Genomic DNA, 69,581 nt, shown 5'->3' with positions numbered 1-69,581 from the left:
ACGCTATCTGACATGAGTATGGGAAAAGTGTATCTCCCCTATGAGGACGTGTGTTGCATTATCGGCAAGAGTTGCATTGGAGAATTTAACTTATACGTTCCATTTGTTGGAGTACTTCTAAGATTATGAATTTAATGGAACGCTAACTCTTGCAGATGGCGCATCGCACCAGATCTGGTTCTGTACCCGGCAGCAGCGAACAGCGACAGGATCTTCCCCCACCCCCGCCCTCATCTCCACTAGAGGCAATCCTAGCAACTCAAACCGAGCTGCTAAGGCATCTTGTACAAGGACAACCGCAGCAGCCCCATGGTGGAAGGGCTCAGCAGCAGCCGCATGTTGCTCACTATGAGGACTTTATGGGGACACAGCCCCCTTTGTTTCAGAAGACACAAGAACCACTCGACGCTGACGCCTGGGTTCGTACGATCGAATCCAAGTTCGAGCTTCTCACTGCCCCATGCCCCAACCATAACAAGGCTCGGTTCGCAGCTCAACAGCTGCGTGGCTCCGCACGGCTCTGGTGGGACCACTACCATGCCATGCTGCCGGCTGGCCATGTGGTCAGCTGGAACGAGTTCAAGACCGCGTTTAAAGCGCACCACATCCCGGAAGGTCTCTTGGAGCGCAAGCTCAAAGAGTTCCTGGCCCTTACCCAGGGAACACGAGATGTGCTGCACTACGCCCAAGCTTTCAACGACCTGTGCCGTTATGCCGGCTACCATACGGACACAGATGAGAAGAAGCGGGACAGATTCTGCCGAGGACTGAGCTTGGAGCTCAAAGAAAGGTTGAACCCCATCAAGGTGGACACCTACAACGAGTTGGTCAATCTGGCCATCTCTCAAGAGGATTGCATGCAGGCTCTCAAGGCCGACCAGAAGAGGAAGGCCTCCGTGGCATTTCCGAGCCAGCCAACCCGAAGGTTCCGGATGGTTCCTCCATAAGCCCCCGGCCGACCCCAGCAGTCGGGAAGGTGGATTGCCCGACCCCCACCAGCAGCAGCGCCCTGTTTTCCCAGCTTCCAACCACAGGTGCCCCGGCGGACCCCACCAGCACCACCCCGCCTTGCAGCTAGTAGCCACTGTTTCACCTGCGGCAATGAAGGGCATTTTGCTAAGGACTGCCCCAGGAACAAGAATCAGCAGCAAGGCTAGAACCCCATGGCAAACAGAGGAACAAGGCCCAAGGTACATGTCCGACAAGGCTGACTCAACTACACCAGCTTGACCGAGCTCCCTGAAGGTGCGCCAGTAATGACGGGTACTTTCCTTGTTTTAAATCAAGCTGTTGTTGTGTTGTTTGACTTGGGAGCCTCTCATAGCTTTATCGAGGGTAAGGCTAGAGAAAGATGTGGGCTGGATGTCGGTCACACTAAGAAATCTTATGTGATCGCCACTCTAGGAGGGAAGATAGCATCGGATCAGATTGTTACTCTTGTACCTCTCCAGCTAGGCCCCACCCTTTTCAAGGAAAACCTTATCATCCTTGACCTAGAAGGCATAGATGTCATCCTCGGGATGGATTGGATGGCCAGACATCAAGTGGTTCTAGATACAGCCGCCCGAATTCTCTACATCGACTCACCCTTCTATGGCAGTTCTACCTTATCCTTGAGGCATCTTAATTCTGCACTCCCTTGTGCATACCCTCTATCGGGAGCCCGTCTAGGAAGTCTCCCTGTTGTCTGTTACCCTGACGTGTTCCCTGAAGACTTGCCTGGTATGCCACCTGATAGAGAGGTGGAGTTTTCCATAGAGTTGATCCTTGGCACCGCACCGATATCCAAGAGACCCTATCGGATGCCACCTGCTGAGTTGGCCGAGTTGAAGACCCAGTTGCATGATCTGTTGGAAAAAGGCTTCATCCGACCCAGCACATCACCTTGGGGTTGCCCCGCCCTGTTTGTGAAGAAGAAGGATGGCAGTCTACGCATGTGTGTGGACTACCGACCCCTCAATGTTGTGACCGTCAAGAACAAGTACCCACTTCCACGCATTGACGTCTTGTTTGATCAGTTAGCGGGAGCAAAAGTGTTCTCCAAGATCGATCTTCGCTCGGGTTATCACCAAATCAAGATCCGACCCTGCGACATACCTAAGACAGCCTTCTCCACAAGGTATGGACTATACGAGTACCTGGTCATGTCCTTTGGACTCACCAATACACCCGCCTATTTCATGTACCTCATGAACTCAGTGTTCATGCCTGAGCTGGACAAGTTTGTAGTGGTGTTCATTGATGATATCCTAGTGTACTCAAAGAGCGAAGAAGAACATGCCGATCATCTTCATGTAGTCCTCCAACGGCCGAGAGATCACCAACTCTATGCCAAGTTCTCCAAGTGTGAGTTTTGGTTAGATAGTGTCAAGTTTTTGGGACACACTATCTCCAAGCATGGTATAGCCGTCGACCCCAGTAAGGTACAGGAAGTTATGGAATGGAAGTCTCCTGCCTCAGTGCACCAGATCAGAAGTTTCCTTGGGCTGGCAGGCTACTATCGGTGCTTTATACCGGATTTCTCTAAGATAGCTAAGCCGATGACAGAGTTGTTGAAGAAAGAGGTCAGGTTCGCGTGGAGCGACAAATGCGAAGAAGCCTTCAAGACCCTGAAGCACCTCCTGACCACAGCCCCAGTTTTGGCTCAGCCCGACCCTTCTAGGCCGTTTGATGTGTACTGTGACGCCTCTGGCACTGGACTTGGGTGTGTTCTCATGCAAGACACCCGAGTCATTGCCTATGCCTCACGAGCATTACGACCTCATGAGCTGAGCTACCCAACCCACGACCTTGAGCTAGCAGCAGTGATACATGCCTTAAAGATATGGAGACACTATCTGATGGACTCTGATGTTTATTTCATAATCAAACTAAATGGTTAAGTTGTTAACTCGGTGGACTTGTTGTACTCTCTGAAACCGCTCACCTTCGTGTGAGTTTGCTAAAATGGTCCTGTTCAAGTGGTTAACTCAGAGGAAATCCGACGGCACTTCGTGTTTACTCGGCTTAAGCATGAGCGTCGCGTCTCAGGCGGCTAAATCATGTTTAACCAAGTAGATCCGAAGTAGATCCGCCACAGTATACTCAGCCTTGCTTGTGGCTGTTTTTCAGGTAATGTGGTAGATGTTGATGTTTGTGCTGCTAGCTTGACTTGGCCGACCCAGCTCCCTCTGGGTTGGACGGTCGAGTAGGACCCGTTCTCGGTTAGCGAGGATCGTGGTAACTGACATGGCAGGCTTCACCATGACATCGCTACTCCGACATCTAGTTATTGTTTTATTTCTGCTGCTTAAACTCTGAACAAGTTTACCTTATGCACTTTTGAACTATGTGGTGTAATAATTGAAGTGAGACCTATGTTTTAATCTAATGGAATGTTGTAATCTCTAGACTCGCTTTCGTGTGAGCATGCTTTTCATTTTGATCCGAAACAAGTGGTTTATTAGGTATAACCCGATAGACTACCAAATTGACTTGATTAAAGTGTCAGTTCGTGTGTGAGGTGAAGTTGAGTACGCTTTAGCCAAATTAATTTGGGTGGTTCTGCCACATCCCTGCAGCTAATTTGCTGCTAACATAATTCTGTCTTTTCCCTCTGCATGGACTACATCTAGCTTCTTAGTGATGACCTTCAACCAATCATCCGCTTCTAAAGGCTCATCAGAACTATCAAAAGTGGGCGGGTTGGTTCTGAGAAATTCTATAATCTTTCTGGGCTGTCTATATCCATTGCCTTGTCAGTGGTGCCTCCATCAATCGTGTTTGGTTAGCCATAACGGCCACCAAATCATTCTCGAGTGGTGGTGGTGGGTTGTGAACTTCCTGTTCTCCATCTGAAATATCCATATCTACTACTCCATGTGGTTCTTCATTCTGAGGATTTCTTTGCCCTCTTTGTGCTGGGCTTGGATGAACACTTTTGGTTCGGGATTCATCCTACTGTTCTGGCTCTGTAGCTCGACGATCTCAACACTATTGAATCCTTGCAGATCTTTTTGGTGCCATCTGCAAGTTTCAAATCTGGGGTAAGCATCTAAGGTCTTGATTTTGAAGGTGGTGAGTATATCTTTGAAGAAGATAAGTTCTAGAACGTAATGCTTTATGCTATGCACAAACAGTTATACTTTATTTATATCCAGGGAAGGGGTCACGGACCCTTTTAGCCACACATAAACAACATACATTACTATCTAGGTAACGTGGCTAACTGTACATTACTTACTCTTAATCTACATTTCTACATTTGTACGCTCTTCTCTACCCTCTTCTACTTCTATTCCCATCCAGCTTCTTACCTATAGTAATCTTCCCAGAAGTTCGATCCCTTGAGCGAATCCATCTCCCAAGCCTTACTGATGTCATAGGGCATCATAGACATCCCCCAAGTTGTGATAAAGTCCTCTAGTTCTAGCTCGTAGTTACTCTGGGAAGGATGGGCGCGTGTTGGATAAAATTGAGGATATGTTGGCTCTACTTCCTCATAGAAGACCATGGTTTCTTTCTCCGGGATTGCTGAGGGTGGATCCTTCTTCATCATTTTCGATGACACCTCCTCTAGCTACTTGCCTTTATCTTTCTTTGCCCATTGATCAAATTCCAACATTACGGGCTCCGAGAGCACTTCCTTACCTTTATCCAGTTTATGACCTAATGGCTCAGGTGCTACTTTCTCAGAAACCTCTAGTATTATGGGTAGTGGGGTGGTTTTGGATGTTTTGGCTTTATGTTTGGCTGATGGCTTCTGGGATGTTGACGAGGTCTCTGACGGGTTATCTTTAGTGCTTTTCTTGGTCATGTGCCTAAGGTCTCTCTTGAGCTCTTTTGTGGCTTCTTCCATAAAGTCTTGGTCTTCTTTGGCTCATTTCTCTACCTAGGATGCATAGCTTAGGGTGTCCTCTAAACGGCTTTCTGCTATGGCTAAGCGGTTCTCAGCTTGCTCAGCTCGATATATGGTTTTGCGGAGGTTGATACTCTGGATCTCGTATAGGTTTTCTAAGGATAGTAGGTACTCTATGGTCATAGCCAAGGTGGGTTGGTTTAATGGTATAGGTTCTATCAGGAGGGTCTTGATTCGGTAATTCTAGGCATTTTTTTGACATTTCCCTATAGGTAAACATTGGAGAGAGGTTTTTGCTATGGTTGCTAGCTTTACCCCATCCTTGACGAGGTGCTTGATAGCTTTTCTGGCTACCATCTGCAGGGTATCATTGAATCGAATGCCTAGCACTAGTTACCCAGGAGGTCCATTTAGAGTGGGCGGGTGCTTCTCCTAAGGTTACACTTATCTCACAATACAATGCCCCTTGGTGTTCATACTCTCTGCCTTTATATTCTGAATGCTGAGTATATCCCAATTCTCTCATCACATTCCACAGTACTTGTGGAAATCCAATATTCTTAGAGCAGTCGGAATGTATCCATCCAGCTTCATTAGTCCAGTTGTTTCCTTCTATTTCCTAGTTCAAGACAAAAGTCTCTTTACTATTAGCCCAAAATTCCCGAACATGCTTAATGATATAGGGAAGAATATGGATTTATTTACTAACATTTTATATTTTAGCCATGCTAAAGTGGATGCTAAGGCCAAGTATAGCTCTGATACCACTGATGTGGAGGCTGCCACTATAAGGGACCCCGAATGTCATTTGTATTATTCTCTGGATCTATAGATGATACGGACACTTCTCACAAGAAGTATCACATCCATACTTAGTACATTTTATATACGTTTTATTAATAATTTACATAAGGTTGAAAAGGGAAAACACACTGCTATGGTACAAAAGGGGCTGTAGCCTCAACTTTATTTATTATACAGCGGTGTCCTACATAGTAGTCCCAAACTAGTAGGCAGCTTGGCTCCTAAAGTAGATCCTCAGGATCTTCGCCCTCTTCAGCAGCAACTTCCTCCTCTGGGGAAAGAAAGGAAGGGAAAGCAAGAGTGAGTACCAAACAATAGGTACCCAGCAAATCCCACAACTGTTGTAGTATTTAATGCAAGGTTTCAAGGAGCAGCTGCTAGTACGCCTAGCAACTTAGTAATATGTAGTGTAAATAAGGTTGCAGTAGTAGGGGAATGTAATGCAAATATTAATAAGTTGTTTTGGTTTTGGAGGGGAAACTACCTCCCTACAAGTCCCAAAGTTTTAAGAGTACGGGGGTTCATCAGGTTCATCCCGAGCCGGCATTAGCCTTTCCTCTAGACACTGCCTAGGACACTCCAGAGTCTCTCTTATTTTTTATAAAAGGTTATGACTAATCGATGGGAGCTTTAACCAAGTGAGCTTTTAACTGAGAGCCTCGGCTATTCGAATAGTTTTATAACTCTGCATAGAGGTGTACACTTTACCCGCACGCCCGATCAGCCCATACCTTGTACAGAGGCGGTACTGACCTACGAGACCCGTACCCACTAGCATCTATTCCTAGACACCATTCCCTAACTCCATCCACATATACGACTAGGGTCTAAATAGGGACCACACTACGTCCACTTGTGGACACTATCTCGGGAAAAGAAAGATGCATCATACGTGGAATACAATGCCACCAGGCCCTACAGACCACAACTCGTGGCCCGTGCTGACCATACCTAGGACTCTACGAAGGTCCTGCTCCAATCGACCTGTTGCCCACCTTGGCCCCTTGGGATGGTTTATTAGGTTCAGTTGGTGGGGTGTGAATCAAGGCCTCACATATTTAGGCACTCCTGAAGGTTGTACCTTTTTGGCACGTGCGGCTGCACTGTCCACTAGAAAGACTTTCCCATGAGCCGGTCCTCATACGACCAGAGTAAGCTCTTAGGATAGGATCCTCTAACGAGGCTACCCTCTTACTCGCGGATCTTGCCTTAATTGGTTGCTAGACTTACTTTAGTTATTTATGCAGTTTTTAAAAAGCACTTTCTCTCTCTCTTCCTTAGAGTAAGGTGAGTAATGATATGACCTACTAGTATAGGGTTTAAGGCAACAAGGAGGGCTTAGAATTATTAGAATGGCCTAGGCATGAATATACTAGAAATAAAGTGAATACGCATAGGTTATATCTTAGTTTATTTTATTACTAAACTTTGGATGAAAATATGATGACGATATGTGGGACTTGCCTTCCATGAAGTCGGGGTCATTCAGAGATTCTTCTTCATAATTTGGGTTGTCAAATGCATTTCCAATGGCGTCATTTTCTACATTAATGTAGTTATACGTAAGAATATAAACCAAGCAGTCAATCACAACAATGCATCAAACATGGGTTAGAAGAATGGAATTGGGGCTTGGAAGGCTTGGGTAATTTCCTGGAAATTTCTAAGATTATTTTAGAATGAATTCCTTATATGGGTCACATATAACTTATTAAGGAATTGGATTGAGAACTTATTCTAGGAGCTATAGGGTTGAGATTTGAGCAAATAAAACATGGATAGGTTTAGAATAGGCTCTAATATTTTGGTCAATTTTTAGTGATTTTTGGGAATTTCCAGACATGGTTTGCAAGATTTGGTGTGCAACTAGTCGTGTGGCCATAGCAGAATTAGGGGACAAGGGGAGAGACATTAACAGGTGGGTCCTAGAGGCTGACACGGCGTGTGGGGCTAGCCCACATGGTAGGCCACGTGGAGGATAGCGGGGTATGCGTGTGTGTGCAGTGTAGGTGGACCGGCTATAGGGAGTGGGGTGAGGGAGTGGCGCCGCTGGGTTTTGGTCGCTGGACCGCCATGTGGGGCAGGGCAGCTCACTGGAGCTGGCTGCACTGGATGGACGGAGGCTTGGGGTTGGATGAGAAATGGCCTGGGGCGAGAGGGGACTACGACGAAATCAAGGGAGGTGGTGAGAGGGTCAGGGAGTAGCCGGCGGCGAGGTGCGGGCTCACCGGAGTTCCAGGTAGTGCGGAGAGAAAATGGGAGAGGGAATTAGAGGGGGGTGTCGAGCTCAAGCGAGCATTTAGGCAGCATAACGACACTACCTGGGGGTCTCCAATGAGCGGTGAAGCGGCGGGGGCAAACCGGCGGCGAGCAGCGATGGGGGTCAGCGGCGGCGGAGCAGGGCTTGGTGAGGAGCGGCCGGTGGTGCGGCACTACGACGTGGGAAGGGGCTACGGGACATGCGGAGACCTCAGCTTCAACCCGTCCTGGCCTCAGGGGGTGAGGCACGGCGACGGGTGCAGGGGCACAGCCCAGATCCTACTCCGGTGAGGAGAAAGGGGAAGAGGGAAGGGGCAAGGAGGAGAGGAGCGCGGGGGTGGGCTATTTATAGGTGGCCAGGGCTCACGGCAAGGCTCCCAGGAGCTCTTTGAGCTTATCCAGCCGGGGCTAGGTGGCATCGGCACGGTGGCGGGTAGCGACACGTGGCGTTGGCGACGGAGCGGATAGGGATGGGGACTCATTTATTGCACCTGGAGTTGGTGGTTATGGTGCACTTGTCGGGGGATGGAATCTAGCGAAGAGGAGGGAGATCGGGGTGGTCATGCCACTGGCGGCGTGCTCCAGTGGGCGAGCGATCGTGCGGCAAGGCCGGATTCCTAGGCTAGAGGGGAAGCACTGATGGTTGTGGGTGGTGGCGGCAGTGCAAGTGGGTGTGGCGCGCGAGCAATGGGGTCAAAAGGGTGGTCGGGGAGGCAGTTCGCAGGACGAGTGCAACGGCGTCCCAGCGAGGTAGAGAGGAGGGGCAAGGGGGATGGATGGGGAAGACGGTGATGTCATGCTGATGTCATCGCGGCGTGGGGCCGACAGGCCGGAGTTGGGCCACGAGCGGGAGGGGAGAAGGCAGGAGGAGGCAAGCCGAGCTTGAGGGGGAGATGGGCCGGAAAGGGGTGACACTGACCCAAGAGGTTTTAGGAGGTTTTCCTATTGTTTGAATTCAAGTTTGAGTTCAAATTTGAAATGCAATTTCAAATTTGAAAGGACCTTGGTGCAGGGCTCAAAATAGATTATCCTCAGGGCTAGTTAGAAAGAAATTTAGGGAGGAAAGGAATGTTAGCTCAAACAATATGCATATGTGAATATACAATGAAATTTCAATGTAATAATTCAAATGCATGGCTCTAGAGTTTAAGTTGCTATGCATATTTTAGAAAAAGTTTTCGGGGTCCAATTTGCCTAGAAAAGTTGGGATGTTACACTCGGTCCAATGGACCACACACACATCCACACCCAATCCACAGGTCCACGGCTCTAGTCCACAACACAGTAGCACACGCGCGGCCCACGCTGACCCCGCTGACCTGTCCCCACCCATCAGCCACATAGATAGCCTAAAAATGCTAGGTTCACCCGGCGAAATATACACAAAATGTTATTCTGCCCATTTCTTTTGCCCCAAAATTCCACCAAAATCCCCAAAAATATTAGATAATCCCATAAACCCATTAGAACAATCTAAACTCTTTTTGCACATCTCTAAGGTTCTAAATTAAATTAGGTTAATTTCATCCAATAGAAAAGCCCATTAGTGTACCCCAAATTTCCCCTTTTATAATCCTCAACTCCAAAAATACCCAATAAATTCCCAAAATACTAGAATGTATTCTAAACACATTCATAGGATCACTTCACTAAACTCATGTCCTAAACCCCTAGAAATAGGGAACCATATAGTAAACCCATAGAAACCCTATAATCGTGTTCAATTTCCAAGTCCTTCTTAGAAGCTTAGGGAAAGCTATCTTAGTCATATTCAACAACCCAATCCCCTTCACAACCCTCCTTGAATTTTCTCCATTAAGCTTTGGATTACTTTGATTAGTGATTGATTATATGTTCATTTTCTTTATTTAGTTATTTAAGTTCCTATCAAAGGATTGCATCCCACTTCGAAGATAGGCATCTGTTAAGGATTCGGGTTCTTCGCTCAACAATCAAGGCAAGTCTTAACACCCACCCCTTGATCATGTTTTTATTCTCTATTTCGGAATGTTAAAATTAATTGACATAATAATATGGTATTGAATATCTCATAAGCCCTATAAAATATAAGGCTAGGCATATTCCCAAGAAGAAGCCTCTTTCCCCTTCTCCCATCTATAAACCCTAGGATAAAGCCTTGCACCCAAGGCTTATTAGAAACTCTTATACGCTGCTCTAGCTTTGTTTTTGAAAAAATACAAATGGTGTGAGTTGTGATAAAGGAAAACAACCATAAAACTTGATTAGTAACAAGCTAGGAGGACGCAAGATAAGTTGGATAACCTGGCGAGGGGCCCCTATCCAATGTTGCCTCAGTCATTGAAGGACCGGCTAATTGAGAAAGTCTTTACAGTGTATATGTCCAACCATACAAGCTAAAAAGGTACAGCCTTCGGGAGTGCCTACTTATGTGAGGACTTGATTTACACCCCCACTACAAAATCTAGTAAACCATCCCAAGGGGCCACGGTGGGCAATGGATAAACTGGAGCAGGACCTTCGCAGAGTCCCAGGTCCAGCTGGCATGGGTCCTTGGTTGAGGTCTGTAGGGCCTGGTGGCATTGTATGCCACATATGATGCATCTTTATTTCCCGAGTTAGCGTCCCTAAGTGGACATTGAATGGCCCCTTCTTAGGCCCCAGTGTTATCCGTGGATGGAGCTAGAGGATGTCATCCAGGAATGGATGCTGGTGGGCATGGGTCTTCTAGGATAGTACCGCCTGGACTATCCAATCATATGGGTAAAATGTACAGGCTCTGTAGAGTTAAATAACCTATTCAAATAGCTGCAGTTCTCGGTCATGAACTCACTTGGTCAAAGCTCTCTTTGATTAGTCACACCCTTATATAAAGTAGAAAATTGAGGGCATGTGCCCGTGTTTTTAAAGATAAGCAGGATCCAAATGATCATGCCCTAAAAATATGGGAACTGGTAAGGGAGGCTTCATGTTCCCCTCCAAGGCCACAACAACATTACTTAATTGATAACTTACGCTTTATATTAAGCCCAAATGGTGTTACACTTTGCATATTTGGAATTTTCATAAAATTCTAGCTTATCCTTGATTTACCCTTCATGTCATTAACTTTTTAATGTTAAGATACTTGCTAAGTACTTCTGGCAAAAGTACTCAATCTTGCTTGTTGTGCCAGGTTGTCTAGGGGCCCAGCTACGTCTTTTCGTTGCATCTTGCTTGATGTCTGATACTCCTTAAGGTGATGATTCACTGGTGATAATCATTCAGCTAACACTAGCACCGGATCCTGGTCCAAGTAATGGCGTTGTATTACTTACGTGTGGACACCCGAGGGACAGTCCCCACAGGTTGTGTCACATATGAGTCGTAGATGCTATAGGAGCTGCTTGTTAGCCTGGAGCATGATTAGGTTGGTTGGAATGTCAGTGCCGCCGCGTCCGCGCCTCTGCCATGGCTACCATCATCTTGAGCTCTGCTTCGACTACGAGGAGCCCAGGTTTTGGAGTGTCGTGTGTTTGTGAGTCGAGGAACCTATAGGAGTTGCTTGTTGGAGTCGAGTCGCCGTCGTTTAGCTTTTTGAAGAATCAAAAGTGGAGCGCTAGGACGAGTTCATCGCCACTAAACTTAGCACCACCCAGCTCCGCCGCCACAGTCATTGTTTGTCGCCATCTCGAGCCCAATCCTGTCCAACAACACCGCTAGTCGATGCATGTGCTCAACGTGAGTCTAGCAATGGTGTCATTATCGTCGTCGAAAACCTCGCCGGTAGCGAGAAAACCCCGTTACCCACCTATGTACCCTCAATCTCAATGGGGGATAATGTTTGGTTGACCAGGCAAGCGTGTCAGTGAGAGAGGTTACATCAGGTTTAAGTAGAATTAGGTTTTTCTGGAGGGTGTGTTCAGGGGGAAATAGTTTTAGAAATTAGATATAAATTCTGATTTCAGTCTAATTTGTAGAAATATCCAAAAAAATAGTGACACCAATTTATTTAGGATTATTTTATTTTCTTTTATGCATTAAATTCTAAAAACATAGGGAAAATAATAAAAAGTTAGGTATTTATTTACCTTATTTTAAGCTATTTAAATAAATACTTAATATTCCAAAAATTGGTAAAATTCTAAATAATGGTTTATTAATTATAATTAAGTAATAATAATTAGGAATTAGGTTTTTTACATTAGTAATTAATTAATAACCCTTTTATAACAAATTTAAATATTTAAGATTAGTTTAAAATTTAAGGAAAAATGTGGGTTAATCTTTTTATAGGGTGGTTAGTGTTGATTTGCAACTTTATCATTAGGATAAGTTGTATAGTTAGTTTTCTAAAATTTTTGCCTATTCTAATTTATGACTTGCATCATATCATAGAATCAAAAGCTCGAGAAGTGGAATACGTGGAATAATCATCTGAAGATGAAGCATCCCCACATAAGTAGAGACTAAATGTGATACAAATATCAGTCCCAGGAGGCTGATAACACATTTATTCGACATATAATTCAGTTACCGTACAACTCCCGAGGGAGTGGGCGTGAAAGCCACGCAGCGATAAGAAGTAAATAAACAACAACGGCTAACCAAGCGACTGCCAAAAGACAGCGCTCGGGACTACACGGCAGCAGCAGCATCTTGGAAAGGCCAACACCACAGGCAGCGTTGGGTGCGGACACAACCTCTATTCAAGGATTTCGGCGATGAAATCCGGGTCTTCCTCTGTAGTAACGAAGCAAGGGTGAGTACGAGCGTACTCAACAAGTCTAACCCCATCCACGGAGGGGGATACAAGCAAGTATATGCATAGGATATATCAAGGATAGGCTAGGGTTTATTTGCAATAAAGCTAGATTTTCAACACATGCATGGGCTCGTTTTCAAACAAGTTTCCATAAAGCTTTTCTTTAGTAACCGAAACATTAAGTGGGGTTGATCCTACCCAATAGGATCCAAGTTTTTATTACTATCGGACTCCCCGTCCGCCATAGCCCACGGCACAACTGCCGGACACTTCCAAAATCCAACACACACACACGCGCGCACGCGCGCGTGACATCCATGCCCAAGTGCTAGTTATGTGACCAAGCCGTAACTCATCCAATGCCGTGGACACGGCTACCTGGATACGTTTTAACTCTGCAGAGGTTGTACACTTTTCCCACAAGTAGGGTACCGCAGCACGATCACCTTAGTGCCGGTGCGGGTCCTAACAAAGCCATTACCCACCTTAGCTAAGACTGGCTAGCCTTCACGGAAGCACCCAAGGGGTTCACGACTCATCCACGAGACCGTAACCGGGACCTAAGTCACCAAGATCTTACTCCTTTTCCATGGGCTCCCGTTGCTCACCAGCACCCCTGAAGACTAACAGTTCAGCTAGTGGGATTTATGCTAAGTCGTTGCCCATACAACGGTCGAGTGGTTGCACGATTGTTGAATTAGGCAAGATGACACATCAACTCGGTCCTTAACCACGACAAGATGGATATCTCCCGACATTGCTCAACCACCAAGGTACGAGCACAACACCCTGGCATCCTACACAAGGAATACCCATCCATCATGTCTACACATCCCTTTTCCTTTGAACCCAGAAAGCCATTTTCCTTACTTGCACACACACACACACATTTATTTTCCGAAAACATCATTGTAGTAGTGATTGAAGTTTAGGTAGCAATTCCGTAAGCATTCTAGCGGTGGCTATCGACCAAATAGAGCGAATCATATTTAGAGACAACCATAGGATAACAAGGAATGTTCATAACAATCAAGGGGTGGCTATCCAACCATGTCTTGCGATGAAATAATATGCATTTTGTAAAACGGGCCAATAGGTTGTGTTTGAAAAACTAGGTATTAAATATGCATCAAAGGGTGAGATTGGACTTGCCGTCTTCAAAGCCTTCCGGGAGTTCCGGCTCGTTCTGCTGATCCTCAGGCTCGGGCTCGTGGTCAAACTCCTCCTCGGGATCCTCCTCGGGCAATCCGCGATCTACGGCACACACAAACGGACACGCAATAAATAAAAGAAAGATCGGTTTTTAACCGTGAACTCCGAACAGAAAATATGAATGGAAAATAGGTAGAAAGATTATTTTTTGGGAAATTTGGATATGGATCGGCGAAAGTATTCTGGAGGATGAAGGGGTGAAATTTGGGATTAATTGGAGGAAATTTGGCGCATGAAATGATGGGTTAAACATGAATTAGGGGCTTAAACGGAGGTTTAGGACTGATTTATAATAAACTAGGGACCTATTTGTAAATACTTTTGGAGGTGGAGGGGCATATCCGCGAATAGGTTTATGAGAGTGGTGGAAGGACTATTTCGCAAATAATAGATTCCTTGGGGTTAGATCGGAAAGGAGGGGTTACTTCTTCCCTTCTCTCTGTACCGGAACAGAGGAGATGGGAAGGAGGGGCGGCCGGCCTGGGGTGGCGGCCCAGGCTCACCGGCGGCGAGGGGAGGCGGCGGGAGAGGCTAGAGGAGGCCGTGGGGGCTCCATTTTGCCCGATACCTTGGAGCTTCGGATAGGGAAGGGGCGGCCGGCGGTGGTTCGGTGGAGGCGGCGGCGGTTGGCGCTCGGGCGGCGGAGGTACTGGTGGCGGCGGTGCTTGGCGAGTGGTGTAGGTTGGGGTGGCGAGCTGGGTGGTGGTGGAGTGGCAAGGGAGGCCTAGCGAGCGGCCCTTTTTATAGGCCGACGAGGGGCGGCCGGCGGTGTGCGGCGTGGGGGTGGGGGCCGGGCAGGCCGGGTCGGCGGTAGGGGCTCGGGCGCCAGAGGAGGGCGTCGCGGGGAGGGCGGCACGGCAACGGTGGCGTGCGGCGGGCGGCACCGGAGGAGAGGTAGGGGCCGGCGGCAGGCGGCGTGGAGCGGGGACGGAGGTGGGGCCGGTGCAGGAGGGGCGCGGGAAGGGGTCGGCGGGGTCGGGCGGTGCGGAGCGGGGCCGGAGGCGGGGTCGGCCGGCGCGGAGCAGGGCCGGAGGCGGGGTCGGCGGGGTCAGCCGGGCGGCGTGGCGCCAGGTAAACGTGGGCGCCGGGAGGAGTAAATGCGCCGGTGGGGGGGCGTCCAAAGGAAATGGCGCCAGGAACCGAGAGGAGTGGCGCCAGGAAGAAGAAGAGAGGAGGAGAGAGAAGGAGGAGGAGGAAGAAGAAAAAGAAAGGAGAAGGAAGAAAAGGAAAGAAAGTGGGAGGAAACAGAGAAAGAAAGAGGGGGAACCGGCGGCGATTGCGGCACGCGGTCGGAGCACGCGCACGGCGGTCTGACGACGGCACGCGGCGAGATTTACGGGCATGGGTAAAGATGATGGCTGTCGACTTAGGTGCCGGGACGGCGAAATCGCCGGGAAAGTTTTCGATATCCGGGAGCTCAGCGGTAAAAAGATTTTGAAAGCGATTTTTAACGGGTGATTTTAGTTGGTAATTTCCGCGGATGTTACAGAAGATCACTAGGAGTACGAGGAGGTGATAGTGGTTGCTCCAGAAGCTGAAAGGGACTGCTGAGGACACTAACTTTGTTGTATCTCAAGGAAAGCCCTAAAGCATGTAAACCTTAACTTTCAAAAAATCATAATAGTGTGCCGAAATAATTGTTTATTTATCTATTCATGCATTATGTATAGGAGTTGATTCAAAACTTACTTGTATGCACAATCCAACCTTGGTTAGTCAAGACATCTTTGCCATCTATTTAAATAATTAGTAATGTCACATGCTTAGCAATGCTTAGTTATTCTATCCTTCTGAGTAACTTTATTGCTCAATAACCTAAGGTAATACTGATCATACATTTGGATCAAGGAAATTGCGTTATTTGAAAAGTGTAGACAGAAGCTTGGATGGAATCAAGAAGTAGTCATGGATTCCATAGTTCTGTCTACTATTAATCAAGTGAAGTTACCTGGTTACATACTGGATTGGGAACCAACAAGTCAGGTAGGTTAGTTAGCTCTTAGGGTGGAAATATACTTACCCTACTTTACGCTGGTGTATGGCGTTGGCATAGTCTGAAACTCACATGATGATCATGCCAGATGTGAGGTCATTTGCAGGTGTGTTCCCAGGTTCGGGTAAGTATAATTCCAGCCTTTGGGTACAACTAATAGAAAGGTCGTTGCGTATAGCCCGATCAGCTATGCGTGGCTTGTGGATAGGTATCTCCTGCAGGATGTGTATCAGTCCAGATTGCCGCAATTCTCGGTTATGAATATCACTTGATCACGCTTAAGCATCGTAATTGAAACAAGTTGAATATGAAGTTTTTCCTTGAATTAATATTGTTGTATGATATATAGTACCACTTGCTTGAATAATTGTTTTATTAACAACGTCTGCTTAGGTAAAACTCAAAGTGATGATAAAATAATAAAAATATAAGGTTTCGCTTTTACTAAACCTTTCCCAAAATGTTGAGTCAGTCAGTTCATAAAAAAAGCTTCACATACTCCTTGCGGACTTGTTTATTTATACTGGTTAGTCGGGTCAGTCCTGATGAGTACCTTGGTACTCAGGGGATCTTTTTTACTTGTTTTCAGAAGGTCAGCAGCAGTGTGCTGAGGAGGAGATCTAGAAGAACTAGAATATTTATGAGTCTCAAATGTTCTGGAATAAAACCTTAGATGTATGATTAACTTTATAACAGTACTATCCGTAGCTTGTTTAAGTTTAAACTTCTAAGAATGGCCTGACCTGCACTTAAGTTTGTCTCAATCTATGAGTTGTAATAATTCATTCTTTTGAGACTAATTATGTCAAAAGGTAATGTTTGTTGATGCTTCCCATCGTGGAAGCAATCCTGATGTATGATTGGGATAAAAGTTATCGGTGGATGATTCGGGTTGTCCTAGGGACACTCGACCGTTTGCTAGATTTAAACTGTTGTTTTAAGTGCGTTGGTGGATAATTACTGTTACGATAATGATTAGGTGTACTTAAGACAGTTTAAATTGGACGATTCCGCCACAATGTGACACCTCGAACAAATGATATGAGCTGATGAAACAAACCAAGTACCCACATTGGATAAATTGTATAAACTCACAGAATAAAGATGTAGTATATACCTCTAAGCCATTATACAAACTCGTAGAACAAGAGCAATTATACCAACTCATAAATTATTGCTTGAAGGAGCAAGTTAGCACACCGTGTATTGGAGTTATGGCCGATTTTTCTCCAATAATCGCTAGCGCCGTGCATGCATGCAAGATTTTACTATGTGAAGAAATAAATCTAGTGCATTCGTAAATAGAAGATAAAGTCGATGACATTACTCATATGTATGTGAATATAAAATTAGAAAAGTCATAAAACGTAAACCAAATATCCAAATTAAAATTCGATTGCACAATAGTATTTGTTACAACAAGATTTTCAAAATAAGACCACACCTGATGTATTTAGAAAATATTTTAAAAAAAAATAATTTTATTATGGCCAAGTGCAGTCTTATTTCAAATTACTAGGCTTCTCATCTAAAGAAAAATCACAGCTGTACAATTTCTATTATGGGCAACTTTCTTCAATTATTTATTTGAGCCCATTTGGCTTTCTCCATATTCACTCGTTACTAGTGCGTGCAACTTAAGAAAGACAAAACTGCTAACATCATCCAAATGCCATTTAGTTTAAAAAATCATAAATCTTAAACCAAACTTACAAATTAAATTTTGGTTGCACCATTGACTTTCTTACTGTGTTTGACTCAACTATGTTTAAATTAACTTTTGTTAACAACTTTTTTTTCAATTTCGAAGATTCTTTTTGTAAGGCACGTAGATCTGGAACAAAAGTATATGAACTCACGAAATAAAATAATTATACATATCGAAAAAATTATACAAATTTTTTGAAAAGTATATACCCTTAGAACAAATTAAACGAACTTACATAAAAAATATGTGTACATTTTGAATAAATTATACGAACCTACATAATACAATTTTTGCATAACTTGAACAAATTATATTATCTTATGGAACAAAATGCGTACACCTGGAAAAAATTATGCCAACTCTTTGAACCAATTTTTGTGCATGGAACTAATTTATAAGAACGAAAGGAAAAAAATATACACCTAGAATAAATTAAGCGACCTCGGAGAACAAATATTCGTATGCCTTGAACAAATTCATTATAGACACGGAACGATTGTATAATCTATGAAAAAATAAATAGATAAATTTAAATATGGGAAGTAAGGGAAGAATGAAAACTACTCACCGATTAGAAGTATGGGATTTTGCGGCCGGGCTGGGCTGAAAAAACCTGGTTCATTTCGGACTAAAAATTTGTGCCCATGACCACCATCCCATGAGCGTTATCGAGCTGGGCTTGGACTGCCCATTTTTTAGTAGAAAGATATATTGAATTCATTGTTTGGAAAGAAAAACAAAAGATTGGAAGGACAAAAATAGAAAACAAGAAAATAAACAATAAATAGCATATAAATGATAATGAAATAAAAAAGAAAGAATATCTACGATGCAAACAGACTAGTATATATTGAGCATGAATTATTGTTCAATGTGAACAAATAGATTAACCTGAGGGATAATAAAGTATATATTTGTTAATATCCAATTATATAAGACTAAATGGATAACATGAAATATGCGAAAATGTATAATACATTTTGAAGAAAGAATATCTACATTAGGTTTAGAAAGAAGATAAGAAAGAAAGAAAGAAAAAGAAAGGGACCCATATATAGAGGATTGGAAAGCTCTCCCTCTCACACCACACTCTGCTTTCTCTCTCTACAAAGGTAGAGAGGGAGAAAAAAAAACACCCAAAAGAAAGGCTCACACCCAAAAAAAACACCCAACAGAGTAGTTCCAGATTGAAAAGAAACTAGAAAAGAAAAGGAAAGAAAAGAAAAACAAACGAAACTCGTCCGGTTGAATGGGACATCAACGTGGATAGCCACACAACTTAGAAACTGACACACCCTGGTTGGATTGGGACATCAATGCGGCCTGACCACTCCACTCGCCACGGCGGCATCCACCAACATCCACGCTCATAATTCGCCAAAACCTCTAGGCATGACCCAACGTCGACAGAAACAGATTGCACCGCACCGAGAAGGCCACCGCCATGCGGGACTCTCCATTGAAGTGCCGCTGCAACATCACACTTCACCTGATAGAGTGATACCATCGAATCTGGATCTCTCGCAGGCTGCCTCGCAGCCACCACCGCGATAAAACAACGTGCGGGGACCTCGCCACATCCACCATTGGACTCCACGCCCGCTATAGTACTCCACATCACAGATCCATTTCTTTTATCACTGTCAGAGTGGTGAGCAATGTTGCCCCGCTCCACAAGATGTCCGTCGATCAGCCAAACCGACGCTGCAGGTCGTCTTCGCCTCATTGCTTCACCTGCGCAATAGCATCCGCCGCCATGTCAGCAAGTCAGAGAAGTCGCTTGCGCCGTCTTTCGACAATGTATAGCACCGGATAACCCAGCCACGCTGGGCAACCCACCGCGGTCCGTTGCAAGCCTAGTTGTCCTACGATGCCGTTGCCGCAAGCGCTGTCCTCCGACGCAGTCCCATGCCGCACTGACTGTTGCCAAGTAACGCCAGCCACCGTGGTCCACTGCAAGCAGCCAAGATCGACAACCATGCGACAACCCCTGGCCGCCACCATAACTGTGATCGCCTCCACGTGGTCTCAACAACACCTGTCCAGCTTGCCACGTGGCGGAATTGTCGCCACCGGTTGCGGCCGTCCATGGCTAATGGACCGGGAATGTCACAAACCGAGATGGGTCTATAGATACGATGCCTCCAAGGAGGGCACGACACCAATGGTGCCGCCATCGCTCGTCTAGAATCTGGATAGGGTTTTCACCCAAAGGACCCAATGCAGCAGGGTTGTAGCTCAGAAATGACGCCCCAACGGGTAGAACGATGCCCTAGGGTGCTGCCATCATCTCCACCAGCAGGCAGCCTCTTCGCACCACGCCGCCGTACCTCCACCTCCGCTTGGCATCCTCCTCGCGCCGCGCCATGCCCCGTCCCGTGCATGACCTGCGCGCAGTGCCTCCTCCGCATCGCTGTCCTCTGCGCTGGTGCCACCTCCACTTCGTGCCCTGCGCCGCCTGTGCACAATGCCTCCTTTGTGCCAGCGCCATCTCCACGCCGCCGTCCTCCGCGCCGGTGCCCTCTCCATGCCGCTTTTCTCCATGGGCTGCCACCAGTCGCCGCACCTCCTCGCGTCTCCTCCTCCCGGCAGCTGCTCCTACCGCGCGCCTTCTTTGCCTCGCACCGGGACTGCCGCTGCACCCACCGTCACACCCGGACCGCCGCCGTCCTCCACCCTGACCACCGCTACCATCGCTAGCCGGGATGGGTCAGGGCTCGTCCTCCATGAACCGCTGCTCCGACGGCCACCTTATCATCAACTTCCTCGCCGAGGCGCTCAACCTCCCCTCCTTCCTCCGGTCATGCCTCTCCCTCTCCAATGCCTCGGCGGCGGCGGACGGTGGCGGCGTTAACTTTGCGATGGCTAGGTCCACGACCATCGAGCATGACTTCTTCTCTAGGAACATCTCGCCGCAGTCTGGCGCTTTCCTCGATGGTCTCCAGCACAGCGCGGCACAGCCTTGACCTGCAGCCCAGCGTCGCTCTCACCTGCAGCCCCAAGCCACTCCGCCCCTCCAGCCCGGCGCCGCCGGCACCTGCAGCCTGGCGCCACCCCGTACCTCCATCTCAGCGTGGCCCCACACCTGCAGCCTTGCGTCGCTCTGCACCTGCACCTCCATCCCGGTGCAGCCCCACACCTGCAGCTCAACGCCGCTCTGCACCTACACCTCCATCCTGCTGCTGCCCTAACACCATCCTCGTCCGCTCGCCCAAGACCGTTGTTGTCCCGTTTCCGCACGGATCCGTCGTCGCCGAATCTGGCCTCCACGGCGCCGGATCCGTCTTCCCGAGCCACCGCCGTCGCCCTGGCCGATGCATCCGCCATGGCCGCCCGTTTCCCCACCCACGGCCGGACCTGGGCAGTGACCCTGCCGCTGCCGTCTTGGAGGCCGGCACGAGCTTCCGACCGACCCCTCCAGCGGTGGTGAGGGGAGGGAAGGGAAGGAAGGGGGTGGCAGCGGTGGGGGCGGGCAGTCGCCACCCGAGTCACCCAAGCGGGAACCAAGATGTTGGTGAACTCTTTTGTGCTTGCAGCTTCCATGTTCCTTTTCTGATGGACAGTGGTTTCGAATCAGCATGTCCTGTTGCTATTGTTGTAGTTCTCATTAAACTTGTATTGTGTGGAATCCTGAGTGTTGTACTTGTACCTCGTACCTTATCATGTTCCAGAGCTCGTTTGTGTTGAGGACCAGAGCTCCTGCCATTTTTTTAAAAGAAAATAGTGCGAGGAACATGAAAATATCAGTTTAAGTGAACCTATAAATCAGTAACAATTTGTTTCTTAGGACTAACGGAGTAGAGGTAAGAGGCGTAATATGAAACAAATAAATGTATCAGCAAAATAGAATGCAAGATGCCTCCATTGGAAAGAGAAAAAGATAAGAAACAGAGTCAACGACATAGAGCCAAACCAAGAGGAGGCAGCCGCTCGTGTGGGCCCGCACGGCGCAGAAGGCAGAACCGAGTCGGAGTTGAGTCTCGACTCTCGAGTAGGATGCGACTTGCGACATTATATTGCGACCGGTCTCGAGCATTAAGCATACGAGTCTTGATCGAATATTTGCATTTGGTTCCTTTCCAAAGGGAAAAAAGTGAAACAATTCGATTGATCGTCGCGACAATAGCTGCTCGGTTCACCATGACTTTTATGGCAGTGGGGAGCGCAAGGACGACGGTGCCACCGCCTTCGCGCGTCCGGCAGATACTCGACGAGCACCGCCCACGGGAGATGGTTGACAACATGGCCCTGATCATCATGGACCAGACATACGACGCCTTGCTCGAGATCCTGGGAGCCGAGGCGCCGCGTTCCGCCGACGGGCACGTCGAGGTCACCAGGCCTGTCGACCCCGCCGACCCTGCCTCGCCGCTGCTCAGCGTGAACGCCAGCGCCGCGCACTGCTGCATCAGCCTGATCAACGGCTTACACGGTGGCGCAACCTCCGCGGAGCAGGAGAGCAAGCCGCAGCAGTACCGCCTCCCCCGCGCGACCATTACCGCCTCGCCAGGCGCGCTTCACCTAGCCCGAGTAGCCGGCGGCGGCGGCCACTGGACGTGTGCGGACGTCTGGCCGGACGTCTCCGGCAAGGGCTTGTTCGGGGTGCTGGAGGCGATCAAGGCGCGAGTGGGCGCGACGATCCGGCTGGAGGCCTCGCTGCTCAGGATGGCGAGGGGTAGCGGCTGCCAGCAGAGCCCCAAGGTCAGGGAGATCTGCGAGGTGCGCGTGGCGCTGGAGAAGATGAGGGCGGCGGTGGACATCACCGCGATCATGCGCAGGCGGCGCTGCCAGAAGCGCCGCCGCCCGCTCATCCAAGAGGAGATCACCTGCGGCCGGCTGGATGTCGATCAGGCGTGCGACGCGGAGGCGCTGGCGAGGAGGTTGAGCGCGCTGCACGTAGGCCAGAAGCGCGGCCGCCGCCCTGTTCAGGAGATCAGCTGCCGGCAGGCCGACGACGCAGAGGAGCTGGCGAAGAGGCTCAGGACACTGCATGTATGACACGGTGTAAGTTTAGTTGACGATTGACGATGCAGAGTCTCGCAGATGAGCAATGGAGGTGAGCGCGCAGAGATCAACGGCGCAAAAACCGAGTCGATCGGGCCATCGGGCGACGGGCGGGCTGATGGCGAACTCGGAACAGAGGACGCCTTTGTTTGTCGTAACACCCTTGGGACTAGAGGTGCTAGCATCTTATTCTGACAACAGAAGGTGGTGAACATGGGGATCTTTCTCGTGAACTGCACGACGGTCTGCCCTAACATTGTATTGTAGCACATTATTATTTTTAGTTTCAACATTAGACGTACTCCCCACACTCCAGCACTGCCCTGTGAATTGCATTGCTAATGTGTTGAGGGGGGCAGCTAGCCTGAGATATCTGAGCTAGAGTCTGTTGATTTATCCGTACTAGATCCAATCTCCGTACCTATGTTGTGCGTAGATTCAATGCTTTCTGCTATAATTCATGGCCCAAATATACCTCCCTGGAATTGGAACACGATAACTCTTTTCATCACTTGTACCGGAATTGAAGTGTATTATGTGATATTTTCGGTTGAAAACAGCTCCTTATTAACATGAGTGAATTGAAGTCAGTTAAACATGCATCAGTTAAGTAACTCACCACGATATTGTGCATTATCTTTATTAGGGCATGTTCAATGGTTTAGACGGCTGTTGTCTGCAAGTGCTTTGAAAATCGTACCCAGACAACATAAAAGACAACTTCTACAGTGAATTGTCTATAAGGCTGCCCGTGTGCTATTTAATGCAATGGCACGCATCTCATGGCGATGAAATATGCATTTGATCTTTGTATGTTATTGTGTTGTAACTAGCTATAACCTATAACAGAGCAAGATGCAGCTGCAATCAAGAGCACCAGCTCACACCATGCAAATTCAATTAAACTATATACGATAGATAATTTGCAGCTGCCATCCAGTAGTCTGAAATAGTTTGAAGCTACCATCCTGAGCCTTTAGCCAACACCATCCAGAGCCCAACAAAGCAACAGTGACATGTATCCAGAAATTGAAGCTATCTAACAATTTTGTGAGTGACAGAAAATCACAGGAGTTTTGTATCTGTCGTTCTTCCTGATAATTAAACAATTGACGTACCCCAAAGGCAAAAGTAACATGGCCAAGTAAATACGGAAGCTATAAACTCAAACTCAAGCAGATTTGTTCTTCAATCAGTTCAAGAAACAGAGCTTGAAGACGCACAGATGAATGGATTGATCTTCCTGCTGGATTGAACCTTGAGGATGCCACCATCAGGAACACCGCTAGCGGTAGATTTGAGTCCCTGAGATAGCTGCTAAGCCGCAGCACCCTTCCTCTGCAGCACGACCGCCTCCAATTTGCTGAATAAATCAGGGATTTGGGAAGAGGGGAAAAGAAGAGAAAGAACATGAACAGCTACCACACATAATTCCAGCGATTATGGAAGGAAGCAATTGACTACCGGATCTACACGATGGAGTGAAAATTCCATCGACTCTCATCGCTCCCCATGGACCCATTCGTGGGATCCTCCTGTTTTTATGAGAATAATGCAGCGATGGGGAGGGGGGTGGCCTGGTGGAGCAGCAGTGCAGCACGATTGAACACACGGAGAGGATGCGCCGACATCTTGGAGCGCCCGGGGCCCCGGGAGGCGGCGCCAGCCCAGAGAGCAGGGGCATGGAATTCCTGCCCTGGACAAGATGGCGACAGAGAGATTCATCATCCGCTGCTCCCGTTCCTTCCCCGCCACCATCGCACTCTTCTGCTCCTGCAACGCCGCTCCATCAAACTAGGAGGGAAGAAATTGTGGCATGGTTGCCTCCATGGCCGATTTTCTGCGCGCCGCATGGGATCGGGTGGAGTTCGTCGACGGCTAGCAACGCTCGGTACAACGGGGCTCGCCCGGCGATTAAGTTCTCAGAGCACAAGCCTCCGCCGTCGTCTCGCGAGAAGACGGCAACCTTCTCCCCCTCAATTAATTACTTCCACGTAGGACTAAAACGATGACATGGTAAAATATAGACAGCTTAATAATGACCGTTGTACATGCCTTTATGCGCTTCATGTTGGTCTGCAATTATGGAAAGTGGCGGTGGCAGGCAGATCGATCGCTGACTTGAAAGACGATGGAATGCCACGCATGCGGCAAGCTAGATAGTTTAGTGCATCTACTAGTGGATACGAGTTGTACTATACTGATATGGTTCCCCGGGACACCGGTAGCCAGTGTCTTAAAAGGTCAGAAATACCGGAGAGGGTGAGTACAGCAAATGATCAATGAAATGAAAATTACGCGAGGGAAATATTTGCATTTGTTATGAAAGGAAATTTTTGCATAGCCATAAAAAAAAAGAGACAGAAAAACAAACATTGGAAGGAGGGCAATGTTGGCAATTTTACAAGGTATCACCTCCATAGCCATCAAGGGAGAGAAGGAAAATAGCGATCAGAAAGAGAAAAGACAAGGACAATGTTGATATGTTTTAATGCCCTTTTTCATATGTCTATTTTTGCGAAGTCCATTTTTCAAGTGACAAAGCGGCAAAGTTGTGTTTGGAAGTGGGAAAAGATCAGAGTCCTCCATACAAACCGCTAAGCAAACTAACAATGTTCATAAAATGACTTGAAACATTATTTGAGCAAGTTTATCCTCGTAATTAAGTTGGTGAAATCAACTTAGTTGCATGAATTTGAAATTTTGTCCATGAGATATTTGGTTATAGGATATTCTAGTGATATTGAAAACATTACTCAATAAATTATGGTTGTTCATTAGTGTACCACATCACATTCCATCGACCTATTAGTATGCCACATCAATTTTAGATAATTGTGTTTACTTGATCACTTAAGTTATTAGTGAAACTCTACAGCTGTTTATTAATTACAAATTGGATCTAGTTTAGGTAAGCAAAGACAAAAGGCCAGGTAATAAGCACAAGCAGCGTGAATTTGTTGCGGTGTGCGTGAGAGAAGCCCATCCATATGTGCACGCGCATGAATACAAGCTAATCGACTTAGGACAAGCAATAGGAAGTGAGCTATAAAGCAAACCTCCATTGTGTGCTCTTGTGTGTGCGTACAATGAATCTCCAGTTCATTCTCATATGTCATTTCTTCTCTTTGACTTTTCTCTTGCTTAAACCAAAACTTCCTTCTGCTCTAAATCTAGATTGTCAATGTTGGTGTGTTTGCTTATGATGAAGAGCGTATTTTTCCTGCATTATTGTGGCTTTTCAGCCTAGGAAGCTTTTGTTTGAACTTTGAACTTGGCTCTTTTGTAAATTTTTGCATGTTGTTATATTTTCATTGTCAGTAGCAGACATGAGATTTTACATATGGGTGTATGGACATTCTAAGATTCAATTTATGTTGCTAAGTATATATAATTCTAGTAATACTTGGCATTTTAAATCTATGAAGACCTTTTTTATTCTCCATTTCACAATTCAATCAAGAAACAAATGATTCTTAGCATGAATCATCCACAGCATAATTACATTAATTCATTTAAACATAAAACTAAATTCTAATTATTACGTCTGGTGGTGTACATTGAACCATTCATCTAGATATTTAAAAAACTAGGAATAATTTGCCATCATAACAAACACTCACGAAAAATGTATATCTCCATTAGAAATCTAGAAAATTATTATATTTAAAAATATATAAATATTTATAGTGGTTCAATATATATAAAAATATCTCTATTATAGGGTATCCTCTTTTCTTCTGAATTAAAGTTTATTAAAGTGACACGACAAAAACAACTATTTGCATCCATTTATTTTAAAATAAAATATCCAAATATTAGTATAAAAAACCTAGCTACCCGCGCTATTTGCGTGGGCTACTTTGCTAGTTACTAGTAGTAGAAAGAAAGCTCCATTAATGGTTGTAGTAGTATTCATATTCTGATAGATAAACTGTTTAAATAAATAATTTACAATTCTACTAATTCTAGCTATATTACAAACACAAATGGTTGTCGTCATGGACATGTCTCTTAGTAACTTTGAGTACTCCATTGTTTGGAGATTAAATCACTAGCATCCGAACAAGGCCTTATATGGATATTTGCTTGTTAAAAACAATATGGGTGTCTTGCATTCGACCACAATTGCAATAAAAAAAACTAAGGCAGTGACGTGTTCAATCCAATCTCACGAGAAGGGGCAGCATTCTCCTGTCGATTTATTACACGATGAACAACGGCCATTGACGCAGGGCCAGGCGGTGTCTATTCATTCAGAACAAAGGGAATATACAGAAACCAGCAGCAACAGAAACACGATGGACCATGGCCACGCCGACCGGCGCCACCTCCTGCGGTCGAGCTCAGAACGGCGCCTCCGCGGACGGCGGGCGCTGCAGCTCCTTGACCCTCTTCCAGGAGTCTCGGCCGGAGATGGTGTACCACCACCTGCTGACGTTCCTGCGCGACTCGATGAGGCGCGCCGAGCGCGGGTCCGCGGCAAGGCGGTCGGCGTTGGGCAGGTGCGACAGGTCGGCGAGCGTGAACTTGCTGCCCGCCAGGAACTCCTCCTCGCCGAGGCGCTGCTCGTAGATGTCCAGAAGCTTGCCGAGGTCCTTGCGGCTCTTCTCGAACAGCTGCGCCATCTCCTCCACCTTCTGCCGGTGCGACGGGTGCATCCCGGCCGCGGCGCCCCTGCCGTCTAGCGGCATGTCGGGCGGCAGGTATGCCAGGCTGTAGACCATGTCGGCGCTGGGGATGTCGAAGCTGTGCGCCTCCGTCTGCAGCCACTGCTCGATGGAGGCCCGCTCCAGCGCGCCCGGGCCGAACAGGTCCTTGTTACCCTGGTTCTTGTACTTGTCCGCGATGTGGCGCAGGATCTTCCTCGACTCTGCGTTCATCAACGCATTGTATTTGTATACTTAGAATTTAGAAACTAATCGATGTGCAGATGCTTTCAAAAATTAGTTCTTGCATCGCTTTCGTACTTACCGACGAGCGTGACGTTGCTGTCCTCGAAGGTGAGCGCCTCGCCGTGCGGCTGCAGCATTTCGCACTCGTACATCAGAAATGAACACTGTTCTTGAGTGTGCGTTCGAGTATACTATGATTGCAGAAGTATATTAACCTGGAGCTTGAGGTACTGAGGCATGCGCTGGGATCCGCGGAAGGAGTCGACGCGGATGAGCTGGAACTCGACGTCCTTCTCGAACAGGCAGGTCAGGACGCGCGCGACCTCCGCCGACGCCGGCGACCCGAACACCTTCACCGGCATCTTCTCAGGCGCCGGTGGATCTGCCGCGGCTAAAGGTTTGCGAAAAGATCAAGAAGGAACCTGCTGGCTGCTGGGTACGTGGCCAAAGCTATGTGAAGGTCTGGATGTTCTGGTGGCTATATATACGCATCCGAAAGCGAGAGAGGGATCAGAATGCCTTAGCAGCTTGCTTCCCAACAGGTTCGTGAGAGCAAAAGCGAAAGGGAGAAAAAGAGGCAAAGCGCCGATTCAAAGAGGCGGCCTCAGGTTTGCCGCGATGCTGTCTGCGTATCATGGCGTCCACAAGCAATCGAGAGTGAAGAATTTCTCTTATTAATCTATGCCAAAGAAACAGATATATATCAAATTAAAGCTTCCAACGACAAAGGAAACAATTGATCGAAGCAGGGCTGGCAGCGATCTAGTCGTGCATGGAATTTTCATTGTTATTGACTTCTTAAATTCTTCTCTTTTTAGGGCATACTGGTTAAAAACTCTTGACGGCACGTATGAACATACAGCTTAACTTACAGCATGCCATGTGCTACCATCGAATAAACTAGAAAGCACGTATGCTCATAGCTATCGACACTAGCCTGATTCCCGCTGGAAGTTCAGGATATGTTCTTTCCCTTGTCTTGCCACCAACTTTGCAGCATCGTCAGAAGCAGTTCGTCTTTATATCGAGGTAAAGTATCAACTAAGTTCTACGTTTTTCACGCACCTGTTGCTCCGTTCTTTGCCTAAAAGAGGGGGGAAATTATTCCTAGTTCTTTGTATAAAAAGGAATTGTATGCTGTTTACCACATATTACAGTAGATGATGAACAAATATCTAGGACCATTAATAATTCATTTTTAAAGAAAATGGAACGGTATCAGGTTAACAACGGACTTACGGACTGTTGGCTGGGGGGCCTATTAGTGATTATAAAATGAATAAAAAACTGAATTGATAAGTTCAACAAGCGCAACACAATTGGGCTACAAACATGTGAAAGAAAGCCCACAAGCAAAACCCGATAACTCATGGGCTGCAAACATCAGCATCCCAAAAACAGGTTGAAGCAACCCAAAACCCGCTTAACAGGCCCACGGACCGAAGCATGAGGCAGGGCATATTTTGGACCAGCCCATTACACGAAGAAAGCCTAAATTAGCATGGCCTATAGCAGCAATAAAACAGTAGGCCGCAGCGGAGGCGCGGAGCCCATCCGAAGCAGAAGCGGAATAATAATGTCAGGATCGAATCGGCTAGAATAGAAGTAATTCAGGGAAAATAAAAGCAGGAATAGAATGCAAGTAAGAGGATAAACTAGGGTTCTACTCCAAGGTATGCAGGAAAAGTAACCGAATGAAATATGGGTTGCCTTTCCCTTCACGGCACCGGGTTATAGCACTCCAATATAACCCTCCAATGGTTCAGGTTAGGGGGTGTTTGATACAGCTCCTAAACTTAGTACCCATCACATCAGATATTTGATACTAATTAAGAGTATTAAATATAAACTATTTACAAAACCCATTGTACATATGGAGTCTAATTCGCGAGACGAATCTATTAAGCTTAATTAGTTCATGATTTGACAATGTGCTGCTATAGTAAACATGTGCTAATCATGGATTAATTAGGCTCAATAGATGCGTCTCGCGAATTAGGAAGGGGTTCTGCAATTAGTTTTATAATTAGCTCATGTTCAGTCCTTCTAATTAGCATCCGAATATCCAATGTGACACTCCTAAGCTACCTCGTATCAAACACCTCTAAGTCTAATGACAGTCAAAAGGCACAGTAAAAGACAATGGTCACTCGATCAAGATTGAACGGTAAAAAACGATACATAACTGAAGTGGCCTGTAATTAGGGATGCAGATTTTTCTGGGTTGACCCAGTGACCCGGTACTCAAAATAATAGTTTTGGTGTAAATACCCATTGGGCCGATCCACAAAATTTTAGTGTCAAACCGTGCGCAGCACCCTGGGTCCGTTGGGTAACCCAATCTCGACCTCGAGCGGCGGCGCTGCCGCATCCGCCATCGTCGCGCCGCCCGTCCCACTCCAACCCCATGCCACCACGTCCTCCTCCTCTCCTCTCTCCGTCCTCGCCTTCCGCGGATTTCCATTCCTCGGTGCCCGTTCCCCAGCGCCGTTTCCCTGTCGCCTCGTCCTGGGCTGGGACCACCGCGCTCTGCTTCTTGGAATCGCAGTCCTCGGCGTCCTCCTCATCCAAGAGGCGGATGAGAACCTGCGATTCATCGACTCCGAGATCGAGTGCATCGTGCAGTACGAGGAGAGCACTGCCAGCAAGGTACACTTTCTTTGCGTTTTATTTGCTTGCGTTGATACAGTAGTTCGATTCTTATGTCTGCGTTAGCCTTGTTTCGCAAAAGTCATGATTAGGGTCCAATGCATCAGGTATGCAGGTTTCAGTTGGAGGCCGGAAGGAATTGGGTGCCAATTTAACCCAGATGGCACATGGTGCCTTTTGTGATGGACCGGTGTGAAAATGTGATTGTCACATGCTTGATGCTTGGATTCTAGATTTGAAGGAAAAAAGAAAAAAAATTCCACATTATGTCTTTCTTGCTTTCTTGCGTCCAAAAGTTCTGAATTGTATTGTGGTGTGTTAGTGTTTTGAGTTTGTGCCTTGGTGCCTTTTCATGCTCTCTGAATTGTGTCTGGTATTAGACTATTAGTTTCGTCATGTATGTTTCATTCTGTGAAAAAAGAATGAATTATTCTGTGAATTATACTCCCTTCCATACACACTCTGGATTTCTGTTCAATTAGTGTAGATGTCTTAAAAGAAGTTGTGGTGATGGTAGGGAGAAGCTTGCACTGTTAGAGAACTGCAAGTTCATAGTAGAATGTTCCCACTAGACTTCAGTTTACCAGGTTTCTAACTGATTCTTATGCAGGATGTTTGTGGAAATCTGCTGGCACGCCTTCATCAGATGAAAAGTTCAATGGGTGTTAACTTAGGTACATCTCTTGTAGGCCAGTTTGATGTCTTTCTTACCATTTTTTTCACTGCATGATGTGATGCATGTTTTGGTTTGCCTTCTATTGTCCTTCATTTTTCATAGTTTTGTTTTCTATGGCAACTTCTGAGTTCACCGATTATGACATGGTGATCAGCCATGCATTTTCAGTTGATTTCTAATTCTTTTTATCAGCCTTTCCTCCTACAGGTGGGATCCTCAAACCGGCAGCAAGTGCAGGAGCAAGAATAGGAGTTCAATATCCAGCTTGTGGCAGGGGCAGTACTAAGATCTAGGCTCCATGCTGAATCAAGTCAAGGTCCTGCCTATCAAGGCAGAGTAGGCTTTAGTTGCTCGGATCTATCTTGTCTGCTGTAGATTGAGAATAAGATATGGCCTTATGGTTTCTTCATGTCAACTGTAGCAGCAAAGATATTGTTTGTCCATCTTCTCCTTCTCCCCTCCCCAGTCCAATGTTCATGGTCGGCTGACTTTTTTTTATTTTGACTCTTTTCGCGAAAAATTTTCACAAATAGACCCCTGGCGAAACCAATTCAAAAAATAGACCCTTAGCTTGGCACCAGCCATCCTGGCGCCAAGCTACAACGTCTTGGCGCCAGGATGGCTGGCGCCAAGGTCCCCGTGTTGGCGTGCCCACGTGGCGTGTGATGGATTACGTGGCGAGCGGGCAAAAAAGGCTCGGTGCCAAGATCGGTGGCGCCAAGCCTTAGCGCCACTTATCCTGGTGCCGAGCCTTTTACCTTATCGGGCACTCCTTCCTTTTGCGCATCAGTTTGTTTTCGCATCCTCAAACCCGCGCCACCGCCCTCGGAGTCCGCCACCGCCCTCGGAGTCCGCCGTCGCCGCCTGGCGCCCGCCCGCCCCCGCCCGGCCCGAGCCGCGCCACCCCGCCCGACACTCGGAGGCCCCCCGGTCGGGCCTTAGCGCCCGCCGTGCCCGGAGGCTGGCCGCCCCCCGCCCTGTGCCCGCTCCCGGCCGGGCAGGCCGCCCACCGTCCTGTGCCGGCTCCCTCCACGGTCGGAGGTAAGAAGAGTTATAGTATAATTTAGATAGATAGGTTTAGATAAAATAGTTATTGATAAATTGGAATAGTTAGGTAGAATTTAGATAGGTGGGTAGAATTGTTAGATAAAATAGTTAGATAGATGTAACGACCGACCCCTAATCCTTCCCAGTTAGGCTTGATCCCAGCCCTTAACCTTAGTCAGCTGTTTTGTTTGACCGCACCTAAGCGCCCAGTTTTCCGCCGATCCCGACCCCTGAGATCCGACCCCTTCCCGCCTCGCTCCTCTCCCGACCCCGGCGAGCTCAGTCCACCCTCGGATCCTGCTGATCTTCCTCACCCGTCCGATCTATCCACCGGTGGACCCGCGAGATCTTTCTCCAGATCCCCCGCGCCAGCCGCACTCGAGTTGCATGGCCGCCTCAGAGTCTTCCTACCGCGTGGCTCGTCTTCTCCGACGCCATCGCTCAGTTTTGTCTCTGGCAAGAAACAGAGTGGGTTCCCGCGCCCCTTTTCCCCAATAGCAGCGGAAACCCTCTGCACCCTTTCTGCAGAACCTCGTCTCCCGCGCCCATCATCACGCCACCAGACCCCGGCCCCAGAGCCCGATGTCGCCTGTCTTTTCCGTCCCTTTCAGCCACAGTTGCGCCGCCCGGTCGTTGCTACACGACGATTCCTCCACCGCCAACCCCGACCGCGGCCGCGACAGTTCCTTTCCCCGCTCTGTCAGACGCCGCCCGACAATCTGTTGTTCCGCGCTCTCCCCCGCGCCCGCGTCCGCCTGTCTTCTCACCTGTGCGCCCTCGAGTCTAGCGCCGTTTAACCGGTCGCTTCCATCGCCTCTTCCGCACGACGACGCCCGCTCGCCGCCAAATCTCAACCACCAGTCTACCCGCCCCTACGCAGCCCTGCCGGCAGAACGCAATGATCGCTGGCGTCACCCCCGGAGTTCTGCAGCACCGCCCTATTTGCTCAATCGCCGCCACGGCAGAGCACTCCATTGCTTCTCCCCGGCCTTCGCGCCGCTCCCCTTCTCTCTCTCCGCGCCGTTTCCGTTCCTTGATCCAGCAGCTATAAAAGGGATGCCCCCGTCGTCGGAGTTCCCTCCGCCTCTGTTGCCTTCAGCTTCCTCCTACTCCCTGCTCAAGCTCCTAGCGCCACCCACCCAGTTCTTGAGGAGTTCTTCTCCCGGTTCCCTCTCAGTTCCTCCAAGTCACCCAGCAGCTTGCTCCCCCGTGCTGCGTAAGAGCTCTCTTGTGTTCCGCAAGAAGCAGCGCCGCCGCCGGAGCATTTGCCAGTCTTAGCCCTTGCTCGAAGCTTTAGTCCCTCCGCCCAAGTCTGCCTCTTCCCGACCCCAAGCTTTCCTTTCAGGAAGAAGGTAAGTTGCCGACCCCCAGTCCGCCTCGCCCGACCCCTCCTATCCACCCGACCCCAGTTCCGTCTCGCCCGACCCTGTCTGTTCTGCCGACCCTTGTCCGCCTCGCCCGAGGGCTTGGCTGTGATCTTTTTCTTCAACTCGAGGGTGTATGTGTAAAACTTGGGAACCCTTCAGCGCTTGCGTCTAAGGACCCCTAGTTTATCACATCCTCTAGTTCAAGGATCAGACCACTAGTTCCTTCCTACCCTTACCTTTTGATCATCATCGGCTCTCGAACCACCATCACCTCCCGCTCTTTGTCGCGAGTTTCTGGGCTCAGGCGAGCCAGTGTTACTGTTGAACTAATCGTCTAAGCTAACCTTTGCATTGCATTCGTGTAGAGCTGCACCTCGCCGACGGTTTCTACGAGCTTCACCCGGCGCCAGAAGAAGAAGCTGTAGCCGAGCTCCTGCCCTCCGAAGCTGAAGTCGCCCCCGAAGCAGAGCAGTTTCCGTCCTCCTTGCTTGAAGGCAAGCCCCGGTTACATCAAAGTCCTACGTGTTTTACCAGACTTGTGCATGCCTTCTGTAACATGCTTGTGCATTTACGTATAGGAGTTGTGTGAAACCCTAGACGCATGACTCAGTGACCCATGATCTGAGCACTAGCTGTTGGACCGAGTAGCTGCATTGCTTAACTAGGAAAACGGTAAAAGTCGAGTGATTCCCTGTCACTCGCGAGTTATAGGAGTTGCATGTTTTCTCTCCTGTTATAACTGTAAGGACGATGGACGGGGCAGGGTTTTGGGTAACTCTTTGGTGGTCGGATGGTCGCCCCGTCTGTCTATGAAATTTTGCTAAGGCCCGACAGTGGTGGTGTTCGTGATCAAGTGTTTGAAAGTACTAGCCTCATACTTAGTATGGGATGAGGAAGCCTAGTACCGGATTGAACCTAGACGTGAGCGGTCGCCCCATTGTTCTTGGAACGGAGTTTCCCCTGCTGGTTGTCGCACGTGGTGGCAATGTGTGGTCACAGGACGACAGAGGCCGAGTCTGTGGAACCTTGCACCAAAGGAAATGGGCTCGACACGGGTTAGGGGATTGATGGGGAAGGCCGACACAGGAAGCGACCTCCGGGTGCGCGGATGTCGTGAGGCTAGGTTCACCATGCATGGTTAAAGAACTCGAATCGATTCGTCTGCCTCTCACAGTTTGAGATTGCTTGATCGCTATGTCACCCTGAGTAAATGAGGAATCTGATGATGGCAATGTTGTTTGTTATATCTTCACCTCTTGTTTGGCTCTATGATTGCTTAGAATAGGTTGCACAACCTAGACTGGTAAGTGAACCTAGAACCGGAGCTAAAACTTGAATTAGGATTTCTTAGTGCTTTTGGCAAACAAACCCCTCAGCCAAGAAGCCTTGCATGTCTAGAAGGAGGAGTAGCCCTTACTCCTATCGGTTAAGTCTTGTTGAGCTTAGTAGCTCAGCCTTGTTGTGGCTTCTGTTTTCAGGTGAAGTTGCCGCGTCCGACCCCTCTCTGGTTGGTGCTTGGCCGCCCCAGCTCCCGCCAGGCTGGACGGTCGAGTGGGACTCCTCCTCGGACGGCGAGGAGAGGACTCAGTGATGTTCTGGCTAGCCTCGCCCAGAACATCCGACCCCGACGAAGTCTTCCGCTAGTGTTTTCTCTGTTGTTCTTTTGTTTCATAAAACTCTGATGTTGGACTTTATGATTGAACTAAAATAGGTAAAACTTGTTTAACTCAGTGGACTTGTTGTATTCTCTGTAACCACTCACCTTCGTGTGGGTTTGCTAAACTCGATCCTGTTAAGTGGTTAAATCGGATGAAATCCGACGGCACCCCGTGTTAGCTCGGTTTAAGCAGGAGTGTCGCATGTTAGGCGACTTAACCTTGCTTAATCAAGCTAATCCGAGGTGGTTCCGCCACAATAGATAAATTGACAGATAGATAGAATTGTTAGATATGAAAAGTGATATAATTTGGTAGGTTTTTACATAGTAAACTAAGTAGTTGTATAGTTAAGTACATATGTACATATTAGGTGACATAGTTAGTTAGTATATGTGACATAGTTGGTTAGTTGTATTTAGTAGTTAGTAGTCGATTGATACTATCTCATTTCATACTAGACACCTTGTACTTAGAATGCTTCATTTATTATGGACTAAATGAATTGTGCGTCGTCATTTATTTTTGGAATTGGTTTCACCAGAGGCCTACTTGTGAAAAAATTTCACAAAAAAGGCTAAAATAAAAAAAAGTCGGTCTGTGCTAGTGATCGATTTTTTGTTATGTCTTCATTCAGAAATTAAAATCTCGATTATTCCTAACATTTCTTTGCTTTTCGTTTGCTGTTGTCAATACAACTGAGATTTTTCTTCTGCATTTGAGATTTGAACTGATGATTATGTTACTTTGTTGAATCTGCTTCGCTATGCAAGAAGTAGGAATAAAAATGTTGCGTTTTGAAATTGCATGGAGAAGAATGCAGCTGTCTGGATAGGGAAAAAAAAATCAGTAATTCAGTATTGGTGTTCTGCTTCTGACAAGTTGAAGGAGGGCGGTGGCTGCTGGCGTCTACGGAGCAAGGGCACGGACGCCGGATGCTCCAGGGGCTTTTTTTTTTGGTTGACCCATTGGGTCAGTGGGTCAGGCGCTGTGATTTATCGGGCCAACCCAAAACCAAAATTAGGATCGATGGGTAGCATGGGTCATGGAACTGGTTGACCCATTCCCGACCCACTTGCATCCCTACCTGTAATGCAACTGGTCAGAGGAGGAGCTAGCCGACCAAGCGCTCAACCCTGGTTTCTCACCTTTGTTCAGTAAACAGTCCCCCACCCCCTAAAACGATACATATCTATAGCACTATTATCTATAGCGTTGTAAGGGTTGCTGCGTTAGGAGAGTGTGACACCAATGGTGTTTACAATAGATTAATCCTTACTTAAGCACTAATAAGAAGAAATAAAAGAAAAGGAGAAAAATATAGAAAAGAAGACTTGGTCAAACAAGGTTAAATCAGAAAGTTAACTAAGTCAACCATGGTCAAATTAAGTCAAAAAGGTGAATTTGGATCAGATATAACAAATGGAGTGGATTAAATTCAAATCCAGTTTAAATTTTTAAATTTAAACTTGATTTGACAAAGGAGTTAATTGTGGTCAAGTACCCATGTTTGAGTGCTGTTTTAAAAAGATTTTATATGACAACTTCGCAAAATGTCCTCAGGAGAGTTTTAAGTATAATGTGTATAGAACACTCTGGACTAGATTTGGTTTACAAAAAATGGAATTTAAGTATTTTATTTAAAGCTCAAAGTTTGAACTTTATACTGTTCTGAGACACAATCTCAAATGAACGTCTGAAACTGAAATTCGGAATGTTCAGTTCATGGGCAAACCTTCAGAGCCTTTGATCTCCCAAACCAAAGCTCCTTGAGAAAAGTTCCTATCTATAACTTGTATCCCTAAGATATATCTACATATTTTCTTAAAGGATCTCGGAGAGTATGCATTTGAATTTGGACGAATTTGCTTGAGAAGGAATTCTGTGTACTGGAGTCAAACAGCAGCAGTAAAACAGTGGCAGCGCCGCCGTTCGCCGCCGGGCCGCCGCGGTAACTTTCTGCACGCCGCCACGCGCCATCGAGCGGCGAAGCCAGAGAAGCTAGCAGGCAGAAGATGGCCGTGAAGGATAGAGATGAAGCTTCATATAAATCACAGCGCCATCGTCATCCGCTCTCTGTTCTACTCTCCGCTCAGTTTCGGCCGCCGGAGCTCACCGCCAATTCCGCCGCCGTCGAGCCGCCTTCGACCAATTCCTCGAGCACACCGCGCCGTGACAATCTACTGAGCACTCCCAGGCACTCCTAGCCCGACGAAATCAGCCACAGCACCGCCGCGATATCTTCCCTGTTCCGCCGGCCGCCGTTGACACCCCACGGTGAGACCCCCTTTCCCGGTCCTCTCTGTTCAAGGTAGCTGCAATAATGGGTATTCTGGATCTCTTGGATGCTTGCGCGCGCTCCATTTGAAACAGATCCTGGCTAGGGCGGCCGGAACGCCCAACCCTAGCCAGAGCGCGCCGCCGCCATGGCCGCCGATAGGGGCGGCCTTGCTGGAGCTGTGCGCAGGAGATTTGAGCTTGAGGGGGAGGTGCGAGAGCTCGTGTAGATGGATAAGGTGTAGTCCTCGTCCAAGTTTTAGCCGCCATGCCGCCGGAATTTCTGGGCCACCACCGCGCCACTGCCGTGCACGCGTCGCCGCCGCCGCCGCGTCCGCTAGCCGCCGTCTACCGCTTCCATACGCAAGTAACACCACCAGTGGATGAGACGTGCCTAGTTGAGCGAGTACGGGCACTCGCCGCCGCGGGAGAGCCTCACCGCCGGCGACGGCGCCGCCGATCAACCCGCCGAAGCGCGGTCAAGGTCGGAGGGTTGTTTTGGTGAAAATAGGGACCGCGGGAAGAATTAGAGAAGAGCCAGGGGGTTTTGTGCAAAGATTTGGTTGTTTTGTTTTAAAACTGCATTTCAATATGTTTAAACTTCCATAATTCATAACTATTTGTAGAAAACTCCAAAATTGATGAAATCAATTTTTTTGAGTTCATATTTTCATTTTTGATGCAATAAAAATCATATATGTCATATAAAAAATTGTATTTTTCCTTTATTCAAACCTCTTTTAAAAATTAGGGTAAATTCTATTTAATTGATTTATAATTATTCCTTGGTTATTTAAATAGCCCTTGTTCTAGAAAAATATAAGAAGTTCTTATTTAAAAGATTTAACTTTTTATAAAATTAAGAGGATGGTTATTTTATTTTGCTTACCATTCATTGCATCATTCCATATAGATTCAGAAAGCCATAGAAGGCGAAGACGTGATCATGGTGGAACAAGTTCCCGAAGCTACCTCGGAACTTGTCGTCAAAACTATTGACCCCGAGGAGCAGCAAGGCAAGCCCCGGTGCATTAATCCTATTTAACCTTGCTAATCCGAGTCCAAATTATTATATTTCATGATTGTGTATTAAGTTTAGAAGTTGAGTGGAGTGCTTTTAAGCATTCTACCTTCCTTTGATTTAAGGACATCTTTGCCACCTGTTCAAAAACAATAGAAGGTTAAGCATAATTTGGTAGTGCCGCAGGAGTCAAGTAATTCCATGTTACTTGCATAAGAACAACATCTAAAATTTGTTGGATTGCAAAACAACTTGTTTAATGAAGGACTGGGCAGGACATTGGCCTCATGATAAAAAGTGATGTTGGATGTTGATGAAGAAGTTGAAAGTTTGGTCCTACCTGGACAATGAATCTAAGGCCCGTTTGATTGGTGGCCTTTAGGTCAAGCTTTGAATGCACTAATCACATGTTGGTATATGGGGTCCGGTAAACTGATGTACTTCTGAGGTGCCGAAGTTTGAACTGTGACTCACCACGCTTGACGTGGACCGGTGGGCGAGGTTGTGAGCAGTAACTCATGGGACACTTTTGATCAGACAATGATGTACATGAGCACATCGGGCTATGCGAGCTCAGTTCAGGCAACGGAAACCAAAGAGGGAAAAGTTACCATATGTGATCTAACGGGTTGCGCACGTGTCATGTGATTAGCTCTATCTCCTGCAGGATATAAATCGGTTCGAATCGTCGCACTTATCGGTTTGAATCGCCGCACTTCTCGGATATGAATACCGCTTGATCTTTGACCATCATTATAAAGTTGCTCGCTAATGATGTTTATAAATGTTGTATGATGTTAGCATGCTTGTATTGGCTTGGAGTCCAAATTTTAAAATATAAGTCATCTAGCAACTAACATGTAATAAAAGATGTTCTAAGGATCTACTCTTAGCAACCTTTGCTAGCTTATCCCGAGTCAGCAAGAAACCCAAAGAAAGTCTTGCATACCCTTTGAGTCTTTTATGTTGACGGGTTAGTCTTGCTAAGTACTTTAGTACTTAGGGTTTTTGCAATCTTCTTGCAGTTAAAGAAGGTCACTAGATGACTTAAGCTTGAACGAGAACTCCAGAAGACGAGAAATACGTTGTGGGCACGACGTGTTTCATTTTAGTATCGTTTAGTTTGAATAAGCCTTTATAATGTTATCGTCCCTGACTTTAAACGAAGTGGTTTGTTTTAGGTACTAGTATTGTATGTTAAAGCAACTCTCTTATGGTTTGTACTAACTGCTACTGTAAATTATTTGTTTAAAGTTGTAATGTCTGTAACGAGCTCCTGCGTGTGAGATCCTAGATGTATGAATGAAACATCAATGTGGAGTCTTCGGGTAAGTTGAGGACGCCTAATAGACTACCGGGTTTATACTGATTCAAGTACGTGGCGTGCTAGACATTTAAAGTCTAACTAGCGTACTTGAGTCAATTTAAACTGGGTGGTTCTGCCACAAAGAGCTCTTGCTACTGTTCACAAATGGAGCCCCGCTAGCTGGCGCATGTCGCGTTCCGTTTCAGCATGGCCTTCTTTTTTTGGAAACGGGCACCCAAACAGAGTTGCCGTCCATCCACCACCCCAAGCCAGTGCCGCCATGTCGCTTCCCCGCAGCCTCGGCTGCCACTGCGCCACTTCTTCGGACCGCCACCGCCGCAGGCGCCAGCACTGTCGTGTCGTCTTCCTACCACCTAGGCCTCCCCACCTCCCGCTGCTGCCCAAGCCTCCCCCAGCTTCTCCGGTTGCACGCGCGGCCTCCGGTGGGCACCCACGTGGCCTCGCACCGGAGTGCCGCAATCCACCAGTGTGCATCGGGACCGGCATCTGAGGCGCGTCGTGGCCGGCCCAAAGCCATGCGCCAGCACTGGTGAAGGGCTGCATCGCCATGCCCAGAGGAGGAAGCGCACTGCCTCGACCTCGCCGCCCACGGATCTGCACGCCGCACCTCAGGACGGTGGATGACGCGCACAAGGGCAGCGATCGCCATGGGAGTAGGGGAGGGGAACGGCCAGTGCGGCCAGCGTGCGCGAGGCTGACGGCGGCCAAGGGAGCAGAGGAGGAGGCCAAACGGTCAGCGGCAGGGAGGCTTAAGGGTGGGGGTGAAGTGTGCGACGCCGACCACGATCACGGGAGTACATGAGGAGGGGGATGGCTGGTGACAGGGAGGCGTTAGGGTGAGGTTAGCACGTACGAGGACGCTAGCGGTCACAGAGAGGAAAGACGACTAGGAGGAACCGCAACCCCAGGCACGCAAGCACGCCACTTTGTCGAGCCGTCACCGCCATGCTGTTTCCCCGCCGCCTGGGCCTCCCCACCTCCCATTGGTGCCACCGCTGCCAAGCCTCCCCCAGCTTCTACGGTCGACGCGGCCTCCGGTAGGCACCCACGTGTCCTCACGCCAGAGTGCCACCTGGGACGCCCGCACACGTCATGGCCACCACCTGAGGCATGCCAGGGCCGGCCCATATCACCGGCTGATATGCTCTACAAGCGCGCTTGTTCTTCCTAGTAATATACATAGGCATTGGAACTCCCCGCTTCACTTTCCAGAATACGTCTTCTACTTCAGAATACGCCTCCTTCGCCAGTTGGGCCCTGACGAATACGTTTACACACGTGGAGATGCGTCGTTGTCATCTCTGTTAATCAAACAAGCAAGGTCAAACTAGTGGGCTGCTGATTCATGTCAACAGCCCAACAGAAGTCTATGACTCCACCAAACACGCACAGACACGGCCGCAGCCAAAGGCTACATTTCCAAATTCCAAGCATGCTTATTCTAACCAGCACGACAACAACGTTAGCACACCCACGGCGCACGCACAACAGCTACACGTCCAGGACGCGGCACGAACACGTTACGGCCCTGCAGAGAGCAAGCTAGATCGTTTGCACGCAGATTTCAGACGCCGCCGCTACGGTGGGCGCCGTGGCCTCCTCCGGCGCCACGAACGCGCGAGGGCCGCGCGCGCTCCGGCCCTGCACCATGACCACCTGCCTCCACGCCGGGCGCGCCGCGATGGCCGCGTACCACCGCGCCACGTTCCCCCTGGACGCCAGCAGCGCCCGGCCCCTCGCGGAGCGCGCGACGCGGTGCGCGCTCGGGAGGTGGGACAGGTCCGCCAGCGTGAACTCGTCGCCGGCCAGGTACGCGCTCCTGCCGAGCGCGTCGTCGTACACGTCCAGCACGCGCAGCAGCCGCCGCTCGCTCTCGGCGACGGCGGCGGCGCGCCGTGCCTCCTCCTCGCCGCCGCCGTCGTAGCCGTCTGTAGCGGCGGCCGGAGATGATGGTGGCGGCACCCCGACCGGCCGCGGCGCGAACGCGAGGTGGAACGCCAGCGCGGCGCTCGGCGCGTCGAAGCTCTGCGCCTCCGCCTGCAGCCACTTCTCGATGGACGCGCGCTCCAGCGCGCCGGCGCCGTACAGGCCCCTGGTGCACCACCGCGGGAACTCCGTGCACACGTACCGGCATATGTCCCTGGAATCTACAAACACAAAGGAGGCAAGAATTGGCAGTGAGCCACTAGATAGCCACACAACACGCATCGATTAAGTTCTCGGTCTCAGAGTTACCGCTGAGGGTGATGTCGCCGTGCTTGAGCACCACCTTGCCGCTGGGATCCTGCACGCATGGACAGATGAAAGGAGATCGATCGATCGCGAACAGAGCATGATATGATATGATGTACATGTGTCATTAGTGTTGGGGAGAGAATCTATCGAGAATCACTGATGATAAAAACGTGCCCTCATCTTGACGAGCTCGGGGAGCTTGTGCCCGCGCCTGAACGCGTCGGTGCGGACCAGCTCAAACTCGAGCTTCCGCTCGAGGAGGCACGCCATGACCCTCGCCACGTCCGTCGACGCCGGCTGTCCGAACACCTGCACCACCGCCGAAGCCATCTCGCTCTAACTAGAAAAATGCTAGCGGTTGCTTGATTGCATGCATGGTGGTGACCCAGTCACCTGCCGTGCACGGCGCCATTTATAGAGCAGAATAGCAGATGCTGCCCAGTGCCCAGGCATGTCGCTAGTCGTTACAACCTGATCACATGCATGGGAGGCGAAAAAGAGAAAGCAAAAGTGATCGAGCAGGCCACTGGGCTACAGGAGCTAGACGCCTAGACAATGTCGAACTCAAGTAGTACGCCGTCGCACTCGCAGCACTTTGATTCCTTGCTTGGCGCGAACTCGATACGATCGAGCTGGTTGGGACGGGACTTGGCGACGATGATACTGTTCCCTGAGCGGCACTCTTTGATCCACATGGGGATTAAAGCAAGGCACGCCGAAGCTGCATCGTTTGGTGGCTTCGAGCTCGTGACGATCGAAGCCTGCATTGCATTGTTTTTAGTTGAAAGCTCCTGCCGACCAGGAGGATTGATATAAAGCTTGATCGACACGCGCATGCATGAAAGCAGGAAAGCTGCCTGCCTGCTTGCTTGTTTGTCAGTTACACGACACAAGGTAGGACATATACCAATATATGTGCGGAAATGATGTGCATGCTTAGCTCGGAGAACTTTTGTCTCCTTGGCGATGGGATTAAGCCTAAGCGTGCGTTGGTCCATGTAAGCAATAATGTAGCTGAACTGAAACCACGAAAAAAAACAAGAAAGGAGAGGAAGATGAACTGAGTGCTAAAATTTAGCACCTGTTACAAAGGATGTTTAGATGCTAATTAGAAGTATTAAACATAGGCTAATTACAAAACTAATTGCACAGATAGAGTCTAATTCGCGAGACGAATCTATTAAACCTAATTAGTTCATGATTTGACAATGTGGTGCTACAGTGACCATTTGCTATGATGGATTAATTAGGCTAAATAGATTCGTCTCGCGAATTAGCATAGGGTTCTGTAATTAGTTTTATAATTAGTCCATATTTAATCTTTTTAATTAGCATCCGAACATGCGGTACTGCTGATACCTAGTATAGAAACGCCCACTGAATCAAAAACGCATTGGCATCGACATGGATGCGCGACGAGGCATTGAAGCTGCCCTCGGGAGTGGAGAGGGGGTCGCGCATTGAACCGAGTTGGGTGAGCGTGGCAGGAGGAGATTCCCTCGCATTGAACCCGGCCTGCGCCGCAGAACTCGAGCTGCCTGCACCAGAGCCGCGCCAACGGGCGCCGCCCGCCCGGCCCTGCCAGCCATGCCCGACCCCAATCAACGCCCTGCCTTGTCTCTTTTGTCTCGCCGGCCTGGCCATCCAACCAACGACCTCCGGCTCAACGCAGTTTGTAGTTGTACCCAGCACATGCATGCGTCGATTTGAAGACGTGTGCGTGCTCGATCAGCTCTTCCTACGTACAGCGTCCTCCAGTACTCGGCCCCTACGGCTACTAGTCTACTACTCACTGGATGACGCATGTGTTATGTCTTTTCCCACACTGAATTAAGGTGCCTTTTGGCACGGCTCATGAACCGGATTCAGGAGCCGCTTATAGGCAAGCTGTGCCAAAGGGTGCAGCTCAAAACAGCTCACAGGCAAAAGTCCCGCAAAATACAGACGACGGCTTGCACTACGGGGTATGAGCTATTTTTTCTAGCTTCTCGTGGCTCATCCCTGCCTTGTGCTGTGTAATATAAAGACGCATGTGTCCAGATGCGGGTCAGGCAGCAGCACCGCCTGAGAGAGAAACCAGGCAGGAAAAAAAGAAAGGAAGAAGGGCATGCAACGTGGCCCGAAGAGAGAGAGAAAAAAGAGAGAGGCTGCAGGAGAGAGAAAAAAGAATGGAAGAATCAAAGAAGGAATGTGAAGGAGATAGAAAATAAGAAAGAAAAAAGAAATGGGGAAAGAAAAAAGAAATAGGAAAAAGGAAAAAAAGAAAGAGAAAAGGAGATAAGGGTACTATAGGCATTTGACTCTTATATACATTCTAAAACAAGAGGAGAAGTCGTTTTACCAAACATTTTTTCCATCAAGTCAAGCCAAAGCCAAAAAAAGCTGCTTCATCAGAAAACCTAGAGCCAGAGCTATTTTTGCGGAAGGCAAAGCTATGCCAAACGGGACCTAAGTATTGACTGCTGCTAGTAGTGGTAGTGGTCTCATCGGCCAGTCTACTAGTAGGATTCACACATGGGATACGTATTCTAGCAAAATTAGGTCTTGTTCGGTCATTCATGATTGGATCATGGAACGGATTCATTCTTGGAGGAGAATGAGTGAATCCGGTTGTGTCATTCGATCCTGGAGGGTTTCGTTCCGGAGGTCAAGACATAAGGATTGATTCCGATCACTAAGAGGCTGAAATAACCAAAACGAGCTGAAATCAAGACCAACTCTATTCTGATTCGAACCGAACGTTATTTTGTGTTAGGCTGGATTTTAAACCGGATCAAGTCAATCCGTATGGAATAGATCTCGTTCCGGGTGGTTCCGAGAGAACCGAACGAGGCCTTAGTGGGAAACTAGATATATTATCACCAAATTGACATCCGAATTTTTGTCTTTCCCCTCTTGTTTTCGCCATCTTCATATCCAATGAGCTCTAAATCTCCGACTATATATCTAGTGAGTTTTGATCCCATTTTTGTCATCTCGAGGTTAATGTTAGTTTGGGATGAGATTATTTCATATAGGATAGCAAAATTAGAGACATGTCCATGGTGGTTGGCCCTTCCTGGCGGGGGAGGCAGTTGGTGAGCGGGCAGTGCCGATCAGCAGGAATCGATAGTGTAGTGGAGGCATCCACAATCAGGATCAGATGGTGCGTGGTAATAACTAGGTAACTTCTTGCTCCTAGGGTGTGTTTGGTTTGGAGATAAGGAGCGATGGGACGGCCCCGTCCTAATTTTTTAGGATGGGATTGTCCCGTCTGATATTTGGTTGAGAGGGATGGATTCATCTAAGTTTTTTGTTTGGTACGATGGATCGAAAATGAGGGACAGATGGCTTGGGTAACACCATTAGCTGCAGGTTTTAGTGGGATCCACATGTCATCCATGGGGCCACATGTCGTCCTCTTTTCTTTTTTTTCTCCTCAACCTTATCTTCTCTAACAGGCTCCACCCTCGAGCTCTAGTGGCGCGCAATGGAGCTCGACTCGCCCGGCTGGCAGCTGGCCTCGCGGCAGAGGCTCAAGCTCGCCGCCCCCATCTTCTCCCCGTCCACCGCCGCCAAGCCAGGCCATGGGCACGCCGGCCCCGCGGCGGAGCTCAAGGTCGCCCGGCTAGCCGCGCTGGCTCAAGCTCATCACCCGGGGACATCGCCCCCGATGGCCTAGGGCCCGGCTGGGCCGCCGGAGCAACTCCCGCGCCCGCCTGCTAGCGGGAGCTCGTCCTCCTCCTCTGCGCCAGTTGGCCTTGAGCGGGACGGCGTGTCACGGCGTGCACGGGGGATGACCCCGTCCACCACTTTTGATGGGACGGGAACATCCCGCATCTAGAGGGTATATTTCCTCCTGGGGATGTTCCTATCCCACATATTTCTCAACCAAACACAGGATGAAGGAGGATCATCCCGTCCTGTTCCTGGAACCAAACGCACCCCTAGCAATTCCATGTTGCGCGCGAATGGACGTGCATCGCCCAGCAAAAAGATGGGGGATCTCATTTATGTCTTTGCGCGAATGGAGTGTGAGTGGTAGAGATCAGAGAGCGCTTGTTGGCAGGGAGAGACAGCGCGCGGGCTTGGTGTTTCAATTCTATTAATGCTGCAGCCTGTCTTACTCATTTGGTAGCCGGGAGGAGTTAAATGCCCGCACCAACACGCAGGGAGCAGGGAATCAGAGAAGCCCATAAGTTGGGGGTCTTCTCCCCCAAAGGCCCAAACGCATTCCTCCACACCAGCCAGACAACCCTACCTAGCAACCGGCGGAGGGCTCCTCTCTCCATGGTTGCACTTGCACGCCATGGATACCTTGGAGCTCAGAGATCCATGGCGAGTTCTTCTTCCACATATATACCTCCTCCTTGTCCTTCTGTCACCAGATCATCTAGCTAGCCGGAGGAGCAAGAAATGGAAGTGTAGCTATGGTGTTGGCTCGGCTCACTCAGAAGCTGAAGGAGCCATGGCCCATGGATCTAGCTGGGCACAGCTTGCAGTGCTAGCTCCTGGCGTTTCTGATTGAGCCGTGCCAATATCTTAGTACCCTTTCATGTTCGCGCCGCGCCATCTCCTGAATTCTTCACTGCCTCGTCGTTACCGTGGTTACCGTGTTCTTGTGTTCTTGCAATATCTCTTTTGTCTCTTTAAATTCGCTTTTGCCAGTATCTGCATACATGGACTTGCATGCATTTTTTAGTTGTTTCATAATTTTTTTTGGGGAACCGTGTGGCTAACCAGTAACCATTTGCCTGCCTTGCATAAGAGGTATTGCGCGTTGCGCCTTTCGTGCTGTTGCACCAGTTAGGTCATGCGGAAATCACTCGGCAGATCAAGCAAGAGAAGTAGTGCACGGCTGCACGGCGCATTACGACCAGCTAGCATGTATGCATGTTCAGTTCATGCAGCTCTTCAGATGCATCACGGGCGTAGTTGAAACACGCCCGAATAATTTGAATGCATTGTGCTTTTGGCGCATGTCCTTCTTCCACGCTTTCTATATTTGCAGTGTGCATGTAATATATAGTTGATTTTCCATCTCACAAGTTTCCAGATTATTTGTTGCTCATCAGCCAAGCTATTATATTCCATGGAATATATGAAACAGTACTTGAAGCAGATTGAAGGCACATTGATCGCACTTCTCGACGGTTCTTTTCAGGAAGGACATGGATTATATGATCTAGCATGCATGGTAGTCATTGATTAGTATGTATAACCACTGTATGTGCCCGTCTCCTCCATGAGGAAGAGAAAGGGAGAAAATATGTGGACATAGATGCCCTTTGTACATTTCATGTGACAGTTGTGACCATGTGTTTCTTGATTCCTCTCATGTATCACCTGCAGTATTCATACTCCAGAAAGACAGAATTCAGCAGAATATGAGTTGGTTGACAGTATATCCAAATGCAGTTCTTGTCTCCAATGTCAAAATTTCTCCACCAGCAACACTTATCTGACCTTGTTGTACTCTTTTTTTGTCTCGAGACCTTGTTGTACTCTTTTTTTTGTCTCGAGAAAACTAAACTTATTTTACAGTTTACACTGAAAATTTATATCCGTACCAATGCGATTAGCTGATTACTCCTGCAGATATATGCAATCTGCCGCCCGTGTACTGTGAAATTCAAAACTGTGGCATCTAAACCAAAGATCGAAAATGAACTAGCAAGCGAGTACCGAGATATTCAAACATTGTTCTTGATATGATCTGTATGGCACTACGCCTACATGATTCAGAAGAGAGAAAACATATCCATGTGCCGGCGCCTCATCTTTCTGACCCACTTCCAGAGGGATTCATCATGGCATGTACATCCCCGCGGCGCACGTAAATTGATTCCACGCCCGGCACGTACTGGTCGCTGCAGCTTCCAACTTCCATAACTGTTAATGCAAACGCAGACATTTATGCCCACAATGATGCCTCCATGCTCTACCGCAATTCATCGTCCCATTCGATCGCGGAAGTCTGAAGATGAAATGAAGGAGAGAAAACCCCAGATTTCTCTTGGCCTTGCTGTCTGTCCAACGCTCGTAATCTTTGGCCAAGAGAAGAGCCTTTGAGCGCAACCTTTATCAAGAAAAGGAAAATCTCCTTTCACCTGAAAACCTGATTTCTCAAACCATAAACACGCACTCTGAATACTGAAACCCAGCCAGCGGTTTCAGAATTTGCGACGACGGTTCTCACGCCGGCCATGCACGAGCCACGGCCAGTTCCAGACTGAACACGCGCGACAGTTCTGAACAAAAGCAGCAGAGATCGAAGGCTAGGTTTGGGGAGGACGGTGGTTGGGGATTGCGAGGGAGAAGTAACTGTGGCACGAGCATGCATAAATGAGGAGCAGGCCAAAGGCATGCAAGGATGCATTGCATCGATCAGAGGAAGCGGAGGGAGAGAATATGGGAGGGGCAGCCTTGCATTTAACACAACACGCACAACGCAGTAGATGGATGGATGGACGGACGGACGGAGACGAATGGCATCGTCGTCAGACAAAGATTCCCGGCATTCACTCCCCCGCCCAGCTCCAGAACTGCAGCGGCAGCTCTGCGTGCCTGCAGGCAGCCAGGAGGCACCCATCCCCATGCCGTTTGGTAGCTGTAGCTTTGATCGCACACCGTCTCTTCAGTGGTCACCCTCCTCCATTAGTCCTCCAACCTCGCTCGCAGGCATGTCACTCACTCACTCCTCTCTCTCTCTCGTCTCTCTCCGCCATTTTGCAAGTGAAAATGCACCAAACACTTGTACAGGATTCTTTCTTGAGTCGAGAGGCGCAGCAAAGAAAATTTCAGATAACTTTGGTTCTCAAAACGAAGTTCAGAAGATCTGAAAAGAGGGGGAAGAGAAATACTGAAACGGAGCTGACAATATGACCAGGGTAGGTGGAGGCTGTTATGATCGTTGGACGCTTGCTGTTTTACATGGTGTGAGCAAAAGGAATTCAAATTTGATGCAAGAAGTGTGGTCGCCCCGGAGGCCGGACGTTGCAGGAGGACGGACGGACGGTGGCCGGCTGCATGGATCCAGGGACCAGAGAAATGGTCCAGGGTCAAACACGAAGGCCTGCGATTTGCAACGAGCCAAACGTTGCCCCAATTTTCGGCTTCAGCAGAATCTGCAGCCTCTGATACACTTCATGGCGAGGAAGGCAGAAACAGCATGAACCTGATCAAGTCTGGGTTAATTTGGCCTTGAACATGTCGCAGTTTTCTTGTTTTTTGTTTTTTTTTTGTGGCGGGCGGGAGATAAGACTGATAATTTGTGTAGAAAAATTAAAGGAAATGATATGTTTAGCACTTTCTCGGCACTGCAGGTCTGCAGCTGCGCTTCTCCATTCCGGTTTGTCGGATTGGGCTGAGAATTACCTTTCTTCAGAGAATCAGAGGTGAGGAAAAACTACTGAACTACGGAGTATATCACTGCACCATAGCTCGATCGGTAATATTCGATCTCTAGCCACATACACTGTACCTCTGGCTCACATCCTGGAGAAGATATCTGGAGGTACTCAGTATTGATTCGCAGCTATCAGCCGAAAGTTTCATCAGTAGAGCCCACTACTCCGTGCGTGATCTTGATACGCTAAACGACGCCAAAGATTAAGCATACTAGCAGCAGTATGAATAGTGTATCGATCACTGAAGACAGACGAGAATTCATTGCCAACGATGCCACTTGGAGGCAAAATCAAGCAGCGCTTTCCCTCCACAGCAGAGATGTTTCGCGACAGCATCGACTATCGAGTGCTCAACACAGTACATGGTCACATACATATACACGGCCTCCATAACGCTGCCGGGAATCTATCTAACTAGCTACCTTATGAATTCACAACAGGCGAGACTGGAGAGAACCTGAAATTGCTGCGTCGAGATGAGGCGCACTGGTTGATGCTTGATGGATGCAAATCAGAGTCAGTAGGGTCTGAAGCCACTGACTTGCATGGAACGATTCGGTATACAAATATGTACAAGAGGCCAAGAGGGATGGGGCGATGCAGGACAAGTCGACAGGATTATATTACAGAGAGATTATCGGCGAGAAGGGCGGGGGCCGCTCAGATCTTCTTGTACTTGTGCCAGCAGACGAGCATGGCGACGCAGCGCCGGAAGATGTAGAACCGGGACCGCTGCTCCCGCGCCACCGCCAGGCACCCCCTCCGCCCCTCCCCGCCTCCGCCGGCGGCCGCCGACCCCTGCCGCGACGCGCACTGCCCCATGTGCCGATATCGCTCCTCTCCTGACTGACCGACGAACCTCCCTAGAACCACCCTCCGTGCGCGACGAGGCGATCGCAGGCGGCGGGACGGAGCAATCGAGCGCTGAAGAGGACGTGAGCCGCGCACGCGCCCCTAGTTCTCGCCGCCGCATCGCGCGGACGACGCGGCCCTCGTGGGAGGCTTCCGTAATTACGCCCCACGATGCCACGTGCAATAAAAAAAATTATACAACAAAAAGTTTATAGAAAAATATTTGGGGAAAATTTAGAAGAAAAAATTAGAGAAATTTTTGAAAGATTTTCTAAAAGAATTTGAACAAAGTTTAGGGAAAAGATTCGGTAAAAATCTAGAAAAAAAATTTAGGCAAAAAAATTGAAAAAAATGAAAAGAAAAAAATTATCTCACCTCGGCTGTCCCGATGGGGAGCTCGCACGCTGCCGCCCCCTAGTGGGAGAGCACGTCCCAGCTTGGTGTCACCGCTCCCTACAGGGAAGCTCACCGTGGGCAAGCTCCGTTGCCACCTCACACCCTCACCGCGTGGAGTGGGAGCTCTATCGGTGCTTCGTGCCTCATCGACGGAGGCTTCCCCCGACAGCTAATTTGGACCGAGGAGGAGAGAGAATTGGTAAAAGAAAAATGATGGGAGACAAGGAGATGAAGATAAGGTTGCTGAACCCATCGTATGCTTGCCGTTACAGTTACAGGGGTGGAGAGACATTGACAGGAAGGACGGAAGCTACGGCCGACTGCAAATTTAGCTTCGGGGTGCCCGCCCCGGATTGGATAAACCGTGTAGGGTGGAGGTCGTTGCGCGGCGTTCCGGTTTGACTGCGCGTTGGGCCCGGTCAGCGGCGATGCCTTTTGGCGTGGCGGTTATAGATTGTGGACTTGTAGTAGCTTCTAGAAGAGAAAGAGAAGCGGTTGCCAGGCTAGGCTTGTTCGAGTCCGAGGTGACGTGGGTAGGGACGGCTTCCGAGTCCCGACCTCTCTCATCGTGCTCGTGCCTGAAACGGGACGGTTTTGAAGAAGGGACCGAGTACGTCTCCAGCCTTGAGGTGATTAATCTGGACTGATGATGTTCTGAATTTTGATCTTTGTGTCACGTTTGGTAACAAGTTTTGGACCATCTGCACGAGTGTATCGGGGGGCGGGACCGTGCGTGAGCGACGCATTCGTGATTTCGTGCAGGCGTCTTGGGCCGAGGCGGGATAGTGCGTCTTCCGGCCCAGCAAGAAACCCAGCATTTCTCTCGAGATGAGCAGACACCCTCTGTGCGCATCCAACGTCCGGGCCAGAGCTCGTCACCGACCGAAGGCACGAAGCGATGATGCTGCCTTCAGCTTCCGAGCTCGCCAGGCTCCTGCTTCCCTAGCCGGCGCGCGCGTCCCGCTCCCATATCCGTGATCCTTTTGGGGGAATTTTTTTTATGTTGGTGACGCCGGGGAACGAGGAGGAGAAGCACGCGACACCTGTAGTCGTTGTTGCTCCGGCGACCCGAGGGTATCATGTCACATGGTGATGATTGATGAACCTGCGCTAGCTTTGCTAGCCGGCACGGCAAGGTGCAGCCTGCAGACAGCAGACGTAGAGATCCTGGCGCCTTGAAGAAATAATAATATACTAATAACAAAGTTTATACGAATTCGCCAAAACGGGGATGTAGCTCAGATGGTAGAGCGCTCGCTTAGCATGCGAGAGGTACGGGGATCGATACCCCGCATCTCCAGTTGCCTTTTTTTTTGTTCTTTGTTGTTTCAGCGTCCTTTTTTTTTGGAGACCCGTTGGCCGTAGCTGTAGGAATTGTTTTCTTCCCATCTGCACTCTGATTCTGCAGGTTGTCGCTGCTTTCCGTGCTACCGTCTCTGGTCCGGTGGCGTCCGGTATCGATCATTTTCTAGTACAAACAAGTAAAGGCGAGCCAGCATTACAGATTATGTTCACATTTGATGAGGTAAACTGTTAAAGTAACTAGGGGGTGTTGGATACTTAGGCTATTGCATATCTTAATCATGGACTAATTAGGTTTAATGGATTCGTATAACGAATTAGTCCTGATTTATGCAATTATTTTTATCATTAACTTATATTTAATACTCCTAATTAGCATCCAAACATCTAATGTGATCCTTGAGCTAAGGATCCAAACACACCCGTAGTTTGAACTGTGAGCTGCAGGCACCGTTGGAAATAATATGCAAATTTGCTTTTGTTCCTTGTGTTTTTCCATTAGAAACTTACAAAACCTATACTATACGAGCTTACTTCTACACTATTGTTAATTCGCTGCATGTGCTCCTTTGGTTCTGGTGTTTTCCCGTTAGGAGCTGTTTGTAATGTTAGTTTTGAAGGGGAACCCCTTTAAAATATAGCCCCATTTTTTGTTTTACAAGGTAAAGCTCATAAAATATGTCTAGAAGACAATAAACCTAATTAAAATACACCCGGTTTGCTCCTTTACCACGGGAAAAAATTAAACCCCTAGAGGTCTGTATTTTAATATGATGGTCGAGCCATCAAGTGGTAGCGACTAGCTATGCGAGCATCAGAGGCGGATGGGCAGAGGTGTGTGGGAGGTTAGCCCGCCACAAGCACATTGGCGCAGCATAGGCAACTGCGAGCGCATCAGCGACGGAGACTGCGGGCTACAAAAGCACTACGAGTGGATCGGCGGCAAGTGCATCAGTGACAGTGGAGAGTGCATGGCCCCAATGGAGAGATTCGAGGTCCAGCGCCACCTTCTCTTCCTCCACGTCAACCGCACGCTGGCAGGTGCAGCACGCCCCTAAATCACCTCAAAGCCTTCTAATCTCGTATCTGTTGCCATTGCTCATTGTTGGGCAGTGTATGCTCGAACGGTCCCACCATAAGTACCCTTACTAGCTGAGCGTAACTGACCTCAGCAACTGATAGCAGTGTTGTGTTTTGTTTTTGAGAGGATGTTGGCGGCAGCCCAGCCCAAGCAAAAAATGGAAATGAGCCCAAAGGAATGAAATGTGGCCAAAAAATTGGAGAGGCACGGACGGCACATGAGCCGGTGGAACCAACAACATGAAGCCAGGCCGGCAGGGACAAATCCATCGCAGGCCGCGACAGGCACACGTTCACTGGCACGGTGGAGATGGCACCAGGGCACACGCGCTACGCAGGCCATGCGGCGAGCACTCCATGGACAGAGAAAAAAGAAGGCAATCCCATGAAACAAGTGTCTCCACGCAACAGGTAGAAACGGGACAAATCTCCCGTAGACGTGCAAATCTTTGGGCGACATAACTCTACATATATAAACAGTGTTGGAAAGTAATTCGAGAGGTTGCAGATGATTAAATTAGAATTAAAATTCTGCTACGACTGATCTTCTCACAACGTAAAAATCAAAGCAATAGAGACGGGCGTTGAATTGTCCATGAAGCTGTCTACAGGATGGTTGCAACTTGTTAAGCAAGTACGATCGATCCTTCAGTTCAGTATTTGCAGCGCAGTATCATCACGATATTTGCAACTTGTTAAGCCAGCCACTACGATTGATCCTTCGGTTCAGTATTTACGCAGTATCATCACGATAAGCATTGGGCCGCTTGGAAGTTTTTTTTACGCCTCTTGTCTGGGTACATATCTGTTCGTCGCTCGGAAGTTGGTGAGTTGGAACACCATGATTTCGCAGGGCAGTGACTGCCATTCACCGCGAAATTCTCTCTCGGTAACTGCCAGGTGGCCCATCCTCTTCTGGTCCCAACATGTCATCGACGCCGGGCAAAGCCGTAGCTCGTAGACAACCCCTCTCCTCGACACGTGTACGTATCATCGGCAGCGGGATTCCGGCAGCATCCTCCGATCTACTATCCGGGTTCCCTTCGGTTCCTCCCCGGTCCCCTGTCCCCCCATCCCCCTCTGCGGGCTCGGCCCCCTGCCTTCCCGAGGACTCGTGCTCGCCTTCACCGCCCCAGCGCAACACTTCGCCCCGTCGCCACCATGCGCCGCCCGTGGAAGCACCCGGCCCCAGCGGCGGCGGCCATCGCGGGGCGCCACGGCGCCGCAGACCTCTGCCTCCGCGAGGTCGGGGACCTCCTCCCCCGCAGTTTCGCCCGCCGCGCGGCCGGCTCCGAGGTCCGGTTCCCCAGCCTCCCCCCTTCATCCCCGATTGCAGTTTTTACTCCCCCTCTCCTGCCGCTCCCGCGTCTCGATCCGTGTCGCGGTGGTGGATCGGCGCGCGCAGCGATCGGGCTGGATGGCTGGTCTGTCCAATGGCGTGGCGTGGCCTCGGGCCCGGGCCCTGTGGTGCTAATTGGGGCGTGCTGAATTTCGTTTAGCTCGGATTTAGCATTGCGCGTGCTGGTTGATGTGATTCGCGTGCTGGTTGATGTGATTCGCGTGTAGCCTTGCTGTTTGGTTGACGTATTGCGCTATCGGTTTGGTCATTTACTCCATTAGAGTTGTTCAGCAGCACGGTCCGAACTTAGAGCTCATTGCTAGCGTGTTCCTTAGCAACATAATCAGAGAAAGTGAATACCGGATGCAATTGTTGCGTGTTGCTGACTGAATTAACTCCTTGCAGGACCTTGTGATGCGGCTCCAGCTTCACCGGAAGCTTGAGAGGCACACGGGCTGTGTCAACACAGTGGGCTTCAATGATGCTGGTGACACCCTCATATCAGGGTCCGATGACCAGATGGTGATGCTGTGGGACTGGGCCACTGGCGCCAACAAATTGGAGTTCCATTCAGGCCATGGCGGCAATGTGTTCCAGGCACGCTTCATGCCCGGCACAGATGATCGGACCATTGTCACTTGTGGCGCTGATGGCGAGGTTGGCGTGTTAGCTTCTGCTCTTGTGTACAGATTTAGCTGATCACATTATCTATATCTCGGTAATGATCTTTCTGCCACTATCAGGTGAGACTTGCCAAGATACAGGATGGTGGAGATGTGTCCACTACGTTGCTTGGTGAACATGAGGGAAGGGCTCATAATGTGGCTGTAGAGCCTGGTAGCCCTTATATCTTTTACAGCTGTGGCGAGGATGGCCTTGTTCAACATGTAAGCCATTAACCAAGTGCAGTGTTTCAGGTGTTTATAAACTGACATATGACCAAGTATAATTAGCCATTTTCTTGTGCAGTTTGATCTCAGAACAAGCACAGCCACAAAACTACTACTCTGCAGAAGCTCTGTGCGTAAATCAGGATTCTCTTGTGTTCACCTTAATGCCATTGCGATAGATCCTAGGAACCCAAATCTTTTTGCTGTTGGAGGAAGCAATGCATATGCTCGTGTGTATGACATCCGCAAGCACAAGTGGGATGGGTCATCTGATTTCGGTCACCCATCTGATTGCTATTGTCCATCACATCTTGTTGACGATAAACATGTTGGGATAACAGGGTTAGCATTCTCTCACCTGAGTGAGCTGCTTGTATCTTATAATGAAGAGAATATTTACCTATTCCCTAAAAATGGAGGGCTGGGATCTGATCCAAAGTCATCTATAAAGATTGGAGTGAATGAAGGTTGCAAATCAACAATGGCTGCATCTGGACAAGATATTGCTCAACCTGCACCTCAGGTATATGTTGGTCATCGCAATCGTGAAACCGTGAAGCGCGTGACTTTCATTGGGCCAAATGATGAATATGTTGCCAGTGGATCAGACTGTGGTCGGATATTTATTTGGAGAAAGAGAGATGGGAGGTTTTTGCGAGCCATGGAAGGTGATGAGTGTGTTGTGAATTGCATTGAGCCTCATCCTCATGATATGACAATTGCAAGTAGTGGAATTGATAATGATGTAAAAATGTGGACTCCCTCTGCCATCGAGCGGGCGCCTGTGGTAAATGTTGAGGAGGTAATGTCTCCTTATCATCTCTATTTTCAGTCAACCTAATAACCTATATTCTCCACGTGGGTATGGTATTAAGCATTACTTTTAGATATAGATATAGTATCTAGCAGGCTATCTGTTTGTAAAGATGCAATACATATTTCTTGATCTATTGGAGGCATCTGTATATCACTTCTTCCTCAACTCTTTACAGTTCAGCATCATCCATTTTCCTTTGATATGTAAAATTTAAATATTTACGATTTACTTGAGTACATTCCTTGTTTGGTTGCTCCAGTTGAGACCTCGCAAGAGAAGAGCCAAGCTCTGGCACTTTGATTTACCAGAGCTGTTGATCCGACACTTACTGGCATCACAGCGTAGGCAACAATCAGCTGAAGAAGAAGATTCATCAGAGGACCTTGAGGACAGGCTGGACAGCACAGGATTACTTAATCTAGTACTACGTGCTGCTGATAGAGGTTTGTCATCGGCTGATGATGAAGAGAGCTCTGATGGCTCTGAGGAGTGTAGTCTCAACTGATCTATTGTCCACCTTTCAGAGCTGTTTCAAAATTGTACATATACAGTAATAAGTTATCATGACCTTATGGATGATATAACAGCACAAGTGTCATTTAGTATCTTGTCATTTCTATGTTATAGGTATGTGTTCCTGAGGCCATTTTAATGAAAAATTTGGACCGTGGAAGTTGTGTGCCAGGCTGCCAGCATCTTATGAAAATTTACCATGGTGTTGCATCATCAATATTTAATTTTTTCTGGCAAAATTTTATCTGGTTTGTTGATGTCAATCTTACCTTGATGTATATTCTTGCATGTAGTAGTGCAATTACTTAATGTCAATGTCCTGTGCTGATTTGAGGGACCTTTTTCGCTTCATTTCTACTTTGCTGGTTTATACAACTTACTGATATGAAAATGGTGTAAAATTGTTGGTGTGTGAGAAATGTTTTCGGCCCCTGCAAATAGTTGATGTAGTGGGACTTGGAGGTACATAAGAGGTGAGTAGTTTTCTGTTTCTTATTCTAAAGAACTGCAATATTCTGGTTGTGTTGTTTGGCATTGTAACCTGGATTACTACATAGAAAAGGGTTTTTGTTTATTTAACCTGAAACAAAGTATCACTGGCATTACTCTGAATAAGAGCCTTGAATAGGAGTATTTTATGGGGGCTTAATTACATCACTTCACTGGATCAATCTGTTTGCAGCATGTATTCCATGTGCTGATCACTTCTGATTAGGATGAAAAGATTGCAAGTTAATTAGTTATTCGGTATTATTGTTTGAGCAATAATAATTGTAAGAGGAACAATGATGAACTTTTAGAGCCATGGATTGTGTAAATGAACGAGGAATCACAGAAGCACATGGGAGATCAAGAAAAAACAAAAGGTCAGCAGTAAGAGGTTACAGAAGCACATGAGATATCAAGAAAAAACAAAAGGTCAGCAGTAACAGAGGTTAGCTCTGCGCTTCTCATTAATTTCTCAGTATTCTTCTATTAGTCATGCTTCAGGACACATGGTATATGACAGAACATAATATTACTGAAAATTCGGGCACAGTATTCTGTGGAACACCTGAGCTAGGAAGGTTTTATTATTTTTCTAAAAATCTGCTGTATTTTATCTACTGATGATTATTTAATAAACGTTAAGATCAGGAGATCTGAAATAGTGAAACTGTTCGGCACAACCTTTAACAACTTTGCTCAGGTATTTCAGCCTTATGTTCCCAACAAGGTGACAAGTATGAGTGTACTGAAGCATCATAATTTTTTCTGATATTTTTCATCACTACCTGCTGTCCTGTTAATCAACTAACAGTGATGGAACAGCGTGCAAGTTATATAATGCTTACTACATAAACCTTCACAATGGCTATTGACAGTGGTTAGTAGATGATAGAAGGTCGGTATAAACTATGTACATGCATGTATCCACCTCCTTTTACCCATAGTGGTCAATAGCTCTTCTATTTCCTATCGGGCTGTACTTCAGCTGGCCTCATACTTATGCTTGTTGCAAGCGCTACCAGCTGCAAGGGCCACAGTAGAACAAAATTTAACAAGTGGTTATGAGTTCATACCGAGAGCAAAATAGCTTTGTTGCAATAAACATATTCAACTATGGAGCCTACCGTTGCAAATCCAGCACAGGCAAGGCTGAAACCTTTTAAGTAGAAAGGCGTAGCTTCAGAAAGACACCAGGCTGTCAAGCCAAATGGAGACAAATTATGTCTAGAAATACTTGGCCAGACTCACCACTCACGAGTAAGAAACCAGATGGAAAACAAAATCTGAAGATTGTTCTTAGTTGAGATGTGCTAGTAAAGACAATGACCGGTACCTACCTGTGAGAGGAGTAAAAACGAGAGGAGATATCACGTTTGCAATTGAGCTTATTCCAGTGATGCACCCTTGGACCATTCCCTTGAATAGAAGTAAAAATTAACTCATGCAAAAAGGAGCCATTAGTATGTTTTGGAAAATAAGCAGCTTCCATTTGATTTGGAAAGAAACTCCATTTGTGTCAAGTATATACTGGGACATTTACAGAAACTATCAACTGCCAGTGATTGACTCGTGACTAGTACCTGCTCAAAAGGTCCCACTTTCTTTGATATGATGCTCCTTATCTGTTGAAAAATAGACGGTAAAGAGACTTGTTCATATAGTTTAATGGACCAAAACATTTGACTGGAGAGGGGATATTGATAAGTACTAGTTACTTACACATGGGTTCACCAACGTGCTTAATACTACACAGCTTGCAGCAAGATAAGGGACCTTCAAAAGCCACACACAACATGAAACTTAGCATAACTAATGTTTATCAAAATCTCATGGAAAAAGTACACTTACATACCCAAGACGACCATGCGATGCTGTATAGGAATGCCTGCAGCATCAAAGCCAGAACCAATTAAACAAGCTATCACTGGACTTTGTCCAGAAACAAATATGACAGGTCGAACAAAGCAACACCCTTACGTGCCCGCAGCTTGCTATAAGTGCTATGATAAGTAGCTTCTGTTCACCTAGCTTTGGCACTAGGAGGGGCATCACAGCTAGCTGCATCACAATTCTTAAACGGCTTTAGATGCAGCTAAGTAAAATTTGAGCACCGCTTTAGTCACACATAAAGTTATTGTGAAAAACATTACAAAGATAAAATTTTACCTGTGAGAAACTTCCTGTAATGCCCATAATTAGTAGCAAATTGGCATACTGGTTCTTGCTGTAATGGAATTTTGCCTTGAGAAAGTACTGCATTTGCATCCCAAAGTCAGAAGAGTTGGAAGCAACTTTCAAAAAAGCCCACCATGTGTATATGCAATGCCAATTGTCAAGTTTTGTTCATGAATTCACGCAGATCCTTTCAGGAGAGCTGCATAGTATTTACATCCTGATAATTTACATATTCATCTGCAGTGTCGTGTATTTTGTACAAGAGAAAAAGAGATGTACCAGTAGTGTATTTAGCAGGCCTGTCTCACCAAGGCCGTGGAAAAATGTGACAACGGTCGCTCTCGAGAAGGTTGAGCTGCAAGGTGTTTGGAGCATTCAGGAGTAAATTGAGATAAAAAAAAATGTCATCTTGCATTCTTGTTTAATCATGTATTTGTGGCTTTGGCAATAGGATAGATGTCAGTATCACTGCCATTCTTTTTGTTTTGAAGGGTATCACTGCCATTCTTATTTAATCGAGATGTGTTATTTAATCTTGCATTCTTTTTCTCTGAAACTTTCACTGCCATTCATCAGGTGCATCAGTATCTTAAAACTTCATTAGGTGCATCATTAAAATAGTATTCGTCAGGTGCATGGAGTTGGTAAGGACAGAACAGATGACTCGAAATTTTAACATCTGCATGTTGATGGTGTAGGCTTTGCTCGAAAGGTTATATGTAAGCTTATAGGTAGAGTGAACTTCGCAATGCATGAACCCGCTACAGCTTTCAGAAAAAATTTCAGTGTCCCCTGAGGAGTTCAGACAATGGAAGGCTCAAATCAACAAACGTCACCTGCTGGTAAGAAGGGTGGCTATCTCCGACAGTGACGGCGCTTTCCGAAGCGGCGGGAGCCTCGGCGACGACTCCTCGCTGCTGGAGGAGGGAAGGCAGAGCGGCAGGGAGGCCGCCTCCTCGCTTCTGCAGGACGAGGCTCCGCCGTCCGTCTCCTGGAGGAAGGCCTTCATGTACGCGGCCGTCACCACCGCCGCCACTGCGGAGACCTGCAGCAGCGCCAGAATGCGGCGAGGAGTTCAGACCTGAAACTTGGTTTGCCGGATGGCGAAGATCACTGCCGGCGCATGTTCTCGGACGCAGACCTGGCACGTGGTTGAGACGGGGAGGAAGCGGGCCGCGAAGGTGCTGGCGACGAAGCCGGCGCTGCAGACGCCGGTGAACACGCCGAAGGCCGCCGCGCGCCGCGCCTCCGGCACCCTGTCAGCCTGCACCAGATGAGAAAGGTTCAGGTTCAGCGCATCAGTCAAACCAAACCTGTCAGCTTGGGGAGGAGGAGATGCGCTGAGCTGAGAATTGAGATACTCTACCACGTAAGCAAGCGAGAGGCACATCATGCTGCCATCGGAGACCATCGCCGTCAGCATCTTGGTTACGTAGTACGCGTAGAAGTACCCCTTGGTCCGGCCGTACGCCAGGATGCCTTATCAGAATCAGACGGACAGAAGAACACAGAGGGAAAAGGAAACAACTGTCAGAGTCCACATCACCTGACACTACTGCAGCGTGTTCAGAGAAGAATGTTCAGCTGTGTGTAACATGCAAGGTGGTATGAGCACTACCCAGTGGGACGATGGACGCCGTCGCCGGGAGCGCCAGCAGCGCCTTCCGGCCGTACCTGTCGGACAGGTTGCCGACGACCGGCGTCAGCACCAGCGCGCCCAGCCCCGTAACCTGTAACGAGTAGTTTCAATCTTTCAGACTTGGAACGCAGTCGAACGAAACGGCCAGATCTTCGAACCGACGTGAAAGCACGCGTGTTGCGCTGGCCCCTGCGCCGTCGTGTGCCACCCGCTTGTCGAGCTCGCAGCATCAGCTCGGATCGGTGGTGCGCGTCGGCGTCGGCGTCGGCGTCGCGCGGCACGCCGGGCACAGTGCGCGGTTCCGTCAACTTTTTTCTCTCTCTCCCGGTGACATGATGCGAGTGGAGACCCGCCAGACCGGCGTAGTGCCATGGTGGTGCCTTGTCCGAGAGCAATGGGACAGCGGAGGAGCTTACTGGTGGCCGGTCGCCCGGTCCATGGATGCGTCGCCGTCTCGCCTCGCTTTGCCGGCCGATTTGACAGGCAGTATACCGCCGTGTAAAGTCTCACGTGAGACGATCCGGCACTGCTTTTTACTTGTCTTTTCACTCTTCCGCCTAGGGCCTAGTTCCCGACTCTCAACTTTAACGCTATGCAAAAAGAAAATTCCCATCACATCAAACTTGCGATGCATGCATGGAGTACTAAATGTAGACGAAATCAAAAACTAATTGCACAGTTTTGTTGTACTTTGCGAGACAAATCTTTTGAGCCTAATTAGTCAATATTTGGATAATAATTCACAAATACAAACGAAACGCTACAGTGTGCTACAGTGCTGCAACGGTGATTTTACGCCTTCAAAGTTGGGCAACTAAAGAAGACCCTCGACCTTAACTTTACCACCTTCTGGGGGTACGGTGATGCTTCTTTGCTTTTGACATATCGGGCGAAGTAAATATGGTCGGTGCGACGTTGGTTGCAAAGGAACCTGCTTGCTTCAGAATGTCGACAAAATCTGGTGCGTGCGTGCGTGGTAGAAATCGCCGGGTGACGTATGGCGACCAGCCGACCACGACCACACCGTGCCCGCTTCTGGAATGCAGCCGCGCAGGGGACTGAAGTTACCAGGGCTCCACTCGAAAGAAGGTGAAAAAAAAAAACAAGGTTACCATAGGATGCAGCGGGCTGCCACCCAAGGTGACCGACATGGCCGTTACAGTGTCATCAGCACTGTCGTCACCGTCGCACGACGACCCGTCGCCCCGAGAATTCGCCGGGGCCCCGGTGAAACGGCGCCGGCCAACTGCCGTGATCTCGCTCTCTCCGCTTAGGTGAAAGTAAATATAGTACCATGTCATGTGACTCATGTCACTAAAATTCGTTTTTTGACTTGTTAATGCAGGGGCACTGTGGCGCTGAGAGGGATTGGAGCGGTGGTTAACTGCAAATGGGAGCTCAGTGGAGCTCCCACTTTCTCCGTGCCACCGTCTGTCCGTCTCCGTGTATGTGTTCTCGGAAACGAAACCAATCTCAAGATAATCTCACTCCAGAGCAGGAAGCGCGAGCTTAAATTAAACTGCTCGAAGAGGGTTTCAGGAACACGAGCAATCGCATGTTCCTGTGCAATACTAATCTGTACTTCAGGTAATAATCAGGCATGTGTGCTCCAAACGCAAATGGCTTGCAAATAAAAGACAAGCGTTGATGAGTGGCTAGAGAGGTTGGGAACTGGACTCGAGCGCATGTAACAAAGGAATTGACAGGATGGAGCTGGGCACATGCAGTGGCCACTGATGATGGTAATGATGAGATCGGAGAGTTAGCTAGTATAGCTTACAGCTTGCTGGAGTCCGGTGAGGTAGATGGCGAGGGAGCACTCGTCGCGACCGGGGCAGAGCGCCCCCATGGTGACATCGGTGATCACCGACCCGACCATGAAGGTGGCGAAGAAGAAGAGGAAGGCGAACACCAGCAGGTGCCCCAGCTCCGCAGCCTCCTCCATTATTCTCCTCCACAACCTCCTCCTCCTCCTCCTCCTAGTAAAGCAAGCCGACACCCTTTCTTTCTTTCCTGCGTACGCTAGCTCGCCCACGATCTCACTCGCCCCTGCCTATCTTCTCCTCTGATCTCCCAGCTATATGTGTGCGTGATGACGCAAGCAGCACTGCAGCAGGGTGGACATGGTAACTGCTTGGCCGGTAACGTCTAAAATGTTACGGACGGAGGTCGATGAGTCGGTCGATGTGCTTAACCCAACAAGCAAGGTAGCAAAGTCCATTGTTGTCCAAAGAAAAAAAGTAAACAAAGGTGAACTACGCTTGCTGGAATAGCATCCGAGACGAAGATTAGCAAGAAAAAAAAAGGGTGCCATTAGTGGGTTCAAAAAGCAGCTATCAGCTACGATTGAAAATTGGTGTGTGTGTGTGTATTTGCCCACGAGGAAATTAAAGAAATGCGAGCCAGGTGTATATATATGGATACGCTGCTGGCTTTCACCTTGGCCTTCCCTTTTTCTCCATGTACTCCATTTAATAACTTGATATTCTCGGTGGGTTCAAGTTTAAAGAGCACGCAGCCTCCTGGTTCTAAAGTCTTGGCACAGCATCGCATGCACGAGCTTGTACATAAAGTCATAAACTAGCGATCGAGAAGGATCGTATCAGTAAGGCGACATATGGATGATTTTTTATGTTTAGGAAAGAATAACCCAACTTTTCATTTCTTTTATTTTGTAAAGAGGTGCAGTGGGTGTGATTAGGTGTGTCCACGTCGCGTCGTGTATAGTAGTATTTTTAACGATTGGAATATGCCAAAAAAAAAAGTCTTGTGTACGTCTACTAGTCGGGAGCTTTTGATTTGTCGTGTATAGTTGAGACTTGAGAACCACTCCTTTAGGACTCACAGGTTTCGTGCAGGGTTTCATCACACTAAAAATTACAAATGTCATGTCAGCTTTTCAATGAAATGAAACCGTCACTCTTAGTGTATTCTCAGTGTATAGTTTCATTGTACAGTTTTGTAGGTAATCTAAATGATTTAATTTTTACATTATCCTATGATCGAATGTGTCATGCTATGAAACCATGACATTTTAAGTGCAAGTTTTATTGGATTTCATGGGACTAGATAACTGTGCCAAAGAGATTTCATGGGATGAAACTCCCCTCTCCTCAAAAATAGCATGTCAAGTCAGCATTTTCGCTGATGTGGCATGTGATTAAATGTGAAACTCAATGACGCTTCCATCGAGACCGGCCGCCGTGCATGTGACTCGATCGAGGAAATAAACGGAGAGAGCGACGAGAAATGTGAAGGTCCGGACGGGCCGTTCCGGACTTGCCCGATGTGACGACGCGCCGACTGTACTCGCGGTCCGCGGTGCCGTCGTCGTCTTGCACGCTCTCGTTCGCGCGTTCCAGTCTCTGGATCTGCCGTCGAGGCGTCGACTCTCCCCTCACCCCGGAGGAAAATTCTCTGGGCACGGGAAGTGCGCGCGATCCCGAATTTGTTCGGTCGCAGCGAGGTGGGGATGCCCCATGTTTTTTATCTTCTCCTTTTCTTTTTCTTCCCCTTTTGTTTCATTTGCCTTTTCCTTTATTCCTTTCATTCATTCTTTATTTAATTTATCTTCTAATCCTCCTGTAGATATTTGCAATTTTCTTTTTCACTATTCGAATCATTCATTTGTATTTCTATTTGTATTCATTTTTTCCATTGCTTAGAGCAATTTCAATTTTTGGTTGAAGCATTTTTTTTCAATGCTTAGCACATTTTTTTATCTACTCGGGACATTTTCTCATGAAACTGAGATATATTCAAAACATTATATTTTAGGGACAAATCATATATTCTAGAACATGTTTATTTAAACTGTAGTATTTTCTTGTGGATCTAGAACATATTTTATGGAACAAAATACATGTAGTTCGAGAATTTTTTTAATCTAAGGGGACGTTTGGATACCAGAGGTTAAACTTTAGTCCTATCACATCGGATGTTCAGATACTAATTAGGAAGACTAAACATAAGCTAATTACAAAACTAATTGCAGAACCCCTAGGCTAAATCGCGAGACGAATCTATTAAGCCTAATTAATCCATCATTAGTGAATGTTACTGTAGCACCACATTGTCAAATCATGGACTAATTAGCCTTAATAGATTCGTCTCGCGATTTAGCCTAGAGGTTGTGTAATTAGTTTTGTAATTAGTCTAGGTTTAATACTTCTAATTAGTGTCCAAACATTCGATGTGACGGGGGCTAAAATTTAGCCCCCTCCTTCCAAACACCCCTAAGCTGAAACGATGGATACATGCACATATAGTTATAGAAATCCTTTTGTGGAAATGGAACATATTCATGTTACTTTTGAAACGAAAAACAAGTCTAATGTGTCGCACAATCATCTTGGGAGAGCAACTCCAAGAGTATGCTAAAAAATTCTCCCCCAAAATGAGATATTGGGGGATATGCTAAAAAAATTTCCCCTAAAAACGTATCAGCCCACAGCAGATCGCTAAAAATTACCCCCAATAATTCAAAACAGGCTACGTCATCGTATTGGACTCATTAGGATCCGTATTTTTTTCCCACCATGGTGACCAGAAGCCCCTCGCCCGCGTCGAGTTCCGGATCTGCCTTGTGTTCTTGGACTCGATCGAGGACGAGTCCATCTATCTTCCCCTTTCTCTTCCTCTGCTTCTTGTCCACCGAAGCATCTCCATCGATGTTCACAGAAATTCCTCCACTGCGTATAGCAATTCCCCCGCTTCGAGCTCCAGGTCGACGCGAATCCTCTTCTTGCCTGCAAGCTTGCCGCCACTACCTTGCTTGCAATTTTCCTTCCATAGCATGCAATGCAATGATTCCATTACGCATCCATGGCTCAATCGATCCGACCTTGAGGCGTCCAATTTATGCTCAGCTTGGTTCTCTAGGCAAAAAAGCATCAATTAATCTATCAGCTGCCAGCCTTTTTGATGCACGGCCATGAGCATGGCATGTGGTGTGGCTTTGGTCGACAACACCTAGGCGCACAGGCCGCCAACACCATGCGTGCGTGGAGTTGCCGTGCGTGCGTGCGTGGGAGACGGCGCCTCAGACCTGCTGCGGGACATCGGCCGGAGTCTCAGACCTTATTTATTCATATACGCCGGGAGAGGAGGGCCGCCGCCGGGACACCACCGGGAGAGGAGCGCCAAGAGGAGGGCGCCGCTGGGAGAGGAGCGCCGCCGCCGCTGGAACCAGCACCGGGAGAGGAGCGCGCAAAGGGGGCGCGGGAACGGAGGTAGGGAGGATTAGAGGAAGGCCGCGTGCGCTAAAATATGCGAGGTGAGGGGGTGTTTTTTCGCGTCGCTAATTTTTGGGAAGTTTTAGGTGAACTTCGTTTTTTTTCCTAAAAAAAAAGTATTGAGGTAAGATTAGCAGCCTCCTAGAGTTGCTCTAAGCCGGATAGATTTTGCCTAAAGAGTGCCAACCGAGCCATGATTTATTCCTAAATTTCTTCTCTATCCCATTCAGCCTTTCCTCTATTATCCCGAACTCACAACTACGCGTGAATCAAATAAACACCATAAGACTGTACATCTTTCCCAAACAGTTTTCTACGAGTGCCCTACAAGTGTCTATTAGTATTTATTTTTCTTTCTAGTGGCCGACAATCATTGTCCACAGTTTTGTGGGTTTTTTTTTCTATCGAAGTCAGCAAGGAAAGACCGTACCTATTTTCGATCTCACAACTACGCGTGAATCAAATAAACATCACAAGATTTTACATCTTTCCCAAACAGTTTTCTATGAGGTGCCCTACAATGTAAGTATCCATTAGTATTTTTCTTTCCAATGGCCGACAATCATTGCCTATAGTTTTGTGGTTTTTTTCCGACCGAAGTCAGTAGAGGAAGACTCTACCTATTTTTTATAATTTTTTTATTCCAAATCCGTTTAATTCGCTCCCACAGGGAGTCGAATCCAGACCTACTGGGTGATACTCAGGTGCTCTAATTATTAAGCTAGACGCCTTCCACCAGTTTTGTGGTTAGTTAACCCAATACTAAAACTGTTGTCCATTTGTGAGAAAAAGTTGTTGGGGAAAATAACTAATCTTGTAGTCAAAGGATATTGACTTTAAAGTAAATAAAGGCTAAACAAATGTTATTCACTTATTTTCCCAGTAACCTTTGTTTAATTTTCGTGAATAACCTGTACACACCGGAATGCTGAAAGATTTGCCAGAACCAAAGGAACCATGGGTGGAGACATTTTTTTTTACTAAAAAGAAACTGCTTAGAAATTGGTTTATTTATTTGCCCACGGATACCATATATGGTGCTGGCTTTCACCATTCCTTTATCTTTGCTGTAGCTTTTGGACATAATTCGTTAAGCAACTTCTGCGCGGATCGCGTGTCTCTTGACGTATGTAGTGAAGCATCGAATATTGCTGAAGAAACAACGTTCTGGATCGAGTTTTTGCAAAAGAATGGCCCGGCTTTCCTAAGGACATAGGGCCGGTGAGTTTTTGGACGATCGACAGGGACCGCTTTTGCGATCGAGCAGCGCGCCAGCGACACAGGCAAGCACAAGCTCTAGGCCAGCTTTCGCCTGGCCACACTGTCCGTGCCCTGCTGGTGTGTTCGTTGCGGCAGGCAGTTGAGTTGGGGGCTCCGGTGCTAGCTGCTCGTTCCATCGCACTTGCCACGCTACTACACCATGCACATATATGGCAGCATAGAGCCATGTGACTGGATGAATGAATGAAAAAACAAGAGAGCGATCGACGAGAACTGTTCGCTTCAGCTTATTGAGCTGTCATCAAACAATATTTTCTCTCATAACAAATCAATCATTTCAACTTTTCAGCTAGCTTATAAGCTGAAACGAACCGGCTAATCTCTCCATTTGAGAGCTGGTGCATTCCCAGCTCAATGTGGGTATCCACGTCGCCCGTAACCCGCGAACCATCCATCCGCTTGTCTCTCTATATGCACCGTTCGATGCGGGTAGGTTCGGGTCTCAGCTCACTTCATCGTCGACCCGAAAGCTCGCGAAACCTCTCGAAGCCGTTCACGCCGTCAGGCTCGGAGTAAACCCGCTCAACGTCCGGTCGTCCTCACTCCCTGCTCCCGTCGCCTCCTCTCCCCTCCGCAGCCTTAGCCTCCCCGTCCCTTCCTCCTCTCCCCTCCTTCCCTCACCGCTCCTCCCCGCCAAATCTCCCCGCCTGCTGCAGCGTATGCTTCCTCTTGCTCCGTCGCCTTTGCCAGCAGGGGCTTCGATTTGAGAGATCCCAGCGGCCGGCGAGGGAACGAGAATCTGACTCTCTGTAGTGAGCCACGGTGGCGGCGACCTGTCAGGTCCCGAAGGCAAGCAGGAACAGGGAAAATAGAGAGGCAGGCAACGAGCTGTCAATCAGCTTCTTAGTCCTCCCCCACTCTAATTAAATTAGTAAAATAGATCTAAACTTCGTTAAACTAGAAAGTGGTCCGAACTAGGATGTTTATGCTCCATTTTTATTACATTCATACTCACAGGTTCTTGACGTGTTAAGTTATGCAATTTCAAAACATGCTACGCATTATTTGGATATTTTCAGTAGTGCTATTTTCTAAATGAGGCTTGATCATATTTTTTTTATACCTCTAATTTTGTTATTCTTGATCAGTATTGCTTCATAAAGCCCTATTACCACAAATGTAACCGATCTGTTAATCCTGCATGCCTTAACTAGAACATTTGCATAATGTTTTCTTATTGACTAAGACAATGTCAAAAAAAAGTATCTAGGTCATAAGATAAAAAATAAGTGGCTCGATCTGAAAATCAAACTTCAGGCTTTCACCAACTCTCCCCTGTAGGAGCTGAATTCAGTCATTCTGAAACATTGTGCGAATCACCAACTCAGCCAGTGAACCTGAATTTCAGTTATTTATCTGAAGGCATCATATAACGTAAAATAAAAGGTGAGGCAATGATTCATTTTGTTAGACCTAAGAGTATTTCAGTATCCTTAACTATATTTGTATAACCCACTTATATACAGAGCAGGGAAGAAAAACTTGGGCAAAAGCATTAGCAGCTCAAAGCTTTAGTACCTGATCGACATAGAAGATTTATTTGCAATGCTCTCACAGAGAATAGCTGTATTTCCTTTGTCATCCAAAGATGCTGGTTATATTCTTTTGCAGATTATTTCTCTTCAGTTTTTACCTTAGAGATAATGCCAATCATTTGCTGATTAGTGTCATGGAAGAAAACATTAGTTTACCTTTCAGAAATATCTATGGTAAATCGTTGTTAGCATACAAACGCCTCAAATTTTGTATCAAACAGAAACTGATAAATTTGATCATACATTCAGAGCAGTCGCTATTGGTTATTTCATTTGTGATGAATTGATTATCTTTTGTAAATTGAGAACAGTGTTTTATACAGCTTAGTTGTAGGGATTTTGCCATACTTTTGGAGATTCAGCCATAAAAATATTGGATTCCTCTGTTGTTTATGAACTGCCTATATGAATTTTCTTCCAACAGCAACCTAGCGCAATTGCCATATGTGCCACTTACTAATTACCCTCCCTCAAGAAAAAAGGAAGAAAATGAAGGAAAATAAAAGGTTACCAACCACACCATGTGATGTATAACGTAGGAAATAGTTTAATATATGATGATACAAACAACGTAGGAAAATAATTTAATATGTGATGATACAAACAAACATGTAGCAGATACTCAAACAACACTACTGCAGTGTTCAACTTTTCTTCAAATTGCATCGTCATATCATTTGAGACCAAATCATATATGATACCGTCATAGCATGTACATGATAATTTGCTTTCTGCACTCAAGATCGCTACCCTGCTCTGTGATGGGCCATTGAGCGCGCCCCAACGGCGCGCAATATTTCCAGTGTATAGCTGATAGCTGATGAGGACAGGCCGTTCAAGACTGGGCCGATCAGTGCCGTCGTCCTCCGCGCACTCGTGCTGGGTTGGGCTGCGGTTGTTCTTGCTCGATGTCAAGTCACTCGTGGGCTGCGGTTGGGAGCCCGGCCCGGTTTCAAGAACGC

General features: G+C 47.7%; 4 protein-coding genes, 1 long non-coding RNA gene and 1 other non-coding gene across 13 annotated transcripts; 3 read left to right on the top strand and 3 right to left on the bottom strand.

The window, feature by feature from the left end:
• Positions 1–26,674: 26,674 nt before the first annotated feature.
• LOC101766913 (glutathione S-transferase F11) lies at positions 26,675–27,901 on the bottom strand. The gene is made up of 3 exons (XM_004983726.2): positions 27,651–27,901; positions 27,515–27,563; positions 26,675–27,413 (listed from the first exon to the last, which is right to left on the bottom strand). The coding sequence occupies exons 1-3, from the start codon at positions 27,795–27,797 to the stop codon at positions 26,887–26,889; spliced, it is 723 nt and encodes a 240-aa protein (XP_004983783.1). The 5' UTR covers positions 27,798–27,901; the 3' UTR covers positions 26,675–26,886.
• A 1,825-nt stretch (positions 27,902–29,726) lies between these two features.
• Positions 29,727–31,217, top strand: LOC101766627. Of its 3 annotated transcripts, none has more exons than XR_001162947.2 (4): positions 29,727–30,084; positions 30,192–30,274; positions 30,695–30,758; positions 30,953–31,217. It is a non-coding gene; the product is annotated as an uncharacterized LOC101766627 (long non-coding RNA). The 3 variants fall into 3 exon arrangements; XR_001162946.2 differs by having other exon boundaries at positions 30,192–30,284; positions 30,953–31,208; XR_002675680.1 differs by having other exon boundaries at positions 30,192–30,758.
• Positions 31,218–40,739: 9,522 nt separating this feature from the next.
• On the bottom strand, positions 40,740–42,068 carry LOC101767471 (glutathione S-transferase F11). The gene is made up of 3 exons (XM_022823487.1): positions 41,864–42,068; positions 41,690–41,738; positions 40,740–41,601 (listed from the first exon to the last, which is right to left on the bottom strand). Exons 1-3 carry the CDS (start codon positions 42,017–42,019, stop codon positions 40,997–40,999), a joined length of 810 nt encoding a protein of 269 aa, XP_022679222.1. The 5' UTR covers positions 42,020–42,068; the 3' UTR covers positions 40,740–40,996.
• A 9,484-nt stretch (positions 42,069–51,552) lies between these two features.
• On the top strand, positions 51,553–51,625 carry TRNAA-AGC. The gene has a single exon. It is a non-coding gene; the product is annotated as a tRNA-Ala (tRNA).
• A 2,142-nt stretch (positions 51,626–53,767) lies between these two features.
• LOC101766219 (DDB1- and CUL4-associated factor 8) lies at positions 53,768–56,485 on the top strand. Its single transcript, XM_012848669.2, has 5 exons — positions 53,768–54,003; positions 54,452–54,703; positions 54,790–54,933; positions 55,016–55,738; positions 56,013–56,485. Exons 1-5 carry the CDS (start codon positions 53,869–53,871, stop codon positions 56,256–56,258), a joined length of 1,500 nt encoding a protein of 499 aa, XP_012704123.1. The 5' UTR covers positions 53,768–53,868; the 3' UTR covers positions 56,259–56,485.
• A 952-nt stretch (positions 56,486–57,437) lies between these two features.
• Positions 57,438–62,723, bottom strand: LOC101765263 (hippocampus abundant transcript 1 protein). Of its 6 annotated transcripts, none has more exons than XM_022823173.1 (15): positions 62,350–62,484; positions 60,732–61,159; positions 60,549–60,660; positions 60,297–60,409; positions 60,072–60,194; positions 59,767–59,975; positions 59,210–59,285; positions 58,922–59,008; positions 58,727–58,813; positions 58,608–58,640; positions 58,475–58,528; positions 58,336–58,377; positions 58,093–58,171; positions 57,880–57,950; positions 57,438–57,777 (listed from the first exon to the last, which is right to left on the bottom strand). In XM_022823173.1, exons 2-15 carry the CDS (start codon positions 60,939–60,941, stop codon positions 57,715–57,717), a joined length of 1,359 nt encoding a protein of 452 aa, XP_022678908.1. In that variant the 5' UTR covers positions 60,942–61,159; positions 62,350–62,484; the 3' UTR covers positions 57,438–57,714. The 6 variants fall into 6 exon arrangements, 4 of the variants coding, with proteins under 4 accessions (XP_022678908.1, XP_022678909.1, XP_022678910.1 ...); XM_022823174.1 differs by having other exon boundaries at positions 58,733–58,813; XM_022823175.1 differs by lacking the exon at positions 60,732–61,159 and having other exon boundaries at positions 62,350–62,723.
• Between the last annotated feature and the right edge of the window lie 6,858 nt (positions 62,724–69,581).

This window comes from Setaria italica, chromosome IX (genome assembly GCF_000263155.2).
Source record: "Setaria italica strain Yugu1 chromosome IX, Setaria_italica_v2.0, whole genome shotgun sequence".
NCBI lineage: Eukaryota > Viridiplantae > Streptophyta > Magnoliopsida > Poales > Poaceae > Setaria > Setaria italica.
This window is presented reverse-complemented; position numbering and strand designations above follow the sequence as displayed.

What these genes read in the sequence shown, in the direction of transcription:
- LOC101766913 (XM_004983726.2), bottom strand. Translation starts at nt 27,797, where the DNA reads ATGCCGGTGAAGGTGTTCGGGTCGCCGGCGTCGGCGGAGGTCGCGCGC. An exon ending in CTCAGTACCTCAAGCTCCAG is followed by an intron (nt 27,564 to 27,650) that starts GTTAATATACTT and finishes GAAATGCTGCAG; the next exon opens with CCGCACGGCGAGGCGCTCAC. An exon ending in CAGCAACGTCACGCTCGTCG is followed by an intron (nt 27,414 to 27,514) that starts GTAAGTACGAAA and finishes TGATGAACGCAG; the next exon opens with AGTCGAGGAAGATCCTGCGC.
- LOC101767471 (XM_022823487.1), bottom strand. Translation starts at nt 42,019, where the DNA reads ATGGCTTCGGCGGTGGTGCAGGTGTTCGGACAGCCGGCGTCGACGGAC. An exon ending in CCGAGCTCGTCAAGATGAGG is followed by an intron (nt 41,739 to 41,863) that starts GCACGTTTTTAT and finishes CCATGCGTGCAG; the next exon opens with GATCCCAGCGGCAAGGTGGT. An exon ending in CGGCGACATCACCCTCAGCG is followed by an intron (nt 41,602 to 41,689) that starts GTAACTCTGAGA and finishes TTGTGTTTGTAG; the next exon opens with ATTCCAGGGACATATGCCGG.
- LOC101766219 (XM_012848669.2), top strand. Translation starts at nt 53,869, where the DNA reads ATGCGCCGCCCGTGGAAGCACCCGGCCCCAGCGGCGGCGGCCATCGCG. An exon ending in GCCGCGCGGCCGGCTCCGAG is followed by an intron (nt 54,004 to 54,451) that starts GTCCGGTTCCCC and finishes AACTCCTTGCAG; the next exon opens with GACCTTGTGATGCGGCTCCA. An exon ending in CTGTGGTAAATGTTGAGGAG is followed by an intron (nt 55,739 to 56,012) that starts GTAATGTCTCCT and finishes TGGTTGCTCCAG; the next exon opens with TTGAGACCTCGCAAGAGAAG.
- LOC101765263 (XM_022823173.1), bottom strand. Translation starts at nt 60,941, where the DNA reads ATGGCACTACGCCGGTCTGGCGGGTCTCCACTCGCATCATGTCACCGG. An exon ending in GGCGTCCATCGTCCCACTGG is followed by an intron (nt 60,410 to 60,548) that starts GTAGTGCTCATA and finishes GATTCTGATAAG; the next exon opens with GCATCCTGGCGTACGGCCGG. An exon ending in CAAGCTGCGGGCACGTAAGG is followed by an intron (nt 58,641 to 58,726) that starts GTGTTGCTTTGT and finishes TTGATGCTGCAG; the next exon opens with GCATTCCTATACAGCATCGC.